Source organism: Phodopus roborovskii, unplaced genomic scaffold (assembly GCF_943737965.1).
Source record: "Phodopus roborovskii unplaced genomic scaffold, PHOROB, whole genome shotgun sequence".
Taxonomy (NCBI): Eukaryota; Metazoa; Chordata; class Mammalia; order Rodentia; family Cricetidae; genus Phodopus; species Phodopus roborovskii.
Window position 1 is genome coordinate 5,133,877 of NW_026126416.1, and position 70,893 is coordinate 5,204,769.

A 70,893-nucleotide genomic window follows, 5' to 3' on the forward strand; every position below is an offset into this window, starting at 1 on the left:
TTCTCCCATCTGCTGACTTCTGTTGCTCTCATGAGTTTGATTTTCTCGGAAGTTTCGCTCTTTTATACCCGCTCTGTAAAGCTGTGCCATTAAGTGAAGGCGAAGCTCACTGCCAGCCTTTCCCCCCCCCCCCCCCGGCTTCTCTCTATTCAGGACGTCCATCATCAACTCATTCAGGGCTCCGGGGATGAACCTGGGGTCTTGTGCACGCCTGTCACGCTCCAGCACTGAGCCCCACCGCTCCGCATCGGGTGTTTTAAGATGGCGCCTCCCAGCGGAGGCTCTGTTGACTCTAACAGGGGCACTGCCGACCTGTCTTTGTATTACCTACTCTTCATCTGTTTTTGTCCCCTAAACCTATCATGTCTTCTCCAGTTGCTTTTAGCTTTTGTCTCATTTCCCACAGGGTCGTGACAAGGGCCTCAAGGCTTACTGTTGGCCATTGCGTTCGAGGCCTTGTACCTCATTTCTAAATCTTAGTTGACATATACATTATGTATCTGATCATTAGATGCCTGTTTGTATTTGTTTGCCCATTTGTTTTTCTACTCCTGCGACCTGTCTACGTCTCCGTCAGTTTTATAGCGATCTAGTCTTTAAAGTCAGGCCCCACTTTGAGCCAGGGGTTGTTGGTGAAGAGCCTGGCTCTTGCGTGGGTCCCTCTTCCCTAATGGGCCCTTCTCGCTGCCCTCCTCTGTGGCCCTTCCTTGCGCCCCGCCCCGCCCCGCCCCCCCCATGAGTTTTCACGGTTGCTGTGCCATGTCTTTTCATCGCTTATGCTAACACGAGCAGCTCTGTCCACACCCTCTGTTTGCTTTGATATCAAGCGGATGAATCACATCTGTCTTACATTGTTCCCTGGATTGCCTCATGCCTGTAAACCTTGCCTCATGCCCGAGGCCTCCTCAGAAACAAGGCTGCGCTTCACTCTTGCCTAGCCTGAGTGCCTCTCCCTGGCACATGCTGGGCACAGGCGCATAAAACCGATGTCTGAGCTTGGACGATTGGTGAGTGGAAACTGGAGTTGCGTTACCACCTTCTCAAGCCTAAAGGGCCTCCGTTCCTTCTTCTTTTTAAATTGTAAATACAGAGGACTCTGAACAGTTCCCAGCGTTTACTGAGGAAAAACTAAATCTATTCAGAAAACATAACTTGGTTGAGAGAAAAGGATGGTATCTGTCACGGAACAGGCTTACCATGCCGGTGGAATGACTTCGACAACATCCTCCTGCAGACAGGGCAAATATGAGGTGCAGGGCAAGCTGTATCCAGAGAAGGTGAATGGCGCAGGAACCCTCCACCCCTAGCCCATGCCATGGCAGTATTAGTCTAAGTAAGCGGCAGGCAGACACTTGCAATGCAGCAAGCCGTCAGACTTGGAGGATAGAAATTGAGACAGACTTGCCATTCTCATAGGGGGAAAAGGATGAAGCAGCAGAGCGAGGAGTTGTCAAAAGGATGCAGGCCAAAGGGATTAAAACCAGGACCTTGACCAGGTATTTGTGTTCCTAAGTCGATGCTAGCATTCTTTGCAGTAACCAGGGGACGGAAACAAGGCAAGTGTCAGTGACAGACAAATCGACAAAATGCGGTCTACATACACGCACACAGTGGAATATTACGCAGCCTCAAAATGGATGGACGGAGATTCTGGTACACGATGTAATGTTAGTGGCATTTGATAGCATTTTATGGTAAGTAAAATAAGTTATGCCAATAGGACTGATGCTCAGAGTCTACTTTTACAGGTTCCCAAAGTATTCAAATCACAGTAACAGAAATTAGGATGGACCGGAAAGATGGCTCAGCAGTTAAGAGCACTGACTGCTCTTGCAGAGGACCTGGGTTCTGGTTCTCAGCATCCACTTGGTGGCTCACAGCCGCCTGTAACTCCATTCCAAGGAGACCAACACCCTATTCTGACTTGCATGGGCTCCTGCACTCACATGGTGCACACACATACACCCAGGCATTCGCACATACACAGACAGACAGACAGACACACACACACACACACACACACACACACATACAGATACACACACAGACACATACACACATATATACACCCAGGCACATGCACATACAGACAGACAGACACACACACACATACACAGACAGACAGACACACACACAGACACAGACAGACACACACACACACAGACACACACGCGCGCGCTAAATGAACGAGTAGCATTGAAACTTAAAAAGAAGGAATTTAGGGTGTAGTTGTGAGGGCTGAAGCTGAGTGTTTCGGGACGGGATGGCCAAACAGCTCTGGAGATGAGTTGCAGAGATCGGGATCGCCGGTGCAGTTGTGAACGCTACAGTGGTCCTCTTCTAAAGGGCTTGGGTGGGAGATTTTGCCAAGGTATGAAAATATGCAAAGCACTAACTGGACTTAACATTTATATTCTTGAGCCCCAGAACAGACCTGGGTAGACTCCTGAATTGTGTTCACTTTCAAGAATGGGTTATTGGGGATGGAACGTGGGGCCTTGAGCTTGTTCATCAAACACTCTCACCTTGAGCTGTAGCCCCAGCCCCTGAAATGTGCCTCTGGGGTAAAGCCCCGAGAGATACTTGTTTATGCTATCCAGTCTGGAACCCATGGAAACACAAAGATACCTGAAAAGTTACAAGCAACTGGGCCAGAGGCATCTGAGTAAATGATGAGAGACTACACCTGAGCCTTCTGGAAACCTTTAGTGTTACCACCTGTGTGCTGGTCCCAGGCTATCAGCTCAGCAACTTGCCCTTTCTGGTAACTACATGGCTGTCCCAGTAGCAGCAACAGACAAAGGGAGATGGGTAGAAAAAGGATTCCTCAGCTCACTGTTCCAGTATCCAGAGCTGTTCCCAGAGGACTTCACTGTGGGAAAGGCCAATACAACTCCTGACTCCTTTCATTGTAAGACTCCCTCATGCCGGGGCCTCCCACGCCTGGGTCTCAGCGTGACTCATTGTCCACAGAGATTTCGACCACAAGGAAGTGTCCATGGGATGCAATGGGAAGAGGGTGGACATTGGCTGATGGCCAGAGGTACCATGCCCCATCCTGAGAGGTAGGCAGATGGAGTCATCTGGTAAGTGGGAATGCTGTCATCATTGTTTTTATTCTTCGTCGACCAAGCCCCTCTTTTCCTTTGCTAGGAAGGGTCTACTTAACTGCCTTGGGTCCCAAGTGGGAGGAGGATGTCGCAAGGTTGCCTGAGTGTGGCTGGCCCAGAATGGGACTAGAAGTCTGGGAGACTCATATTATCTTTCTGCTTATCCTCTCTCTGCAGTGGATTCATGAATCCTCCGTGCATGCCAACATGGCGAACGGGCTGCCGTGTGCTGGTGAATCGGAGGGGAAGGTCTTTGTCCCTAGTAGCCAGGCGGGCTAGAAACCTACGGCACTCAGGGCAGGTCTGTGGCGTCAGTCAGTACCCGTGCACACGTTTCTCTACACAGCACGTTTGCACACTCTGCCCACTGGTCACCTCAGACTGCTTCCATGCCTCTGCCTTGGCACCTACTCTTTCTGCCTAGAAAAGGCAGGACTCAAAGGCAACACTGTTTCAAACTAGTTCTTCCTTTGCAGCTCCCCAAGCTTGTGTCGAGTTCTCCGTGCAACACATTTATTTGATGGCTTTCAGATATCTACTGGGTCACCCAGAATGTTTTTTTTCGAGCTCTTCCTCGATTAGACAAAGCAGAGAGGCTTGTCATCCAGAAAAGGGTGTTGAAGAGGGTTAAGAAAGAGACTTCGAGCTTACAGAAAGTGCTGGAAATGACTCAAGCGCTCTGCAACTAAGAACCAGGAAAGGCTGGAGGTGGGGAGGATGAAGTCTGCCCCCCTCCTCTCTGTAGGGCAGAGATTTGGTGGGAGACCTCCGTACAGGAGCCCTGCTTTTCACGCCCAGAAAACCCAAAACGCCTAGAAAAGAGAGGACATGGCCACAGTCCCTGGGGACCACCACGACCGCCAGCAGAGCAGTCTGAGAGCAGGGCAGAGAGCCTCCTAATACCACTCTCCCATGAATGGGCAAGGGACCTATCACTGGGGCAGGACCAGCCCTGAACTGACTACTCACACATCGTCTCTGAATGCTTCCAAACAAGACTGTTACACATAATCCCTTGCTTGGTTTAAACAGGAAAGTTCAGTTTTTCCCCCAGCGTCATCATCTGCAGAACTATGAACAATATGGTAATTTGCCCTTCTCTGCACATTTAGGCACATTATATAAAAGTTGCACATCAGCAAATCCAAGCCTTCATACCTGGAAGCGAAGACACGCTAATCTAACGCTAACCAAAGGGTCCCAGCCTGCTGTGGGGTACTGGGGCCTGGGGACCTGGACGGACTGTGCACCAGGGTCTGCATTCCGCCTCTGCCCCCTACAGAGGCTTGGTACTACAGCAGGCTGCTGCCCCATGGCCATGTGGGTGAGTAATGCCATGCTACCGTCTGACCAATGATGGCAGTGTAATTAGCACAAACAGCAATTAGGGTAATTGTTCTGTTTAGACATAACCAGACTTCACTGCTCCAGGTTGGGAGAGAGGCAGTACCTCTGTCCTTTCCACAGGGATGTACCCTGCTGCTCTTGGCTATCCCAGCATCCATCTGTAAACTGCTTAAGCCAGGGCAGATGGTTCAGAAGAAAAAGTCACTGCTTGGAGAAGGAGGTCCCTTAGATGCACCTCCCAAGCCAATAGAGGATGGGAGGCAAGGCCGTGTGTGTGTGTGTGTGTGTGTGTGTGTGTGTGTGTGTGTGTGTGTGTGGTGGGGGGATCCCATAAGCCTAAAGTCACCATGGAAACTGTCATCTATGCCAAGCCTCGAACACTTTAGATAGCCAGTAGTTTCCCAGCGGAAAACAAGGCTGCATATCTTCCCGAGCCCCTGCCCGACACACCCCAACCAGGTGCTGGCAGCTGAGGCCATAGACTCTCCGGCTGCGGCACAATCCAGGGGATTGGATGGAAGAACCAGAGGTCTGCTTTCCAGGACAATAGACAGGTGGAGGATTCTGGGACCCCAGGGGAGGACCTAGGGCCAAGGAGCTATTAGAGATGAAGTCCGGTCGGGAGGAGCAAGGAAAAGTGCAGATGGATGCTCCAGGTTCCCGCAAGTGTCCCATCCTACAGCATGGATAGCCACTATAGGGAGGACCTATGATTGCCGTTATTTATACACAGAGCCCTCCGTGTCTAGCCGCTTAGTGGTCCTACCTCATTTTATCCTCCCCCAAAGCCTATGAGGTCGATACCCTCCCCTGCTCCACAGGCATGTGGGGTGACGTGTTTACTGAGGAGCCCTTAGCTGGTGAGAGGTGTGAGGTCTTGATCTTGAGCCAAGCCTCTTGGTTTCGAGCATCAGGACTTAATCATAATATTGGCGGTCTTTTGTGCTTGTACGGGGCTGGCTTTACAGCACATAAACTCCTCTTACACATCTTAGCCTGTTTGTTTCTTATTTTTCAGGCAGGTATTACCCTGGGGATAGCGATGACAATGAGCTGATGGCACTTCACAGGCCATGATTAGCTAACTGGCTCTAAGTGTGCTCCCTACAGCGTGGCATCCCCCCCTCCCCTAGGGAGCTTGCTGGAAAAATGCAGGGCCCCAGGCCCCGCCCCATACCGGCCGCACCACAATCAAAGGTGTTTTCGCAAGATCCCTCAGTGATTAGCTGCACCTTGAGATCCAAGAACTACTCACTGAGAGCATCTATTCCCACCTGCTTCCTTTAGAAGCAAGCGAACCAAAACCCAGACAAGGCCAACGACTTGTCCAAAGTCACGCAGCAAGCTGGTAGCCAAGCCAGGCCCAGAACCCTGCTTTGCATAAAGTCAAACAAAGGACAAAGAACCAGGGAGCAATGTTGAGCTAGGCTCACCAGCCCTTCCTACCTCATTGAGTTGGACAGGCTGTTTGAACTCCATTCTGTTTGAACTCCATTCTGGTCTTCTCTGAGAAGATACCAACCCAGAAAAAAAAAAAAAAAAAAAAAAAAAAGCTTCCTTCTACAGAACCTCGAGCACCAATGGGTAACTTGTTCAGACCCTGTGCTGACTCTGTTCTTGGACAAGGCCTCAGTCTTCCCATTATTATAAGTAACAAGAGGCCTCCCCAGAGCTCTCCAATGAAAGGCCCACAGAAAGACAAAGCCCTATTATGTTTTCTTGTGTTTAATTGTGGCTGCGTTGCTTTGACTGCCTGCAGACATCCCATTAAGTGGGAAAGTATGAAAATGATGGACCATCAGGCTGAGAGACTGGCAGTTATGAGAGGTTGGGCTCCTCTGACTTCCTGGCAGAGAGGTGTAACTGGCTTCATAAATTCCTCCTGGCGGAGCCGTCGGCCACTTCACTTTGCTGAGAGCCGCTGGGACATCCTTCTCCCCTGAGCTCCTGGGAGTGAAACCGTGTATCAAAGCAGGTGCAGGGGTGTGGGTGGGTGGGGGCAGGGAGTAAGCAGTTGGCTCCCTGGTGCTGGTCAAGAGCCATTGCAAGGGATAGCGTCACTCAAGCACCTTCCATCCCTAGTCATGGGTCCCTATCCCCACCAAGATGCATGCCGAGTGACTTTGCTACTTACTGAGAAAGGCTAACAGCTCATGCTATCCACTGGGGAGTTTTAGGGTCAATATCAATATCTCATTCTTGTGCTCAAGCTCCCATGACCTCGTGTCTAGGAATGGTAGAAAATTATTCTCCCCCAGGTTCTGGATGCCATAAGCCAAGAACCAAAATGCTGGCCTGGTTGGCTTTATCCGGTGCTGGGGGTCTGTTTCATATTTCTTGTGGTTTTCGGAGGCTTTTGAACACATTGTCTGTGGCAGCAGAGGTCTTAGCGCTTGGCTTAGACCTCCATCCACCTTTCTCTTAGGAAAATACTTGATCTCTGCTGTGGTCCAGCAAAGGCTCTCTTTCCCGAATGCACCTCGCTCACAAGTTCTGGTGATAAGGACATTGATATTTGGCAGGGACATTACTCGACCCACTAAAATGTCCCCCCCAAAGACTATGCTCGTTGGCAGCTTTTTCCTTGCAGAGATGTCTTAAGGCATGTATGGTGTGGCCTGGAGGAAAATCATTTGTCTTAGGATGGTAGCAAACACCCCAAGATTCAGCCTTGCCACTAAGTGGTGGTAGCTCTGGGCAAGTCAAATTCCTTCTCCAAGATCCAGTTTCTCATCCTCACAGCAGGAGGTCGTAAGGAGGTGACTATGTTTCTCATGGAATTGAGGGGCAGACCCCAAGAGATACAGGACAGGAAGCCAAGACGGTAAACCACTAGACAGGTTTGAATATTATCAAAACAGATGGACAGGCAAACTCAGCTGGTCCAAGAAAGCATTCGTTCTTTGTGAGAGTCCAAACAATCCCCTTTGTAGCAATAGAAACCAAAACCCTGTGTCCTGAACTTCAAACCTACCTTGCCTGTTTCTGTGGCCTCCAGAATGCTCTGGATCCCATGGGCCCTCCAAATCCTGTTCCCATACCATCAGCCATTCCCAACATTCTCCTTGCCCTCAGCTGAGCGCTATAGCCACGGACTTGGGACACCTGCCTAAGCCAGTTTCAGGAATCAACAGGAGAGTCCTGGGTTCACAGCTCTTGCCAGCTCGGCTCCATTTTATTGACTAGCTTCCAAGAGAGTAGGAGTGAGGATAAAAAAAAAAAAATCTTCCATGATAAAGGCCACTTGGTCTCTCTTGGCATAGCACAAGCTCTTTGAGCATGCCAGTCAAGGCAGGATAGGCATGTGGGTGGTACACCCGGATGCTCCTTCCTCGAGCCCTCTGCCCCTCTACTCCCTTGGTGGTTGTGAGGATGGCAGAGCCCCGCGTCTGGGGACGATTAGGAGAATAAGATATCAATGGGCTCCCTCAAACCCCCAAGGGCTCTTTGTCAAAATCGGTCCAAGCCCTGCATGCTATTCCGGCGATACCTAAAGTTATGGCCACGTGGGTGTCTTCCAGCATGGGATCTGGTGACAGGGACGTCATAACAGAACATGTGAATGGAATGCAGCTTGGCTAGATAGGCACTTGTCAAGCATCTCTATATTCAGGGCATGATGGTAGATGTCCTGGTGCACCGAGGGACAGTGTGACGTCCCCAAGTGGGCATAGGAGTTGGCCATTTGCTGTGAGACTTGAGGGAGAGGAAGGGAAGGGTTGCTCCAAAGCGAAGGTATCTTGACAGTTATTGGGAGAGCTTGAGATGGGTTCCGATGGACAGAACTGCTTCTTCTGATGGGCTCTGGAGCAATAGCGCTATGCCCAGCAGAGAGAGCCATGATGACCAGGCATGGCTCCCGCTCAGGTGGGGACACTCTAGACCCTTTGTTGCAACCACAGCTGGGGTTTTATGGAGCATAGTTGCAGGAGACGCTGTGGCTTGTTACAAGAAGGTGCCTGGATTTCCATGGACGGCTTTGGCCAGACTGATGGGGCAATACTGACGGGAGGCTCTGACACTCAGCAGATTCTTAGCCTGGCTTAAGGCCCTGTAGTGTCTTGGCTCCCACCAATGCCCATCCATGACCTGGCAGGCTGCCCGCCCAGCAGCTCAGAGCAGAAGAAATGCAGGGTGCCAGCTGCCTTGGGTGTGGCTGCCGTCTGCAGGCAAGGGCAGGTGATTCATCACATCACCAGCAAGCTGTGCAGGCCTGGGGTTGGGACTGGGCAGGTGACTGTGAGACAGAAAGGAAGAACACAGGGCCCCACTGGGCTCTCAGGCACACACCCCAAGCTCCTAACAGATACAACTCCCACCGCGAGCGCGGCCTTTCCCTGGGCTCTGGCTCCACCTCCTGAATGCTGGCGATTCTCACAGCACAAGACCTTACACGAGCATTGTAAGAGCAGGACTGCCCAGCTCAGGCCTGTTCCAGGCACTTTGCTCTCTCCCATTTCTCTGAAGCAGCAAGCTCATCACCTCACGCTCCTTCCCCCATCTACCCAACAGGGAGAAGACCAGTACCTCTGAGGTGGGAAGAGGCAGGGCTGGACACTGAGGATGTCCATCATAAGCCTTACCTCTCCAGACCTCCCTATACCAACTAAGCAACTCTAATTAGTCAAGGGCTTCCTTAGGTCTCTGAAGAGCCCTCCACCTCCCAAGTACCCATGGGGAATGGTGGGCCACTCTCGATATAAAAGAATTAATTCAACCAGGGGTGGGCGAGGCAAGGACAAGCAATGGGGGGTGGGGCTTAAGTGGACCCTGGGAGGCTTGTGGCCGTGCTCCAGGGAGGAAGGGAATGCCTGAGAGACCTGCCATTAAGAAGAAAGGACCTGAGCAGAGCATATGGCCCTGGGCAGTATGGAGGACTGATTGCTAGATAGGAGGCAGATGCTACTGGAGGAAGAAGCAGGCCCTTAGTAATCCTTTATTATGCTTCTTATCAAGCAGCTCCAGTATTCCATGAACTGTGCAGTGTGTGTGTGTGTGTGTGTGTGTGTGTGTGTGTGTGTGGCCATAAGGACCCTTCAAGGAAGCTTTTACTAACTTGCCATTACCAGTACACAAGCTGAAGTACAGAAAGGCTAAGTGGCTTGCTGAGGTTCACACAGCTGGCAATGCACACAGCCGTGGCGCACACATTGTTCTGTTGGCTCTAGAACCCCATTCTTGTCTCCCCAGGGTCCTTCTCGGAGTCTGTTTTGAAGTGAGCTTTGGTGTCTGCGTGAGGCAGGGACTGACAGACGCTGAGGTCCACCCGGGATCACAGGGCAAGGCCACTAGCTGTAGGCTGAGGAAAGGCAGGGCCCCAGGACGCAGTGTTAGGCGGGCAGAGTAAAATCTGGGTTGGCAGGAGGGCAGGGTGCAGTACCAGTCTAGGGCTGACAGCGGCTGTCAGCCAGCGCTGGGCTGAATTCCTGCTACTATTCATCTCCTTCCCTCCCTGCTGGCAACTGCCCCACCCACCCCACCCAGAGAGACCAGAAGGGCAGCTCCGAGACAGTCCTGGTGGCCCAGGATCCCTCAGTGCACACCCAGGCCTCGGCCCTTTGCTGGCTAGCCCAGCACGCCCTAGATTCACCCAGGACCTCCTGCCCGGCCCCTCGATGCCTGTCCCCTCCCTCTATCAGCCCTGCCCCCCAGCTCTTCCAGGACAGAGTTAGACACAGCAAGTTTCTAGCTCTGGCCATATGTTCTAATCCTCCAGTTGGAGTGCTTGCCAAAGGGACATGGGCGTGGCCTCTGCTGTTTCTAGGCTTCTTCCAATTCCCCCACCTCCTGGACCATGGCTGGGAGCTTCTGTGTGCCCCTGTAACTTCTAGGACCAGTGGGTCCTGCAGCCTGGTGAAAGGTGGCATATGGTCTCATCACGAGTCAAGGGCCATTTCTGGTCTGGTACCCTGAGCCAAGCCAAGGTTCTGGACTCTGAAAGGCATCACCACAGGGTCTCTGGGAGGCGTGGGTTTTGGAATCCCGGTGAAATGAGTCCCCAGATGGGACAAAGTGGGGTTAAATAAATTCTGGGTTCCTGGAATAAATTTACCCTGGGAACTGAGAAAGACGGGCTTCCCTTGATCACATGGACACCGGGAGACAAGGCCTGGGAGCTGGGTGTGTGTTGCTGAGATTCCAGTTAGCAGGTGGATCTCTTAAGGGAAACTGGGCTCCAGAGACAAAGCCTCGGGAGCCCAGCCGACTGGGGAGTCTGGGAGGGTCTACACACAGGCTTGTCTGTGCACAAGATGAAAAGGTATTACCAAGCAACGTATACAGAGGATTGTGCAATGAACAGCAAGCTGTTCAAGACCATAGACTCCCATGGGTCTAACGAAGGAGGGCAAGGGGTATGGTCAGGGAAGCCAATGGGCTTCAGGCGAGAGACTGAATCTGGCTTGGGGATTGCTCTCTGGGGATAACAGGAAAGAAGGCATCAACAAGGAAGAGAAGGGAAGGAAGGAAGTAGGGCTGTCTGTCACCGCCCTTGCTAACACCTGCCGGTGGCTTCTCGTAGAAAGTTAAACTGGCCAGTACAGTGGCCGCCAGCAGTGTGTGGCTACCGGGTGCTTGGAATGTGGCAGAATTTTACTTTTCGTGCAGTTTGAACTGATTGAAGCAGCCACCACAGACATTTCGCCCACCGCAGGAAGTTGTTCAGAATGGTGCTGCCTGCCTGCCCACCTCGTGCCCACTGCCCCCTGTTGCTGGTGTCTGGGTTGCAAGGGTATGCTGGGCTCTGCTTGGAGCTCTACCAGAGACTGACAGCTGCCTGCCTCCACGCTCCAGGTGGCAGCCTGCTGGCCTCATCCGTCCCAGTGACCACAGTTGTCTCTCTGTATTCTCTATCGCCACGCGTGTTTCCTGAACGGCACCTGACATACATAATTCCCAGTAAGTAGTTCTGCTAGCTCATGAAACAGCTTGCCTTTGCGTGTCTCTTTAGAAGGTAAGCCCTGTGGAACACAGGTTGGCTGCTTCTGACTGTGTCAATTCCAGGAACTGGTGTGGCCAGGCGCTCACTCAGAACTCAATACCCTTGAGAGGCTGGCTGAGTATGCTCCATGCAGAGGGGACAGCATACATTTGAAGGCATGAGTGCAGGCGTCAGCCCAGGGGCAGGGAAGCTGCAGAGGGTTAGGAGAGAAATGAAGGAGAAGGAAGGGTATACATAGGTCTAGATTGGGTAGGAGGCGATGTGGATGTCTGGGTTGAGCCTTGAGTCGGGCAGCCCTTGAAAACCCTCCTATATGGCTGGAAAGGCCTGACAGCAGAGCCAGCCCCACGGCCACTGTCCTAGAACATGGGACACATGCAGAGGGACCATCCTGACAAGCACAGGAGCCAGAAAGCAAGAGCATCCCACCTTTCATATCCCCCGGGTTCGGTATTGTGGTACAAGTGGAGATGGCCCACGCATCTAGAAGGGCTGAATCCAAGCCGGAAGAATCTGCAGTCCTGTTGGAAGCTCTGAGACTCCTCCGGGCCTTCCTCTACCGGCGGGGCTCCCCCATCACACAATGAGTAGTTTGCTCAGTAAATAATTGTTGAATAAATAAATCCACACTCCACCAAGGCCACAAGATGTTCTCCTCTCATGAAGACTGGGCGGGAGTCTTGAGTGAAATCTGGGTCAATTTAATGCTGTAGGCAAGAGGCAAACAAAATTAGAAGCTCGTTCTTGCTCATTCCTTTCAATGACTTTGAGGATGCAATTTTGCTTGTGTTGTTTCATGACTGGGTCCAAATAAATTTCTTCCAGGAAGTTCTCCCCCCCCCCCCGACCATTCCTTCAGCTTCCAAACTCAAACTGACCCATCGAAATTCTCTCCCCGTCCAAATGCGTGCCTGACAGAAACAGACCAGCATCCCCTTCATCTGGTCCTGCAGGGGTGGGACGGGAGGGGAACAGACAAGCATCCCCTTCATCTGGTCCTGCAGGGGTGGGATGGGAGGGAGGGGAACAGACCAGCATCCCCTTCATCTGGTCCTGCAGGGGTGGGACGGGAGGGAGGGGAACAGACCAGCATCCCCTTCATCTGGTCCTGCAGGGGGTGGGACAGGAGGGAGGGGAACAGACCAGCATCCCCTTCATCTGGTCCTGCAGGGGTGGGACGGGAGGGAGGGGAACAGACCAGCATCCCCTTCATCTGGTCCTGCAGGGGTGGGACGGGAGGGAGGGGGAACAGACCAGCATCCCCTTCATCTGGTCCTGCAGGGGTGGGACGGGAGGGAGGGGAACAGACCAGCATCCCCTTCATCTGGTCCTGCAGGGGTGGGACGGGAGGGAGGGGAACAGACCAGCATCCCCTTCATCTGGTCCTGCAGGGGTGGGACGGGAGGGAGGGGAACAGACCAGCATCCCCTTCATCTGGTCCTGCAGGGGTGGGACGGGAGGGAGGGGAACAGACCAGCATCCCCTTCATCTGGTCCTGCAGGGGTGGGACGGGAGGGAGGGGAACAGACCAGCATCCCCTTCATCTGGTCCTGCAGGGGTGGCCACACTGCCCTTCTTCCCTCTCACAGCCCACAGGCTTCACTGTTGGCTCAGCGTTCAAAGCGTGTTTTCTCACGGGAAGAATAGTACCTCTCAGGGTGGTTCTGGGGTGGGGACCTGCTGTCCGTGCTCGGTGGGGGCTGAGAGGACCTAGTCCATCCTCCCTGCAGGCCTTACAGGTTCTCGTCCGCTTCCATGTTGGAAGCAGTGAGGACAAAGACCTGATTCAAGATTCCCCTTCTCTAGAAACACCACAGCGATGTCACAATTGCAGTGTGAGGTCGGAGTGGCTATCCAGATCCGTCAGCTGTGTCCCTCGACTTTACAGACGTGAGACAGAGGCATGAAGGGACACCACGAGGGAAGTCGGGGATATAACCCAGCTCGCAGAATTTCATGGGGTGGAATTCAGTATTTTTAAAGTGGGAAGGGTTTGGAGCCCACTGCGAGATAAAGCGACGGTAAGGGCACCACTGCTGAACGCTGCCACACTCTGGACCCAGCTGCGGGTACCTGGCCTCACCTCTGCCAGTTACTAACCCATTAACCTTACGGTGCCTCAGCCCCCTCATCGGGAAAAGGGAAGCGATGGTGCGTGCGGGCGCCAAGTGCCCAGGGTCATTCTAAGGACGGCATGGGCCACACAAGCCGGACACAGAGCCCGATCTGCAGGCAGAGCTTATAGCACTAGATTAAATGCTGCCCATTGCTATCGACGCAGTAAAGCTGATGCCGCTATCCAAACCAGACTGTGGCAGCTGGGCAAACTGAACTTTACACCTGGAAAAAGTTTTAAAGATGATTAGTTTGGACTTCCATGCACTTGATTTTCATAAGAATATTCCAACCACCTGCTTCAGGGTCCTGTGTACTGCAGAAGGTTGCAAAGCTATCGAATGTCTCAATTAAGGCTTATTACGGCCAACACATTTAGGTCTCAGTCTGAATGTATGATATAATGGAGTTGCGTTTTTATAAGCTGTCTCCTGTACTTTATAGTACACCTGGCCCTTCTGTAAATGCTCATTTCATAGTGCTTTTCTAAGAGAAGCCGTGAAGTGTGAGGAATAAGCAACGGACTGGGAGCCACCAGGCCTGGTTAGAGGAGAGGCTTTGTCACCTACTCCCTGGGACAATAGGAGCAGGCTGCCTTTCTTCCATCACTCAAGTACGGAGCCAGGCAGGGCTAAGTATGCGGCAGTCTGGCTGGATGCAAACTCTGACAAAATGAGTGATGGCCAAGGATTGAGGTGTTTAGCTTTTAATATCTAATGATGGAGTGTTGGGGTCACATCTCTTAAGCCACTGGGGGTTTTTGTTTGTTGTTTTTGTTTGTTTTTAAGAACACAAGCAGTATAAAACTGCTTCCAGAGGAAGCTATGGTTTGTTTTATAACAATCTGCTAAGCAGTGGCTGAGCTGCTTATATGTAACACCCACTTCTCTGGGGCAGAGGTGATGACCTGCGTGTGGTCACGGGTCAGTCTCCTTGGCCTTCCCTTGATGCTAAGTAGCAACCAGTCTTAGTTTGTGGCTGTCCCTTCCTGTGCAGATTAAAGGAGTGAAGTACACTGGGCTTGTGAGAGCTCCGAGCTACCAGGACACCTGAAAGCAAGGGCATCAGCATTCACAGTTCCTGAGACCCTAAACCTAAGCTGACCAGAATGCACTGCTACACGCTTCAGTGGTGGATGTCCAGAGCCAGAAACCTGAGTCATCAAGGAGTGCATAAAATACTTCCAGTATCGCTTGCTTCAGTGGGCAAGGCTGGGTGTGATACCTTTTAGAAAGATTGTCATCAAAGAGCTTTTAAGACTACTCAGCTGCTGTTTGTTACACACCGAACTCACGGCTGTGGGCTCCCCCACACCATAGTCCCGGAGGATGCCATGTGCTTGAAACATCCCCATGAACGTCCCAAAGTTGATTGTGTAGGGGAGAACACGCACAGGCAGACACATACTGGGGAGTTAGAGATGAGGCAGCTTCCAGTTTCCCAGTAAGGGTCTCAGTAGGTTTTTCTGAGTGCCCACTGAATGGCAGGCATTGCTGCAGGGGTAGAGTATGGCATTCCAGAGAAGAACCACTGTTGACAAGATTTCTATGGTGGCACAAGCGCTACTTGGCCGAGTTGTTTTGTTTTGTAAGTCTTGTCTTGCCCCTGTGGGACTTCACACCCTTAGAGCTGGAAGCTGCTTTAGAATGGAATGGGTTGCCCGGCTAAGAGTGAGAGGTGTCTTGGGCCAGAGATCGCACTTCTGCCATGAGCCTGGGCGCCCCCACAGGACAAGGCTGGTCTGTGCCACGACCTCAGTGCTTAAGGGGTACTTGCAGAGCAGGAGCTGAGCAAGCAAAGTTCCCTTTTCCTCGACAGAGGTTCCCCCTGGGTCCTGAGCTGAGCACACACTTTCTCCAGGAGCCGGTAGGTGCAGGACTGAGGGGCGTCTCCCCCGCACCTCAGGGGAGGGAGAGAGGCTTTGCACACCGGGCACTCCCCGCCCCGCACCCCCCCACACACACACCCCAGTGCCCTCCTGGCAGAGGCAGTGCCCTGCAGCTCGCGTCTGAGCGGAGTGGGTGGCGCAGGGCAGGGTGGTATATCCTGTCTGACGGAGGGCGGGCCCGGCCAGTGCCTGCCGAGGGACGAGCCGGGGCGGAGGCACCAGGGAGCAACCGCCGGGAGCCCTCACGCGGACCAGCGCTCTATGGCCATAGGGAGCCGCTGAGTCGAGAACACGCGCCCGCCCGCACTGCTCTGCACCGCACCTCTGGCTCCCCAGGCCCGCGCCCCACCCCGCCACCATGAACCACTCGCCACTCAAGACCGCCTTGGCGTACGAATGCTTCCAGGACCAGGACAACTCCACGCTGGCTTTGCCCTCCGACCAAAGAATGAAGACGGGCACGTCGGGCAGGCAGCGCGTGCAGGAGCAGGTGATGATGACCGTCAAGCGGCAGAAGTCCAAGTCTTCGCAGTCGTCCACCCTGAGCCACTCCAACCGAGGTAAAGGCGCGCTGTGCCCTTGGGACGTGCGTCCCTCCCTCCCTCTCTCCCGACGCGCTTCTGTCTGCTGGCGGGAGGGGGACTGGACTGAGCCTCAGTCGTCGGGGCTCTGCTAGGAGTGACCACAGCCACAGTGTGTGCTCCCCCGCCTCGGGCTAGCCTGCTGCTGGAGGTAGAGCGCACTGTGGATCTGGGTGGGTGGGTAGCTCAGTGGGGGACTCAGGGAGTAACTTTCGAGCGAGAGAGAATCCAGATAGTTCTCTTTTCCCAATCCTGCTCCAGCGGAGGTACCAGCCTCCTATTATCTTCCAGAGTTTGTCCTGGAGTCCCAGATCAGGGCTCTCGTTTACCTCACACACCACCCGCTCCGATCCACCCTCCCCAGGATTTGCAATCACCCAGACCTTTAGCCTCCAGCTTGCACCCAGGCTAGGCGGGACAACATCCCTGGTGAGGGTGGTGTGTAGAACGGGAAAAAGACTGACTGAGTTACTGTGATGGCGTTTGGGTTGAGGAGAGGCATTATGGTGTCAAAGTGGAAATAAAAGCTGGGGTGGGGTGGGCTGGGTGGTGTGGGGTGGGGTGGGTGGCGGAGGACACTCAGTTGAGCCCGCTTCACCAGCGTGGGCTTCCAGTTCAGGCTTCCCCTCAGGGTCTGTAAGTGACAAGGACCTAGACTGGGCGAGGCCAGGAGAAAGGGGCCGGCCGAGTCCCCGAAGCTGAAGGTGGCAAGCATACCTGACGAGTTGCTAAAGTCGAAACTTAGAGGAAAATTGTCTGTCGAGCAAAGGATTCCCAGTGAGAAACATGCAGACCTCTGGTTATCAGATACCATCAGCAAGGCTCCATTTCTTTATTTGTTATCGTTTAACCAAATTGAGTAAAATGCTAATAAGAAGACAGCGAACCAGTCCAGGTCAGGCTTGTTAGACACCTAGGAGACAGTGAAGGGCAGAGGCTGGCAAATGGACTCACCATTTGCTCAGTGTGCCCACAGGCCATGCTCTGTGCCCCGGGTTTGCGTTCTGTCCCCTCTGTTCCCTGGTGAACTCTCTGTAGAGCTAAGGGAGAGAAAATGGCTGTCAGCTGACGGCCCACCTCCCACACCGGAAGCTTTGCTGTCCTCTGTGCCCTCTGCCCTTGGCGGGTCTCCTGGCTCCCGTCCCCTACCAGGCGGGCACCTCCTTGCCTCACTCCCCTTTAATTCACAGCTCCCTGGCTTCATTTGAGAGCAGGTTTGGAGTAACAAAGGGCTTCGTCCAGCCACAGCCCAGGGCACAGCTTAAGGCCCCACCCACTCTTTGCTGGTACAGGCTTGACCTTGTCTCTCCTCACCCCTACCCTACCAGCCTCAGCTCCTGGCTCCTAAGGCCAGGGACATCTCAGACTGGTTCCCTGGCCCCATTGCCGCCTTTCAGGATGGCCCTTGACATCTTGTCGTCTCAGGATGCTGCTTCTAGCCTTTGGCCTTTGTGGGTAACCATCTGATGGTGTCTCTACCAAAGTTTCCCCCGAGGGGATTCAGCCAGGCGAGGGCTTAGGGCTGACCGGGATGCCTCCTAATGCACGCTTGTCCAGAAACTCTCCTGAGACTGGCCCTGTAGGTGTGTCTCCTCTAACCTCAGCCTCTGGGGAGGTTCCCAAAGGGGGCCAGTATTCCCAGCTGGAATAGGCGGTTGGGGCACTTGGAGCTGGTGTGTCTGGTTTATCTGGCTTTGTTTTCGTCAGATTTCTCAGTCCTCTTCATCCGCAACGCCCAAGCATTTTGTATTTGCTTCACGGCCACTCTGTGCTCTCTTTCTCCTGGCGATTTCCATGCCAGGGTCCCGTTTCCCACCCTGGTAGAGACCGGTTGGCAGCTGTGCAAGTCCCCTCTACCCCTGGACATTTGACTTCTCACATGGTCTTCTCCCGGAACAAAGAGTTGGTTCCCATGGGTCTTGAGCTCCGGACCTCACATCCAGGGCCTCTCTGGTTAGAACCCAGCTCTAAAGAAGGCTGGCCCCACCCAAAGGGTTGCTTGGCAGAATAGTGCTCCTCATACCTGGTAACAACCAGGGACATTTACCCATGGCCCCCGAGGTTAGAAGAGGCTTTTCCTTTTCCTTAGAGCCTTGCCCACCAGGCCCACCCTTGTCCCCTTGTTCTTTTTAGCAAGGGGACTTTAGCTGTTGGGGGCTAGAGAAGGGATCTGGCCCTACTTATAGGCACACCTCTACCTGTTCCCTCCTCATTCATGGTAGATCAGATTCTGCAGCTTGGACATGAAGTCCCCAAGAGGGTTGAAGACCACGCAGGGGGAGGTGGCTTCTACCAGTGGGAACTGGCCATGAAGGTGCTCCCCTGTGTTCTCAGGGTGTCCCTTCGAGTATCAGGGTGTTTAGGTAATTTTCTTCCTGACCAGGTGGGAAATGAGAGGCAAATGGTGGCAGGTGAGGGTAGAGATGTCAAATCTGCTCAGCAAGCGGCTATTGGCATCCCTGGTTGTTGATGATGGTCTGACCTATGAGGGTGAAGGGCTGGCAATGAGTCACGCCTTCCCGACTCAATCTCTTCATTCGTACAGTTTGCCCCATTTGATTCATCAAGCACGACACCCACCACCTCCACATACAGGTCACACACAAAGTTCCAGAAAAGGGCTCCCTTCTACTTCCAAAAAAATCCAGTCTGACCAGCGTTTGTACTGGGCGAGGTTGCCTGCTTAGCTATCCATGATTCTAAATTCCCAACTTGGGCCACAAGTTCTTCCCTCTCGGAAATGGTGTTCCCCACGAAACACAGAGCCTTTATTCCCCTGTACTCAGAGATTGGAGATTGACGGCGCTGGTGGAGGTGCCTGCTCGCCTTCCAAGTTCCTGTTCAGGCGCAGCCTCATGCCAGCTGCCCCATGCTATGAAAGGGCTGCCTTGGGCGGCCCTGCCTTTGGTGGCTTGCATGCTTGTGTTTGTCTGTGTCTCAGCATGAACCCCTGCCTGAGGAAGGCTCTGCTCCTTCTCCTCTTGAAAGTTGCCCTTCCCTGGTAGACAACGCCGTGGAGCTGTTTTCTAGGGCGCCAAGTGGAGATGAGAGACGGTAAAGGGCATTTGTGTTTAAGCTTGTTCCAGAGGCAAAACATACCAATTAAACTTCAAGTGAACTAATTCTGTTTCTTTACCATTCTTGAAGCTGGGGTTTTAGCCAGTATTTCTGTTGACCTGTTACAACACATGCAAAAATGTGGAGTATCCCAGGCTGTTTTGTAGCAAACACTGTTTGTTTTCCTAGAGCCCATCCTCTGCTAATCTCACTGGCAGAGTTTGTAAAAATACACCGGAGGGTAGAACGAGGGATCGGTGACCACATCAGTAACCTGTGCGGTGGGACGGCCCTTCCAAATTGTAAATAGTGATGTATCATTTAATCTAGGTTAGAAATATGAAAAGTGCTTCTGTGATTAAATGTGACTTCTAGAAGGTATATGATGCTTGACCATAATTATGTCAGGTATCCTTATTTGATATTCTTTGTAGGTTTGTGTTATATACATATACACACATTCTTCACATGGATATGCATGTTGTAGATACGCAGTTACTCTATACACACGGACACACACAGTTACATACACACACACACACTCCAATATACATAAACACACACACATGTACATGTGACACACATCCGTACACAGCACAACATATAGAGTCATGCATATAAACACCACACACATGAACACATGCATGCATGCATTTATGATTACATGCAGATATTTTACATTAGGAATATATTTATGCACATGAGCATACACATTAACTGTGTACATCTGTTCACAGAGGCATAAGCCCCGTCCTGTGCATGCTCATGTATGGATACACACATAGCACACATAGCCTAGACATGCACACATACCACACCTGAACATCTTGTACTGCGGCAGGAATCCAGCTTGGCTATTAACTATTCTCTACTATGCCGTCTTGGGCAAGTTCCTGCTTTTCTCTGGGTCTGTGCAGCTGTTAGGAATTGGGTAAGATCGTATCAAAAGTGCTCTGTGCCACTTGGAAGTAGATTCATACTTCCCTGCCCATACTGTCTGCGCCTGTCCTCCAGACACCCAGGTGGTCATGTCTGTGCAGTAAATACCTAGCGAGCACACGAAAGTAAAGTTCTCATCAGCTAATGTCAAAATTGGCTGCAGGTTGGAATGACCTGGAATTTTTTTTTTTTTTTTTTTTTTTTTTTTTTAAACACAAGTACCTAGGTCCTGCTGTCTGAGATTCTGATCTCGCCAGAACACAGGGGGCCATAGGAAGTAGTACTCTAAAACTCCAGCGGATTCTGCAGTGTAGCAAAATTCAGAGCTGTGATCTCAGGCCCCACCCTTCACCCATGTCACGCCAGCATGGGGATTCCCATACCTGACACACCATTCGCTCCCTCTTGCTTCCCTACTGCAGTGGTTGCCAGTGGCGGGTCTACTTCCGACCACGGCTGAGTCAGTCACCTCTACCGCTTGCCTGCTCTCTAACCCACCACCCTGCCTATGCCGGGTCTGTTTCCACACCAAGCTCCCATACTCCACCCATGCTGTGGGTTTGCTTACGGTCACACAGGTACCATTGGAAAGAATGGGCTCCTCCGTCAGAGCTGGCCTTAACCATTGCTCAGCAGTGAAGGCGGAGCGTTGTGTTTGGGCCTTTCTGTTGTGGGCATATGCCCAGGAAGAGGCCAAGAACCACAGCAGAGTGCTTAGTGAGCTTGCATTGAACTGTCTGCACTTCCTAGGATCCCGGGAGCTCCAGAGGAGGAGAATCAGTTATTTCCTGTGGCCAGGCAGAGAGAGGCTCAGGGATCAGGCTAGTCCAAGCCCTCCTGGGACACTTGACCACCGGTTCCCACAGTCCGTCTCTCCCGACTCTTGAATATCTTGTGTCGGGATAGTGTCACACTGGTGCAGGCACAGTCTTGCTTCATTTAAATTCCTCTTGCTGTGACCCTAGCTGTGGGAACATAGATGAAGAGAGCTGGGACCAGCGGGGAGGGTAAAGACTCTTTAGAGCTGAAAGACTGTAGGCTTCTCTTTCAAGGTCTTTATATTGAGGAATGGGAGAGCTTGATTCAGGTGGCAGGCGGAAGACACGTCAGCCTCACGGAAGAGAGATACAGACCTCCACAGAGGGTTCCCTCTGACGGGTCTGGCTCATCAATGTAGAGAGATTTATGAGAAGAAGGGGAGTTGAGGAGTTGCAGGTGTCTTCCACCTCTGAGGGCCTCCTGTTCAGGTGGACTGTGTATGAGGTCCTTGTTGATGTAGAAGCTGGGCCTGGTGCTGGAGGTGAGGTGAGTCTAGTTCAAGTACAATGTCCCTTGCTTGGGGAATTCTCAGTGCATGGATGCACACACACACACACACACAGAGTTGTGCAGACTCCACACTGCAGGACACATACTAGCCAGCCAGCATAGATAGAGTAAGCACAGCCATTGGACCCAGGGCTAATGAGATTGTGATGAAGGTTTGGAGTATCAAAGGATGGATGAGATCATCTGTAACTGAGTTTTGCGCAGGCTATGGAGTGCAGAGAGGGGGTTGACTCAAGAAGAGAGAGGAAGCTTGGGAGTGGAAAAGAGTGAGCCGCCCTTCCCATTAGTACCTGCCTTTCAAAGGCTCTGGAGCTGATAAAGTTTGCGTTGCCTGCGCGACACAAGAGCACCGGCCAGTCTCATCTGAGGCAGAGAAGATGAACACAGCGGGCAACTGTCCTCCATGCGGCAGACTGACGGTGTCACCCAGTGAAACTCTACATCGGAGCGGACGGAGGCAAGAATCTCACACTGCTTGTAGAGCAGGGGGGCGTTCTCTGTGTAGGCAGATATGTGCCCCAAAGATGATGCCCCGGTGGGGATGGCTGCCAGCTTCACTGAGGAGTCACCATCGTTTTTTGCTTATGGCGAATGCACCTACGGAGACACACTGAGAAGGCAGATGCTTGTTGGGAAGGACGATATGATCCTGAGGGGTGAACTGGATATTCAGATCTTTTTTACCTTTACCCTCACCCCTCCCCCACCCAGGGGGTAGCGAATCCTTTGGAGGAGGTGGGCTTGAGCATCTGCAATTTCACACAGCGCCCCCTCTTGTTCCAAATAACACTACCCTCCAAGATCCATCAGGACAGAGGAGGCCCTGGCTGATAGAATTCTAAGACTTTAACTCCATTTGGCATTAAATGCAGGTGTTGAGCCCCTAGGGACCAGAGTGCCTTTCCCACAGGACTGGACAGGAAGGAAAAAGCGGTGCCAAAATGTCCATCTCCGGTTAATTAGGCCAGGCCACACCTAGAGCGCCGACTAGTACAGGGTCTGTAGGAAAGAGGAGCTATGATTCTGGCTTTGCAGAGTGCTCAAAATGCCTGATGAAAGAGAGAGTACAGGCATGAGCGAGCAGGACACGAAGCAGATGCAAATGTGGCTAGCCAAGGAAGGCTTTCTGGGAGTCCATCTTGTAGAACTGGAGAGGCCCAGATGGAGAGTGAGTTGCCATGGTTACACTTTGCTGGGGAGCTCCATGCTCTTGCTGTTGAACTTGCGTTTGAGAGGCTTACCATCCACACAGCCTGGGGTCAGGGGAGCTGTGGCTTCCGTGTGAGGACAGTGCTGTTACAGAGAGAGAGAGAGAGCTCACCTTCTCTCCCTGACTGCTGCTAGGTGCGATTCAGCATGCAGTGTGTCTACCTTCTGACAGAGAAGCTGCGCTGACTGGCATAATGGCTGCCTCACTCTCACAGGGAGCCAAGCAGCTCCCTAATTGCAGACAGGTTTTGGAGGATGCCTGGAAGCAACCGACCAAATGAGGATTAAAGCTCAGAGCTGTTTTCACCTGAGTCACAATGAGCCGTGGGGACGAGCTCTGGGGGTTATAGAGTATTTCATCCTCTGCTTCCATCTGTCCACCTGTCCATGAGTCCATTCCTGTCCCCATGGTACAGTTCCTACTTTGCCTGGAGAATTACAAGAGGGTGGCGGGGCTGGCGGAGGGCATGGAAAGGGGAGATGATTTATCTGACCTGTGGGCGTCAGGGCACTCTGGTAGATTCCCTCTCACCGGGGTGGAGGCCTGTGTGGGAGCCTCCAGGAGATGATTTTACAGTAGGAGGCCTCCCTGGGGCTTTGTTGAGGTATCTGTCACCACCCCAGAGTTTCCATCTGGAAGTAGCTGGCTGACCCATACCTGCCCTTTGGGGAGAAATGTCTGCTCAGGAGATGAGAGCCAAGCAGATACTGGCCTGCCAAACTTTACAGGAGATGACGGACATGGGCTGGATCAAGGCGGGGGAGACCTGGATGTCAGTTCCTTGGAGTCCTGATGATGTCTCTGTCTGGCTGTGGCCCCTCCTCTGGTGACCGAGTCACGGGATTCTTCCTGTTCCTTGTGAAATCACAGTATGTCCAGAGAAACAGCCGCAGCTTGGGCAGGGTCAGGAGCAAACTTACTGTACCAGCAGAGGGCCAGGAGTAAGCCAGAGGCTCTGTGGGCCATGCAGAATCCTAGGACTTCGCTTCTAGAGGAAGGTCCAGACCTGGGCCCTATGATGCGGGATTCTGGGGCTCTATGGATGGCAAAGCCCCTGGAAGGCCCCTGAGCCAAGAGGCAGAGGAGGCGGGGTCAGTCATAGCTGGCTGCCCATCATCCTTGAAAGCTGAACCTTACTGTAGAGAAGCTTCTCGGGGTACCATCAGGCACATGGCACTCTAGTCACACAGCCACAAAGCTCTGGGAGTGTATGGACCATTTAGGACACAGAGAGACAGCACTTTACAGAAACAGAAAGGAGAGCTTGTGGGCCAGGCCGGTTGGAGCAAACCATGACTGCCATAGCCTTAAGTCCCGCTCACCCTCCAAGATGGGGACTGAGGAAGAAAGGGAAACGTCTCTTGTTTGTTGTGGGTCTGGCGCTGGACAGAGATGGCCCTGAGTAGGGTGCTGGCTGGATTCTGAAGTGCCTATCTTGTCCCAATTCAGACAATGTGGTTCCCAGGAAACGACCTAGAGCTTTGTGGGTTTGGCAGAAGTGTAAGGGTTAATGGATTCAAGGGAGGTGAAGTTTAGCCCCATTCCCCCTTGGACAGGCTTTCTGATGGGGGGCTGGCTCCAAGCATCACTTCAGAGAAAAGGGTGCACATCCCTGTGAGAAGGTTCTCCCTGGTCACCCAGAGGGTGCATTTAATGAGAGGGAGCGAGCCTTGCTCCAGATACACAGGCCAGAGAACCACGGCATGTTTTCTTTTAATGGAGTCCCCAACGTCACCAAGGAAATATGGTCACCGGGTGGCACATGACTTGGGGTACAAGAGGAGGACGTAGCAGAGACTAGAGAGATTACCTTCAGCGGGGCTGGTCAGGAAGGGGTTCCTGAAGGCGACGAAGTCTTGAGCCTGGCTTTGAAAGATGGACGGAATGCGATGGCTATAGCCCAGAAGAGAAGACAGACTCGGCACTGGGAGTGACGTGTCACTTAGAGCCCTGTGTCATGAGGACGACGTTAGGACCTTGAACCTACTTGCTTGAAGCGGGGGCTGTGTTGTAGGCCTCCCCACTCCCTGCATTCTGTGAAAGAGAATAAGGAAGATGGGTCCCTGCCGCGAACCTTAAATCCAGCCTGCTTTTCGTGATTCAAAGCCACTTTGCCGCTAATAACCCTAATGACACTCTGTCCTCCCGCAGAGCCTGTCATTTGTGGATCTCCAAGCAGTGTGCAAGCATTAATTAATCCGCACTGGGCCTTTGAGGTTGATCATTGTTCGCTCTTTGCCAGCAGGAGGACCTCAAACAAGGAAGGGGCAGGCTCCCTGACCACCTGTGGGGGCTGGGCTCAGGTTGGAACTCACAGGTCCAGCCACAAGCAGACTCCACAGTGCACACTGCTGTGTGGCTCTGACGCTGAGAGTCTGGACCTGGAATGTCGACAGCCTGCCTCCCTTCCCCGAGCGGGAAGCTCGTCTTTGTGGATCATGGGGTGATGATTCCATGTGTGGCAGCTGCCGTTCTCCAAGGCTCTCCAGGCCAGCTCCTGACCTGTAGGTGTCACCGCCTTCCGAGCGGTCTAAGAGCTGTCCTGTGGCAGTCTGGTGGCTCTTATGGAGGGTGTGGAGAGAGATGGGCTTGGCCAGCAGATGACCAGCCATTCTCCACCCTTCCCCGGGAACTCGGACTGCTTCCCTCCCTCCATGGAGGTGGTGGACCTGGGTGTGGGAGATGGGAGGGGTGAAGATGATGGCCATTCCTGTCCTAACCTCCACACTCTGCCCTCCAGGTTCCATGTACGATGGGCTGGCTGACAATTACAACAACTATGGGACCACGAGCAGAAGCAGCTACTTCTCCAAGTTCCAGGCAGGGAATGGCTCATGGGGCTATCCGGTAAGGAACTGCTTCTGTTCAGAAAGATCTAGAGTGTCTGTGGACATGGTCTGGGGTTCCGGATACAGAGAGCTTTTACTGGTTGCTCTACAAGAGAAATGCACACATTAGTCAGTAAATGAGGACTACAGGTCTGACCAGGGCTATTAGCCTGGCCGTTGCCTCACAGGGAAATCCGTGCAGCCTCCTTTGATGCAGGTTGGGCATTTTTGGGTATCTCAGGTGAGAACATTCTGGAAAAAGCATTGTACGTTTCTGTACTTTTTTCTTACTCTTCTGATTTCGATCGAGGGATGTGAGGAGTCTGAGTCCTGGAGGTCTGTTGTGGACAGGGGTTCTTAGGGAAATCATGAAGCATTTTCTCTCTTCATGTGTACCGATGAGTGAAGAAGGGCCCAGAAGGCCCCCCGAAACCAGGAGAGCATGTCCATTGCAGCAGCTCCTTCAAAGGCTGCCTTGGCTTGCAGAAGAGCTTTGCTAGACAGAAAAGTCTGGGTTCAAACCCAAGCCCTACCACCCACTGAGTGTGTCTTTGGGTTTCCACTTCTGAGCCTCAAGTTCATCCCAAGCAGAGTGGATGTAGCAAAGTCTTCTTGGCTTATTGTCAAGATTAAATGAAACTAATACACATAAAAAGCAGATTACAATTTGTAAGGTTTTTTTTTTTTTTTAAAAAATCCTGTGGGTGGAGATAATTCTAGATCCTTTAATCCGGATTCTGGCTCTGTCTTTCTCAACACCCTCCACCAACCTGCCCATCTCCTGAGCAGGGACCTATGGAGCCGAGCTCTGCTTGCTGCACCGTGGCAGGTGCTCTGGGTAAATCATACGAATCAGTACATGTTTTGTCCTATTCTGAAACAGGAGATATTGGTCCCCAAGGTTTCCCAGTGTCCTCAAATTCCGTGAGTTTTGTTTACTTTTGCTAATTCAATATTAACCTGCATTGTCCTAGAAAATTCTTATGTGTGGCTCAGGGATAAAAGATGTGCCTCCATGCAAAGCTGTGGCTGTGTCTCTCTGGGGCTCCGGGATCAGCAGCATTTTGTATTGGACAAACGGCCACAGACAAACGGTCACTGCAAGCTGCTGAAGGTCCTGGGGTCCTGTGCAAAGAAGGTGGGGTTATGAATTTAATGTTCTTTCAGTATGGTTCAATTTCCTTTCGCTATCCGTTTTGTTGGGGCTAACTGTGGAGAATGTATCTTCCATGGAAAAGAATGAACTCAGTCTGCTACAAGTTTGTTTCTCATCCTGTGTGTATGTGGGGAGGCAGTTTACATCAATTGTCACTCTCTGTACAGCATAAATGTAATTGATCAAATCGAAGAAGATGAGAAATGGCTTTAATACAAATGGTGATGTCCGCACAGATTCAAAAAACTCCAGCGTAATCTAGCTGAGACCCCCCCCCCCAAAGCTAACAACTGCACCTACCGATCTGAACGAATAATGCTAACTTTATGCATGTACATAATCACGCTAACAATATATGTGTTCCATGTTACCAGGCCAGAGCTTAGAGGTTCCTGAGCTTTTTCTACTCCCTTCTGTGACTCTGGATAAAACTTGCAACGAGTCTGGGCGTCAGTTTTCTCCTTCATAAAATGAGAGCGATGGTACCAGTTTTCCTACCTCGTTCGCATGTTGATATCATGCTACATTTAACTGTGCTATCAAACGGAGAGTGTAACCATGGAGATGTGGGAGGAGGTGTTTCTAAAATACCTCATATGGCCTGTGCCTTCCTAACATTTTCCTCTAGATAATTAATCCTTTTAATGCTCCCAAACAGCCCCCACACCTTCCTGTGCCCATTTTCTGACAACCACTGAAAATCCCTTTCCTTCCCCGCGCCCTAAGGCCCATCCCTCTCCACTCCTTTGCTGGCAATACTGCAGACATGACTCATGATAGGGTAGCTGCTGAGGCTTGTCCCGTCTCCTCTCAGTTCAGGAGAGGCTATGGGAACAGGGAAGAGGGTTTGGAAGAGGGAGGGGGATTGAGAGGAGAGGAAGTAGAGTAATTGATATTGAAGCCAGACATATAATCAGCTGGGCACTGGGCAAGACCCAGTGGGGTCCAGGGTTAGAGAGGGGGAAAAACAGTAACAAGGATCTGTGGTGTGAGATAACCCCATGCCCGTGGGACTTTGTTGTTATTTCCCACCCTCTGGTGAAACCAACATGGCAGCCCAAGGCAGGGAATACAGGAAGGAGGGTGTGGTTCATCTACACCAGCCTCCACAGCATTTTCTTTATTTATTTATTTATTTATTTATTTATTCAGGAGCTTCTGAGAGCTGGTGAGAGACCATTTCCTAGAGATACATTGTATTCATTCATTCATTCAGCCAGCTGGCGTTGAGCAAATGCTGGGCACAGCATCCTGCAAACCACCACACTGTGGATGAAACTTCAAAGGTTCGCTCTGTCCTCAGTGAACTTGTAGTCAAATTGGGAGAAACAGAGCAACAGAGATAGAATACAGACAATGGTTTCCTTCCTGGGGAATTTCAGTAATGCCCTGTGCAAATGTCTCTCACCTGTATGAGTCTTTAAAAGGAGCTGTTTCCAGGGTGTTTTAGAAGCAGAGACTTCTTCGTTAAGATGCTGTGCTAGATGAGAAGCGGTACTGCCCACTTTGAGCTCTTCATCCCTCAGATGGTTCAGGTTCCAAATAGCACACTGTTGTCAAGTTCCAAAGCTTTAAAACTAGTGAGTGAATATTTTCTTTAAATGTAGAGAGATTCTATAGGCAATTATAAAAGGCAATTCCAACAATGTTTTTTTTTTAAATCTTCTTATTTCATCTATGACCAAATATGTTACTCGTTTTTAGAAAAGCAAACACAATGAGTCCATAGTAAAATCTTAGAATGAAGCGATGGTGATGTTCAAGAAGAATCCAGAGGTTCAAAGACAAGGTTGGTCCAAAGAAAACCATCTGCCTCGGCATCCCCCTCCTGACTGTGGGTTGCTCTAGCCTCCTTCTTCAGAGATGGGGATTTGCTGGAAGACAGAATTAGAGCCCAAGAGTCCTACAGAGGGAGGAATCTGAGCCACGAGACAGAACACCCCACACCTGGCACCTCGGGTGGGATGATGATGTCCCAGTTCTCAGAGTCAGAGCAGTGGACACTTAGAGTTCCATTGAGCTTTGCATGTTACAGAGGAGGAAACTCGGCCCAGAGACGATAAATGACTCATTGGAGGCCTCATAGATATTTAATAGTATGGCAGCCTAGATCCCTGACCTACTACCTGCTCACCTGGGAGCTTTGCCTTCCTTACCCAGGTGCTTATAGTTTTTGTGGCAGTCATTGTGTCGCCATAAACCTCTGTGTGTCACCATGGCAGCTGCATTTGAGGGAGTCTCAAGAAATCCCCAAATCCAAATCCTTTCACTGTTCTCTTCCCCTGCCTTCCAGCCAAGCTGTCCTCCTTGAGGGAGTCTAATACCAACAGAAGGAAGGGGATGGGTATATTTTCTCTTCCTAGGCTTGAACTGTTCCCTTGGTAATAATTATTAATGGGGTTGTGGTGGTCACAGTGAGCTTATGGGGTAAAACACAACAAATGAACTGTTTAGGACATAACTACAATGAAAAAAATTTTAATCTGAGATTCAAACACAGCTTGGCGTCCTGTGTCCTCAGGTTTGGCACCCTATGTCATTCATGTGATTGAAACAAATCTCCATAAGATTTCCCCCACTGGGCTATGAACCCAAGCAGATGTGTGGGTGCAGCTGTTTCTGGTTGGGAAATGGGAGTCTTTTGGTCCCTCTTAGTTGTCTGTGCAATGGGTCATTTGAATACCGTCCTCTGGGTCAGGTAGACCAGGATGAAGGCAACTGAGGTCATCTGGAAAGCTGCAAATAGTCACTGTCATATGGGTCTGTCCCCGATGCAGCTAGAGCTTTCCTACTTTTAAAGCAAGAAATGAGACACGCCATGAGCGTTGAGTCATTTTGAGAGTTTTGTGAGCAAAATGTCCTTTGGATGTGGATTGGACTTGACCACTCTTCCCAGAATGGGATCTATAGAGGAGAGAAGTCTGTTTTCAGAAGCCAGTTCTGAAAACAGGGTGAACCACGGGGGGGGGGGGGGGGGGACTGCCATATTGAATCGCACACGTGCTCAGTTAAAACCAGCTTGGCAGTCCTGAGGTGAGAATCTCTAGGAACAAAGGGAGGGGGAATCCTGTCTTTGTCCTGGCTCTATCTCCTAGCTGCTCTCCTAATTGGTAGCCAGTGTTTGCTGCCCCCTTTGTGACAGGGTCTGTGGACTGTGCCCTAGAGACCTTTGCTCTGGATAGAAACAAGCCTGCTCATCCGGAACCCAGCGCAGCCTGTGGGAGCCCCAGGTAGAGATGGGAGGGCGGTAGCCGTGTGGGGCTCTGGTGGGAAATAGGAAATCCAAGCACAGTGCTCTGCTCTCTGGGTTGGTGCTCCCTCTAATGTGAGAGTTACCCTGTTGATCACACAAAGGGCTGGCTTGTGGACCACACACTGCAGGGAGTACTCCAGAGAAGCAGGGCAGGTCCCCCTTTCCTGGGAGTAGTAAAAAGAGGCCACCCTCGCTCACCCACAGTTAACAGAGGCTGTGCCCCAAGATGGCATGATGTAGGGGAGCAAGCTCCCAGCTTGGCTCTGGCCCTTCCGCCCGCTTTCTGGCTTTCCCTCTTCATTGTGTGATTCCAGCGATGCTCGTAACCTACCTGAACCTCAGTCTCTGAAACGGGGGGAATCACTTTCTCAGTGCAGTAGCAGGACTGCATATATGGCGTAACCATACAGCAGTTTGAGGCCTGGCTTCTAGGCGAGGCCCCTGAAGTGGCATTAGTTTTTCAACACAGAACAAGAATCTTCCATTAGCTGTTTGCCAGAGGCTAACGTGGAGCCGAGCCCACGTGGCTGAGGGCTCACTCATGACTCTGAGCTGCAGGGGTGAAGCCAACCTTGGGCGGCCCCTGTTGAAGTTGGTGCAGTTCTTCTCGCCCAGAGGCTGTGCTTCAACCCTGAGGTGAGCAAAGGCTCTACACTTCCTTCCTGCTCTCATGTGAGCCTCTCTTCCCGCCGGGAGAGCGGAAGTTAGTTAGCTAGCTCTTGCCACAGCTAGGAGACACGAGTGACTAGCCTAACTTAGAAGTTGAGGCTCACCGTCTCCCCTGCCCCCTCTACCAGCCCAGCCCCGAGTGCCCCTTCCCAGGTGTTGCAAGCTGGGACCCTTTGGTAGTGCCTGCCAGCCTCTGCTGCTTCATGTAAAGTCCAGGTGAGGGAAGACAGAGTAGACTCTGGCTCTTGCTCCCGGGCAGGCATGAATCCTGCTCTGTGAGGGAGCGATTGATGTATTTGCCAGCTCAATGTCCCTGCTGCCAGCTTGTGACTCACCCCCACCCAGCCTCGGGAGATAGGAGGGTCCCACAAAGGCCCCAGGCTACCACCCAACAAGAAGAGACCATGATCCTGCTTGCCACAGGACAGAGTGTGCCACAGAGAAAAAGGAGGTAAATAAGAGAGCTGATGAGCGACTCGGGAGGGGACCCTTCCCGGTAGAGGTAGCATACCTCTGGCATCAGTCTGTGGGGATGCTCCTGGCACTTTGACTGTGACAGATGTCCACATCTGAGGAGTCCCTGCACGGGCACTCCTTGACAAGCCATAGTCCATCGGAGTAGCTCTGCATATACCTGAGAAGTTTCTAGACTGCGCAGATTCCTTTTATGGTCCCGACCCCCCCCCCACATAGCTGCTTAGCTTTACTGAGTATCTTGAGGCTCTGCTTCCCAGCTGAGGACCTTTCAAAGCTCACAATCATAGCCTGAATCCTTCCTTGGGGAAGAGAAGTAGAGGATGCTTGCTACACCGGCCCCATGGTCCCACAGAGGCAGGAGGACATTGATTATAAGTGTGAATGGCATCACTAAGTGAGAGCTTCGGGTGGGGACCAGGGAGGCTTGTAGATGCTGAATGTTGAGTTGTGTGAAAGGAAAAGAGGGTGTGGGGGACTCAGCAAGTCCCTAGAGCCAGGACTGTCCCAAAAGAAAGGACGTCACCACACCAGGTATCGGCCTTTGAGTTGGCAGCTCCAGAGCTCTTACAAGCCCCCTGGCTTTCTGCAGCCAGTCTTTGAGGACCACAGCTCACACCACCCCTCAAGTGGATTGAACATGTGTCCTGCCCCCTCCCTGATCCTCTGGTCCTCAGGATACAGGTGACTGGTTCTTTGGTAGGGATGGTGAAGGAAAGCCAGCGGCCCAGGGCAGGGCCAGCGCCAGGCCCTTCCCCCTTCTCAGAAAATCCCCAGAAAAGAACGTTACTGCCTCCTGGGACAGTAAAATAAGTTTCCGTTTGTTAGATCAGCTATGGCTTCCATACAGTTAATGCAGCGCTCCAAACCTGAAGAAGCAAGGCTTAGACGGATTCACCGGGGCTCAATTCCTTCCCTCCTGACTAGGGATTAGGAGGCACACAATAAAGTTCTAGCCACTAAGCAGGAAATAAGGTCTTCTTTTAAGAAGGAAGCTTCCAGAAGAGGTAGCCTGTGCTCTCATCGCTAACCCTGCGCCTTCTAAGTTCAGCCTCCTCGGAAACTTTAGAGGGAAGACGTGAAGAATCAAGAATAATTGTAAATATCTAGAAGTGATTAAAAGAGTTCTGTTTGGGGCCCTTTTGGAGGGGGAAGGGGGCCGTCTGCCTAACTGGAAAGTCTTTAAAGTCCTTACACCGTGACTAAAAACCAAGAACAGATGAAGCACCCTAAGGAGGGTCGTAGTTAAAAGCTAAATTCTACAGCACGTGCTGGCGTCTGCCTCCCCAGGCCTCAGTTTCCTGGTCAGTAAGGTCACAGGGCTTGGGGATGTGGTCCTCAGGTTCTGGATTATAGCAAGCTTGGGACATGTAAGGCTATGCATGTCACCCTTCTGCATTCTCCGTCAGCTCGGATAATTAATGTGATAATCCCCGAGATTAGGGCTGTATTTCCAATTTGCACAGAGCATTGGCGTTTTTCACTCCCTGACTCGATTCCTTGGGTGTCTGTGAGATAGGTGGGGAACCAAGAACTTTTACTCTGAGCTGATTGACAGGGGAACTGAGTGGCAGAATAGTGCAGGGCCTTGCTCATTACCTCACAGGTAGAGTTGACAGACTTGACTCTGGAGCCCAGTGGCCATGAAGGGGTGTGAAGAGTGAGGAGCCAGGAGGGGCAGGAGAAAGGGGGGGGGTGTTCTCCCCCTCTGCCACCCAGCCCTTAAGCCAGGAAGCAGGGATGAGGAGAAGAGCCACAGAAGTGAAGTGGGATCTTCTGGTGCCTCTATTGGTGAGAATTTTCCTTCTGTCACTGAGCCCAGAGAGACAAACGCAGTAGCCTTTCCCAGGTGGGCGGAAGAACTATCCCCACCCTTTGCTAGGGTGAGGCTCAGCTTTCTCCCCCAGGGCCCTGGCAAGTCTCTGCGAGGCCTGCCTGCCTACCTGCCCCAAGAGCGCAAACTCAGCTGAAAAACAAATTCAGATCTGGTCGTGGAGGGGCAGGGCAGGGAGGGGAGGGATGAGACACAGGTTGGGGACGAGACAGCTTGGGGGCCCGCCCCTGCATCCCCACCCTATATGCTGGGGAGTGGCCCTGGAGGGGAGGAAGACAGGGCTGAGCCAGGCTGGCCAGAAGGCTGTGACTTCAGCAAGGACTGAATTGCCTGCCCACCCTTCTGGAGCTGTCCGTGATTGGAGAAACCGAGGCTGGGGAAGGGAGGCGCATTGGCCAAGCCTGTACACCTTTGGGGGTGTGTGCTGAATCCAGGTCTCCCTATCCTATGCTCAGAGTTCTTGGCCCCTGCATCCATTAAGCTTCTCTTTACCACTGCAACGTTCCCGAAACCCAGGTCGTGAGCACGCGGGAGTATCACAGTCTTACCAAACCATCACGCCGACTGTTACTGCCCAAGGAAACTCAGTTTCAGAACAAGAAACCACATATCTCTAAGTGGGATGGCACAAACAGTATTCTTTGCTAGGAAAGAAAGGAAGGCTAGCCATGACCTTGATAACCCACGTCAGCAGTGTGAAACAGAAAACCATTTAATGCTTTCGAGGTGCGTTTGCGCCACTGGAAATTTTTAGCTGTTTTGCGCTGAAGGAAACGGTGAGTAACGAAGAAGCAAAGAGACCCATACTTAGGCTCACTGTCATCAGACCGGAAAAGCAAGGGTTTCTGTGTGCCTCCCTGAAGGTTACTGCTTGTGTCCTTGAAGTCCTAAGCCACCAGCGGTGCATGGCAAAAATACGTGAGGGTTCTGAGTCTTACGATAATTACGTGGGACGGTTTCCCCACAGCAACTTCCACCCAGGTCATGAAGCGCTCTGCAGGCCAAGGAGAAGAGAACCCTGTAGAGCCCTCGTCCCTCAAGGTGACTGCCAGCAGCCTCACGTCTCGCTGAATACTTTTTGCGAGTGGAGAATGTGAAGAGGAAAAGCCGAGGGCCAGGCTCTGTGGAATGGAATCCCCCCTTTGGGATTCAGAGACAATCCCAATTTCTTCACCCAAAGCCCTAATCGCCTCTCTGGGGGTCCCATAGTGCTAGGGACAGAGCGCGAGTACTCAGGGAGCAACCAGTGACCCGTACTTCCCTCTTAGCCACCCTACAGTCTTGGAGCAGGGTGGTCCACACCACCCAAATCCAAAGAAACCCAGCAATGGTTGGCTAACTCCGAAGGACTTCAGAGTCCAGCGGCCACTACCGACCTTAGCACGAGCCCTGTGTCCCCAACACAATTTATGAGACCCAGCAATGCATTTGAAGCAATGTGTGGCTTAAGGGAGCCAGCCAGTCCTCATGTTCCTACACAGAACACACCAGCTGTGGTGATCACAAGGTCTCCATTGTCCTGGTGTCCTTTGGGCCAGAGGGTCCTTTCTGTCCTTGCTTTGGGCAGTAGACTTGGGCAGCTGAGTTCTTTGTTTCTTTTCTTTTTCTCCCCCACCCCACAGTGCTGAAGATAGAACCCAAAGCCTTGCACACGCTAGACAAGCATCCTTCCCCTCCCCAAGCTCCATTACCTTCTTAAATATATTCAAGAATCTCTCGGGGCCCATAAAAACAGAAGAGCCAGGAACCCCCTAACCCTGGGCTCTCTAAGAATCAGGCTAGCCCATGGCTAGAGACACCAAAGGGCCACTTGGGATATAAGCGCTTTGCCTTTTGTTGGCCTGTTGAGGGTCTCACTATGAATGGCCTGGAATTCATGGTCCCCCTGGTTCAGCATCTGGAGTGCCATGATTACAGGCACATACCACCATACCCCATATTCTTGCCACGTAGACTTTGTTCCCATCACCAGACTCTGGTAGCTGGTGGCTGGAGCGCAAACTTTGAGAGGAGACCAAAGATCTGATTCGAAGGTGAACTACGTCATCTTAGCCAAATGGCATCAGGCAAGATCAAGGAGCTTTCAAAGGTTCCCCTTACATGATGAGACCAGCGGGGATCTTCTACCCAAACACTGGGGTCGGGTGGAGAAGAGGCGGTGGTGGCGGCATGCCCTCTTATGAGATCCTTGATCATCTAGTCAGCAGGAATGGATTTGGTTTTTCAGGTCTTCGGGGCCAGAGCAGCAGGTTCCCTGTGGTGTACCTCTTTCACAAGGTCTCCGACTCCCTTCTAACACTGAGAAATACACACAGGCTCAGGGCTTGCAGAGGTTCTGCAGCCCCCACCCCGACCCCGACATCGCAGGACAGGGCGGGGACAGTGGCTGTGAGAGTTCTTCTTGACTTAACTGTACCCTGCTGAGAAGCTAGGTCACACTTCTGTGCAGCCCTCCCAGGATGGCCCCAGCATCGGGATATCTGAGTTCATGGGAGAGAGAGGGGCAAGGGCCCGGCCACTCCTGACGCACACATGTGAAGGAGCCTTCTGGAAGGAAACACGGAGCACAGGAGAATGAATGGCTTTGCGGTTCTACTCTTCCAGAACACTCAAGTTCTGTTTCCAGTCCTCATTTCACACGGCTTGTGCCCATGCTCACTCTGGCAGCAGCCCCACTTTGCCAGCGTGCCAGAGGGCCAGGAGAGGAGCCGGGTGAGTGATAAAAGCAGGGAGCAGCATGCAGAGATGGCGGGCACTGTCACTGGCGTGGTGCAGTGATGCAGTTGTCATGGAGTGCCGGCTCGCTTTGATGCCTCCCACTGTGTATGAGAAGCCCCTGGGGGCATCTCACCAGTAAGGAAGACTTGGAGCCTGCAGCCAAAAAGGCCAAGTGACAGAACACTGAGTCCCCCGGAGAGAAGTCGCCTCCCGGAAGCGCCCTCGCACCCGGGCTGCAGTCTGGGAGATCTGTCCTCAGTTATCTGCAAACGTTTGACACTGACTGATTTCTCTAAGTGCTCACAGCTCCCAGTCTTCTGAAGTCATGAGGCACACTGACTGTTCTCCAACAGCTTCCTCGTCAAGTCTACATATGCTTCCCAGAAGGGCACTAAAGCGTGCGTTGTTTTACCGCTTAACGTTTTCCAGGTGACGACTCACGTGCAGTGGCCCATCCCTATCATGCTAACACTCAGGAGGCTGAGGCAGGATAGTTATGGCTGGGCTATATTTCAAACAAACAAAATCAGTTAACACAACGTATTTGAGCACTGGAGCTGGCCTGTGTGGTCCCTCTTCTCAATATGTAAGACCTGGTTGCCAACCAGGCATTTCCCTCTGGATCACAGGCACTTCTTATGCTTCCGGGGTATCTCTGGGAAGACACCGTGGGTTTCAGGGTGTTGGTGATGGGATTGTGGGTGTGTCTCCTGCCTCCCTTTGAGGATCCCACAATGAGGCCCTCCCACCCCAGCCTCCTTCAAGGCCAAGTGACACCACTCTCTGCCCGGACGGACATGGGGGATTCTGACCAGTGGGACTTGTTCTCACAACTGTGTGCCGGGAAATAAGAAACCCAGCCCAGGGTGGGGCCTCCGCTTCTCAAGAGGAAGGTATGCCCAGAGGAGTCAGGGACCGGTGCTCTTCCTGATGGGGTCCCATCTTTGGTGACTCGGTGGCTTCCTCACTGACTCAGACTGCTAAGCAAGCAGCAATCCTATGCCTTTAGGGGAACTCTGCATGCCTATATGTCCTATGTGTCCCTCTTGGGCGTCTTGTTGGTAGAGGACCTGAGTCAGCCAGCACCGGGGAAAGCTGAGCAGAGCAATCTGCAAATCAGATGCACCTTGCTACTCTGGAGTGAACGGAACCCTAGAAAGACGTAAGAGAGCCTTTGCCACTGTTGTGTGCGGGCCCTCGGTGGGCACAGGCAGGCGGTGGTAGTGGCAAGATAAACAACCATGGAGCCTGTCCTGGAAGGGTTCTGTCTAGGTGCTTTCTCTGGAAAGCTCTCTCCAGGCCCAGGAGGAATGAGGACGCTGGGAAGCTGTCTGTGTGCTGGCTTTCATGAGAAGGGTGTGGGGAGATTACCTTGCCGAGCATGGCCCTGTTGGACACTCCACTGGGTGTCTGACTTGCTAGGCAGAGAAGGGTGTGTCCTGTTGCCGAGCCAGTTTGGCCAGCCACACCTTGTTGGCAGAAGCGTGGTTTCAAAACGGGCTAATAGCTGGGGACATGGACACTCTTTTCATCTTGGCCTGCCTAGTGCACACACGGCTTCCAAGGAGGAAGGCGGTTTCAGTCTGGTTATCCAGCACTGAGGTAGAACTTTCTGGGCTCAGCCAGGTATCAGCTCTGTCCCAGGTCAGGGTAAAGGAAAGTGTCCTGTACCCCAGGCTGTGAGCTCGCTCAGGCTGCCTTGTCCTGCTCAGAGCCTTCCTCACACTGCATCACTTTGTCTGTGGTAGACCCCTGGCTGAGGAGCCCAGAGCTCATCGGTAACTGGAGTGTCCATCCCCAGAAGAAATGCTCTAGAACTCCTTTCCACGAGTGCTTGCAGGGAACCCAGCTGCCTGCTGGGCAGAGCTTTTTGTTTGTTTGTTTGAAAAGCTTGGAGTTTGCCATGGTCCCTCTTCTCAATATATAAGACCTGGTTGTCAACCAGACAGTACCCTCTAGTTCACAGGCACCTCTCATGCTTCTGGGGTGTCCCTGGGAAGACACAGACAAGGGGGAAACTAGGTAACTGAAGGATTCCAGATATGGGTATTCAGGGCCAAAAAAGGAGGCAGAGCAGACTTCATGGGGATGACAGGTTGGAGACAAAGCTTGTGGGAAATGTAGGGTCTGAAGGCAGGTGGCCAGAAAGCAGATAAAGCAGCGGCTGGTGTGTGTCTGCTGTCGTGGGACAGCATGAGAGCGTGTGTGGGGGAAGGAAGAGATGGCTGGGTAGGTGGGCTAGAGTCAAGCTGGTGCTTGCCTGGTAAACAAGAGACAGGCGAGATCTCCAGCAAGGTTGGAAGCTTTGCACGAGAAAGGCAGAAGTGAGTGTGTGCAGAGGCAGAGATCAGAGCAGCGGTTCTCAACCTTTGGGGTCGCGAAGCAGATATCCTGCAGACCAGGTACCTATGTTGCAATTAGTAAGTTAGGAGGTGTCCAGGGGTAAACTGAGGAAATTCAGGGCCACGGTCTAAGCAGTGGTAATGCAAAAGGAGGAGGCAGACAGAGTACTCAGGTGGACACCGCCTCTTCCAGACTTTGACGAACAGGAGATGCTAAGGAAGGCATGGGTCCAGCTCACTCTGCAACTCACGCTCCTTGCCTACACAGTGAGTAGTGAGCACCTGAGAATGTCCTACTTAAAGAAGTGAGGGTTGAAAAGCCACACTTCTTCAGCACCATAATGGGGAGGAAGGGAAGAAAGCGTTTAGGAGCCTTAAAGGCCGGGCAACCTGGTACCTCATTAGCATAATGAAGGCACATCTTCCCCAGATGCAGGATCAGCCACGGAAGGAAACAAATGCCTCCAGGCACAAAGCCTGGCCCTACTCTTTGAGCAGGGGAGCAACTACACTGAAGTTAGTAGACAGGAGGGCAGAACACAGGCTGGCTAGGAGAAGCTTCTGGCCAGTGCAGTCTTGTCTGGCTTGTCTTGGACTGTGGTCACAAGGGTCGACCCCCAAGAGCAGAGATAACGTTCCAAGGGGAGAGGCCTGTCTCTGTGTCCACACTCTGACCCGTGGGCAAAGTCTGCTCCCCGGAAGTTGAGTTTCTAGTCTGGAATGCTTAGATTCACGGTCTGTCCCACCTGAGGTTTGAATTTCCCAAGAAAGCATGGGATAGTCCTCTAACCTGTATGTGTGTGTGTGTGTGTGTGTGTGTGTGTGTGTGTGTGTGTGTGTGTGTGCCCCCTTTGTATTCAAAGAAGAGGAGGCAGCCAGCAGATTCCTATCTGAATGTAGGGGTGTGGCTGGAGAGGCAATTGGCAGCAGAGTTCTCCCAGCTGCTGTGGGCACAGGTGTCCATGAATTGTCTTTCGGCTGCAGCTGTTTGCTTAGGACTTAGAAGACGGTGTTTGGAAATGGCGGTGGGACTGCTATCATTGGGGGAGGCGGGGTGGAGGGGGAGGAGCAGGGCCATCACAAACATCCTGTGCTGCCTGGGCATCCAGACAATGGAGAAGTGTCCTGGTACAGATGCCAGGAGCTCCCATGTAAGGGCTGCACCATCTTGGCAGAACGCCTGCCTCGCTCCGTGTGAACCATCCAGACAGAAGAGACACCTCTATTTTCCCAAACGTACTTAGACCTCCTGTGCTGGGTAATGAGCTCAGCGTGGGGCTCTGAATCCTGGGTGTCTCCTTCCACCCCCTTGTGGATCATCTAGAAACTTCTCAGAAGTGGTGTGGGTTATTAAAAACCCTCAGCCAGGGGCTAAGAAGATGGCTCACTGGCAGAGTTCCTGCCATTCAAGCGTGAGCGCCTGAGTGTAGCTCCTAGCGCCCGCTTAGAAGCCAGACAGTGCTGGGCGAAAGGGGGCAAGAGCATCTCTGAAAACCATCGGCCCGCTACACGGACATCTGAATCCACGAGCTCTGAGCTCAGTCACAGAATCAGTCTTAAAAAAATTAAGGCAGGGAGGGAAGCAGAGGGGACTGGGGAAGTAGCTCAGTCGGAAGACGTATGGCCGTGCCAGTATGAGGACCGGTGTTCGAACCCCCAGTACCCCTGATGGCATGTGCGTGTAGCCCCGGCGTCAGGAAGGGAGAGACGGGAAGATCCCTGGAGGACATGTGTATGTGTTGCACCCTCAGCCAGTCCCTGCAGGCAGCCAGGGTGAGAGTCAGAGGGATGCCCGCACTCATGTGGTGTCCGGCTCTAATTTACAGACATTGCTCTAATGATTCTAATGACCCTCTACGTCATGAACAATTAGGATCTCGGTTATCCATCTGGAGAAACTCAGACATACTGGGGTTTAAGTCCCTGGCCTCAGGTTGCAGCCAAGGCAGTGTAACTCCATTTGCACTTTGGACCACCACACCTTACCTGGTCATGCTCAAGGAAAGCATTTGGAGGGCTCAGGAAGGCACAGGACAGGCCTAAGTATGTTTGGGGGGAAATACAGGCATTACAGGCTGCAGCCACAGCTGGGTCGTGGGCTAGCTGTGCAGAGAGGGCTGAGAGGGTATGCTGTATCTGAGCCCTAAGAGAGGGCAGGGTCCGGCTAAGTGTGTCTCCTGCTTGGCACCTCTAGTTGTCATACCCATACAATCCAGCACTGTGACTGTAAAAGGGTGGGGCTCTCAGGAATGGATGACATTACTGGGGTGTGGCTGATGGAGTGGGGGGGGGTGGGCTGGTACTGCAATCTCACAGGGGCGTCCTCGCCCATTCCCTGGGGGCAGCCCACCTCGCTGAGACTTGCCAGGGCTGCCTGCTGCTCCTTTTCCCAGCACGGGTTGCTGAGCCCAGAACCTCTCTCTGGCTTAATCAGCAGGATGGCGTCTTTGCTGGGTTTGGGCCAGGAGAGCATCTGCAACTCCTCATCAGGTGTCTGAGATGACGTCCAGGTGTGTCACTTACTGAGAACAAGGGAGCTCCTTGTTACCTTTTGCTCGGCTCTTAAGCCCAGCCTGCCTAGGGGAGTATGTTCTGCTTTCCCTCCAAAGCGCCATCTGCTGCCTGCCTTCCCGGAAGAAGAAGGCAGACTGTGGCCGCCGAGGAGGGCTCTTTATAGTTTGTATATAATCATGGAGGAATACGGTTCACCTCCAAACGGCAAGGAAACTGCCAGCTCCTCTCACCTCTCTCTGCCTTGCTGTTGTTTGTGTCTCTCCCGAACTCCCACAGACCTGTGCCAGACTCTGTATGGCAGGGAGGTTTGACCCAGTCGGGGGCAGAAAATTGTGCCTGCTTGGCATGGTGGAGGTGGTGAACCTGCCACCACCAAGATTAAGTCTGCGCTTCTGGGTTTTGGATAACCACTTCCAGCTGGCACCTTGACCCATTCTTGTGGGGAACGGGAACAACAGGCCCCTCCTCAGTTCCGTGTGTAGAGGGAACAGCTGGTCGCCTACCAGCCTCCTCTGCAGACACGGTTTGCACCCAGTTTCTCTTTTCTCTCTCGGCTACCCCATCCCTTGCTTAGTGTTGGGTGGGCAGCCTCTTGGCTGGATTGGGCCCTCGCTTATCCCAGCAAAGGTGAGTCCCGAGTCAGCACCTGTATGGAGAGGCTTTATCAGGCTCAATGTTGATCCTGTAGTCTGAGGACAAGTTCCAGCAGGCCAGACCCGCCAGCCTTCAGGTCTGGGAAAGTCTGCTACAGAGAGTTCAGTACCAAGGCCCATTCTCACCAAGCCTCTGGCATGGCAGGCTCCTCCCAAAGAAGTAAGTTCCCAGTTGGACTTACAAGACCCTCAGGAACACCTGGTTGTTCATCGTACATTTTCCCTCTGGATGAGTTTCTGCCCTGTCTCGTTCCAAGCCAGCCTGACAACACAGCCCAAAGGTTCCCCTGTAGCCCTGGACCACCTCTCTGTGCCCAGTGGCTTTCCTGGCAGAACAGAGTAGACATTTCCAAACGTGAGCAAGCGCTGATGCAAGGCTGGCTGTGACGGAAGACACCGACTGCCATTTGGCGTGCCCGAAGGGACGAGACCAGGGCCTAAGACAAAAGCCTGTGACTATAGAAAGAGCCCCTCCCCTCTGGCTTGCCGCCCCCACATGGCCCATCTGGCCCATGTGGCCGGATCAGCAGTATAGAACTTCCTTTCACACATTTCCACAGTGAGAAGTGTATCTGAGCACTGGAGAGATGGCTCCACAGTTAGGAGCACTGGCTGCTCTTCTAGAGGACCTGGGCTCTGTCCCCTGCACCGACATGGGTTACATTGTCTGTAACTGGAGTTCCGGGGAACCTGACCCCCTCTTCTGGTGACATTTTGGCACTTGACATACATGTGGTGTGCAGACAGACATGCAGGCAGGCAGAACATCCATGTACACAAAATAAATTATTTTTTAATTTTTAAAAAAAATGTAATTTTACATTGTAATTCTGAATCTTCTCACTAGCACAAAGCAGGTTATGTCTCTACTGTGTTACACTCTGTATTGTATATTTTCCAATGTATCTCTTCATTCTATACTTTTTAATAAGGGTGGGCATATCTGCTAATAATATCTCATATTCCACAGTGGGTCACAACCTGCATTTGGAAAAATAATATAGCAAGCAGTAATGACCAAGGCTCCTTTCTCTGCAGATAGTTCTAGATCCTTTGAACAGCTAGATCCAGGATTCCAGGCACGAGCTTGACTAAACCGCTGGCCTCTTTCCTGTCTAGATCTACAATGGCACCCTCAAGCGCGAGCCTGACAACAGGCGCTTCAGCTCCTACAGCCAGATGGAAAACTGGAGCCGGAACTATCCCCGCGGCAGCTGCGCTACCACTGGCGCCGCCGGCAGCGACATCTGCTTCATGCAGAAAATCAAGGCGAGCCGCAGTGAGCCTGATCTCTACTGTGACCCGAGGGGCACGCTGCGCAAAGGCACGCTGGGCAGCAAGGGCCACAAGACCACCCAGAACCGCTACAGCTTTTACAGCACTTGCAGCGGCCAGAAGGCCGTCAAGAAGTGCCCCGTGCGACCGCCCTCCTGCACCTCCAAGCAGGAGCCAGTGTATGTGCCACCTATCTCCTGCAACAAGGACCTGTCCTTCGGCCACTCGAGAGCCAGCTCCAAGTGAGTGCTGCAGGGCTGTGGTGGGGCCAGTGGGAGGCAATCTGCTAACCTGGCCCACAAGGCAAGGGGCCCGCCTGGCCCACAAGGCAAGGGGCCCGCCTGGCCCACAAGGCAAGGGGCCCGCCTGACCCACAATGCAAGGGGCCCGCCTGGCCCACAATGCAAGGGGCCCGCCTGGCCCACAATGCAAGGGGCCTGCCTGGCTCACTCGGCAAGGAGCTTGCTCCCAAGGAAGCAGAGAGAGGCTCAAGCCTGTGTTCTGCCCCCTTCAGGAGCATCTGGTCTGATGGGCCACCCACTAGGGCGTCCTCAGAGTGAAGAGGTCACAGAACACAGACATTGTGTACACAGGTCTTAGTGATCACAAGCTAAGGACAGAGGGAGATTAGCCAGCTAACCATGTGTTAGAAATTATTTGTTCTCAGGGCTGGAGAGATGGCTGAACAGTCAAGAGCACTGGCTACTCTTCTAGAGGACCGGAGTTTGATTCCCAGCACCCACATGACGGCTCACAACCATCTGTAACTCCAGTTCCACAAGAGCCAACACCTTTTTCTGGCCTCTAGTTATGCATGTAGTGCATAGATGTTCATGCAGACAGAATACCCATAGAAAACAATAAAATGTAAACAAAAAAATGAATATTCGTTCCAGGGCCCTACACAGTTCTACAGACACCTGGAGGCCCTAGCAATATGTGTTCCAACAAGCCTTCTATGTATCTCTCTCTCTCTCTCTCTCTCTCTCTCTCTCTCTCTCTCTCTCTCTCTCTCTCACACACACACACACACACACACACACACACACACACACACCACTATGAATGAGACCGGATGGGCTGTCCTATAGCGAGCCATAGGCAGAGGACACTTTGGAGTCACAGTAACGCCGAACCTGCCTTTCAAGGCTCAACGCACCATGAACCTCCCAACTGTCCCTTATCACCTAATGAATGACAGCTACTCACTTGTTAGGGAGCATCTGCTCCTTGCAGGCTCTGTGGTGAGCGCGGGATGCGCAGCCTTGGTGACAGTCACAGCACCTGTGGAGCACATTCTTCGTTACCGAGGAGCGGTGTGTCCTTCCTATCCAGCCCCTTTCTGGCAGACCGCCTCACCACTGGTTCTGCACACTGTACTCTTTCCTATCAGTCCCACACGGCTCAGAAAGAAAGCGGGACCCATTGAAAGGGACCGCTGGCATTTGAAGAACATAAGGTGTGCTTAGAATGACTTGTGAGGGGACTCAGAAATCCATCGGCCCCTAACTGGAGGGTTAAGATTGAGTGCCAAGCCATGCAGAAGGGACAGGTGACTGATAAAGGTAAGGTGATACCTTCTCAACAAACTAGACCAGGACCAGAGAACACTGTCCCTTGCATGAGATTTCATTTCCCTCGGGGATGAAGTTGGATTGCCTTAGGTATAACTGTGGCTATTTGTTGAGCACCAACTATGGCAAAAAAAAAAAGTACCTGTCCAGTATAAATGAAGAGAGGGTTCCCACCGTAGATGCTGAGGACATCTTTAGGGTAGGGCTGGGTACCACAGAGGGTCTGACTCTGCCCTCCAGGACCTTTTATCTCTGTTGAGAAGCAAGACACACATGGGTGGAAAGTTTGCCTGTGGCTGCGTACCATGGGAGCTGTTCCCAGACGAGGATTCCCTTCCTTGGAAAGGCTTCTTGGAAGGGAGACTCCAGCAGGCCTAGGCTAGGCCTTCGTGCCTGGAACTGAGGATGTCTTGCTACAACCAACACACTCATGCCAGAGGCAAGGGAACGTGCCAGAGGTTGCAGGGGAGCCAAGCATCCAGTTAAAACAGTGACTAGCCACTTGCCGTGGTTCAACCTAACGCATGCCCTTCAGTGTCCGTCTAAGAAGTTTGAATTTGAACCTGCTGTATAGAGAGGCTGGAGTTCTGAGCTGGAGAACAAGCTAGTGGGCAGGATTTTAGGACCTACTTAAACGCTGTAATAGGTTGGGTGGAGCAGCTCCCTAGCCATGAGCCCCATGACGGCGATCCCAACACAGATGAGTTTGGTGACGATGAGGATGAGAAAGGACACAAGAATTTGTTTGTGTAAGAAGCTAGCTTGAGGGGGAGGAGAGATGGAATAGACAAGGCGTTTGCTTTCACTCTCCCAGGACCCGTCACAAGCTGAATGGCAGGATAGATGGGGAGCTTCGTCTCAGGAAATAGGACCAAGTGTGTGCACAGTGTAGATGTAACTCCTTAACCCATGACAGAGGCCTCACCCCAAGAGAGGGAAACCCAGAACACAACCTTTTTCCTTCCTCATAGGGAGCCAGCCATTCGCAAGATATTCTCCAAGAGAGCCTGGCTGCCTTGTTCTGTTTCCCTGGAGCAAAGGCTGTGGTGGTTGAGTGTACGAGGGAGAATTTAGAGCCTGCTCACCGGACCCGCCAGCTCACCTTGTAATTCACTCCACCCCATTCTTCCAGGATCTGCAGTGAGGACATTGAGTGCAGTGGGCTGACCATCCCCAAGGCTGTGCAGTACCTGAGCTCCCAGGATGAGAAGTACCAGGCCATCGGGGCCTATTACATCCAGCACACCTGCTTCCAGGACGAATCTGCCAAGCAACAGGTAAAAGGGGCCGTGCATGTCCTGAGCATGTCAGCCTAGCCCCACGTTTGGAGATGAGTGGAAGCGTGTGTAGTTGGTTCCTTTCCAAAGCACCCAGCCACCAGGAAAAGGACAATTCCTGGCAAGATTGGAGCTGCATCTTAACCTGCAGAGTAATGCCCTCCTGAGTAGACCTTAGAGAGGTGCATTCTCCACTGGCCATTGCTATGTGAACCTTTCCTAGAGAGATATAAATAAACAGCTATTCCCTGGCAGACCAGAGTACTGATCCCACCGAGACGCAACCTGGCCTATCAATGAGTTTATTTACAAGCACGGTGATGAGTAACTTACAAGAGCCTTAATGACCAAAAGCAAGTCTCATCCCGGCATAGATGGGGTCCATCCACTCTTCATCCAATCTTTCGTGTTCTATATACTCTGTCGCCGAGATCACAGGACTTTTCGCAGCTTGGGCAGAATTGCTTATCTCTAGGAGGGAAATGTGAGTGGCTAGATCTCAGGTAGAGATGTAAATGACTGTCCCCACCCACCCCCTTTCCAGTAGCAGGTCCAGTGTGCACGTGCGTGCGTGCGTGCGTGCTTGTGTGTGTGTGTGTGTGTGTGTGTGTGTGTGTGTGTGTGCATGCGCAGCTGCAGTGATGAAGGTAACCATGACTGTTCTAGATCAGCTATGCAAGAGACCCTTGGCTCAATGTCAGGATGAGCTCCTCAGAAATCCCCTTTCTCAGATTCCACTCAAGGAGATGACTATTCCCCGACCCTCAACTCCCTCCCTCCCAGCCCTTTCCCTCAGTGGAAACAGGGTTCTTTTTACCTCCCACGCTTGGCTGTTGGCCGGCTAGGAAAACACCTACAGGACACAGTACAGCTTCCTAGAAGCCTGGGGTAGTTTTCATCAAAATTTCAACCACAGGAGAGTTTCTGTGGCACCTTAGGATTCTAAAGTATGGCGGTACATCTTCTCATCCGGCCTTTAGCATGCTTGCTCCGGAAGAGGAACACAAGGCTCCAGACGGAGGAGAGACTTGCTAAGGGCCTGGAGTAGGATATGAGGAAGCTGGCTCTGAGTTGGGGTCTTTGGCTTTCTTGTCTGGGCCAGTTGCCACTAACTCATTGATGCTTACTTGTTGTGGTTTTGACTTGTGTGCTTCTGAACTGATTTGTTTGTTTGTTTGAGAAAAACAGCTATTTTGGATAGAAAACAGCCTCCCTTCCTTTGAACAAGCAATGTGGACAACTCTCCCTGCAGGTCTATCAGCTGGGGGGCATCTGCAAGCTGGTGGATCTCCTCCGCAGCCCCAATCAGAACGTCCAGCAGGCTGCTGCTGGGGCCCTGCGCAACCTGGTATTCAGGAGCACCACCAACAAGCTGGAGACCAGGAGGCAGAATGGGATCCGTGAGGCTGTCAGCCTCCTGCAGAGAGGAGGGAGCACGGAGATCCAGAAACAGTTGACTGGTAAGGAAGCCAGGGTGCAGACTGGGCAAGGTGGCAGGGTGTGTCCCTGGCCGATCCCTTTTAGGCTAGGCCGAGGAACAGCTGTGTAGGTTTCACGGGGCTACAATTCAGGTGCTCGGTGGCACTGGCTCCAACTGGAATAGTGGCATCCAGATGGTGGCCTAAAATGGTGTACTCTCCTCAGAGGAGCCTGGGGTGTGCCGGAAGGAGCCTTATGTAGTAGGCATTGAAATCTGCAGGTGATGGGGGGGGCAAAGCCAGTAGGGCAGGGGTTAGCAGGTCTTAAAGGATGCCCTCATCCTGCATTCACAAAGTACATGAAGCATTCAAGGTGGGGTACAGGACAGCAAAGTCACCGTGGAGACCTTGAGTTGAACTGGAAAGACAAGAATGTTCAGAGTAACAATCGAGGAGAGTCTCTAGACCGACCTCCATGGTTGATACTTGCCTTGAATTGTTTCAGTCGGAAACAGTTCTGAGTTCCAAAGTAGATGGCTAAAACCACTATCAACCAACTGTATTTTAGGAACCTTTCATGGGCATAATTTTTACCTAGACAGGGAACTCTTAGACATTCCCAGACCTCAGAGAACCTGCAGTCTACAAGGACCCCGAGAATAAGACCATGAGGGAGTCAATGGATGTGATGGGCCAAGCCTACCTGGAAGGTAGCCATTGGCTAGAGCCCAGGCTAGGGCAGCACCTCTAGTCCCTGGGTCTTTGGAGCCGGCCACATTGAGCTGACCATGTCTGTGTCCAGGGCTACTCTGGAACCTGTCTTCCACTGACGAGCTGAAGGGGGAGCTGGTGACCGACGCCCTACCTGTTCTGACTGACCGGGTCATCATCCCTTTCTCTGGCTGGTGTGACGGCAATAGCAACATGTCCCGGGAAGTGGTGGACCCCGAGGTCTTCTTCAACGCCACGGGCTGCTTGAGGTGCGCGAGAAGAGGGCACAGAAACTCTTTTTGCTCAGACCCTTCCACGGTCAGCCAACAGTCAAGTCAGAGTAGAGAACGTAACACTCATGCTGGCCCTGGTTTTGTGGGCTAGCTCCAGGACAGAGGGTCAGGTATTACAGAAGTGTCTGAGTCTGGCTATGCCTTGCAGCCAGCCTCCTGGGGGGACCTAGAGGACATCACTGGGAGCCTAAGGGTGGAAAAGACTGCATTTGGATATTCAAATTGATTCAACTAAATCCCCTCCCCCACCTGGGGGGGGGGAATGTGCTTCTATCTTGAAGGGCATTCTTTTATACAAAAGTCTGCTAGCTGCTCATGAGTCACCCCCTCACCCCCCCCCCCGCCCTGCCCCAGTGCTGAGCACATTTGCCATGTTCATTGGCATGGGGATGGTGCTGCCTTGCCCAAAGTTGTTTGAGTTCCACAGCAGGGTGTGGCAAAGGCTCCAGTGGGATCTGGATGTGTTGCAGAGTTGATGTTGGCATGGAGTAGGGAACCACAGAGCAAGTTTCCCTTTAGCATCTCACTTTGCTATAATAGTTTGTCCCCCAGAGTTCCAAAGAACTGCCGGAACAGGGGTGAAGCTGATCTGTGTTTCTGTGTCTCCCAGACACAGCCTCCAGAGGGCAAAGAGGCTGGGTAGATGAAAAGACACACTCACACACACACACATATACACACAGACACAGACACACACACACACAGAGAGACACACACACACACATATACACACAGACACAGACACACACACACACAGAGACACACACACACATATACACACAGACACAGACACACACACAGACATACACACACACACAGACACACACACACACAGAGACACACACACAGACATACACACACACAGACACACACACACACAGACACACACACACAGACACACACACACAGACACACACACAGACACACAGACAGACACACACACAGACACACACAGACACACACACACAGACACACACACAGACACACAGACAGACACATACACACACAGACACACACACACAGACACACACACAGACACACACACAGACACACAGACACACACACAGACACACACAGACACACACACAGACACACACAGAGACACACACACACAGAGACACACACACCCTATACATGCTCCATACTCACCAGGGCAGGAGCACCCACAGTGCTTGGGGATGAACACAACCTTGATGAGAGGTAACTACATCTGAACCCCCAGTTAACACCCCACTCCTAGTTCTGGTCCAATGCTCTGCATGCTGCAGCTTCCAATTCCTGTCCCTCAGGTGGCCACTAGAGGGCAGGAGCGGGGCCGTCAGATGTGGTGGAGGTATTGAGGGACTGGTGTCAGGGAACTAAATGACAGAAACATGAAGACTGAGTTCAGAGGAGACCCCCGCCCCACTTCAGCCGGGACCAGGCAGAAATGGCTAAATGCTTTCTTTCCTTCTCTCCTTCTTCCTCGTTTCTCTCCCTCCCTTCCTTTCTTACTTCTTCCTGCCACAACTTCCAAATTCTGCCCTGTGCATTGCTGTCCCCCTGCACTCTGGTCCTCCTGCCCTGCCTCCTCATCACCTCACCTGCATCCTCCTCCTCCTCCTCCCTGGTTCTCTCCTGCAGGAACCTGAGCTCAGCTGATGCCGGCCGCCAGACTATGAGGAACTACTCTGGCCTCATTGACTCCCTCATGGCATATGTCCAGAACTGTGTGGCTGCCAGCCGCTGTGATGACAAGGTAAGGATGCGGGACCCCGGTGACACGTCTATCTCCAACCCCGTTGTCTCTGCCCATAGCTGCAAAGCCCTGAGCCACACACTTGAGTCGGGCACTCTCCTTGTCCTGACATTTCTCTCTCTGAGGACCCATGAGCCAGGGTCCTCACTTGCCAGATGCTTGTGGAATCTGTCTCGGTGACGGGACAGTGGAGGGGACAACTAGAACATGCAAGCACTCCTTGCTGAAGCTCATGGGCCACACTGAAAGTGCTCCCGGGACCCCCAAGTCGTTTCCAAGATGAAACTCCTTCCAGTACCTTCAGAAAAGCCATTGGCAAGCCACCCTCCTGCCTTCTCTAGACTTCTGGATGCAGCAACATGGGAAAATTGAAAGGGCCATTCCTGGAGAAAAGATAAACTGGAGGCTAGGACACTTCTACAATAGCCAGGCAGCGGCTCAGGATACGTGAGGTCTAGTCCCCACACCCAGGTCACCAGGAGGATCAATGACAGGAAGTTTTCCTCTTGCTACCTTCACTGGAAGGGATAACGAGGCCTCTAAGAACAGCCTTGTCATTAAGCTACAGGAGACAGGGATTATTTTTTTCTCCTTCCTGCTCTGTGTTCATCTCCTACACCTGAACAGCCCTAACCAATAGAAGTTAGATTCACCCTGACCCCAAAAGGGACCCAAGTGCTGCTCAGAGGGTAAATCTGAGCCCTAGCCTGAGGGCTCACAAAAAGCAGATGCAGCTATGGACCCAAATGCTTCTGTGTGGTCCTGAGTCCCAGGTCCCGTGGTTGCTACGCGTGTCACATCTTTGGTGTTGGAGGCTGAGGGGTGACCGCGGGAAGAGGGGACAGGAAAGACAGCAGTGGCTGGACTGCTTCTGAAGGAAGTTGCTTTAGAAGGGAAAATGCTTTTAGTCTTCTGGTCCACACGTGGTCTGTAGCGATGGCAATGGTCACCTGTGTGCTGTGTGCGCTGTGTGTAAGGCCCCTTGGTTGGTATTCATCCCTCAGCAACCACAGACATCGCTCCAAATTCCCATGCACACCCAAACCCACAGACTCAAGCCCTCCTATAAAATAGGTATTGGAATATAACCTATACACATTCCTTTGTGTACTTCCAATCACCCATGTGTTATTTATGAAACCTAGTACGTACAGACGCCAAATAAATGGTTATTAATAATGCCAAGAAAGAAATATGTGCTCAGGAATACATACATATATACATACACACACATACATATATATGTACATATATTTTTTTAAAAAAATAATTTCAACTTGTGGTTGATTCATTCTGTGGGTATAGAACTGTGGACCCCACTGGACAAGTGAAGTGGACAAACGTCCATTTTACAGCTGAGGAAACTGAGGCCCTATAAGGGCCAGTCATCCTACGGGTTCAAACAGCCAGGGAGTGACAGAGGCAGGGATCACGACTAGTTCCCAAGCTGTGCCTGAGAGATCTTTCCAGGCTGCCTGTGGCGCAGGCCACTATGAATGCTCGGGGTCGGTGGCAGGCCTAGAAGCCTTGGGACTGGACAGAACTCAGGTGCTGTCTGCTTGCTTGCAGTCTGTGGAGAACTGCATGTGCATCCTGCATAACCTCTCGTACCGCCTGGATGCCGAGGTGCCCACCCGGTACCGCCAGCTGGAGTACAATGCCCGCAATGCCTACACGGAGAAGTCCTCCACCGGCTGCTTCAGCAACAGGAGCGACAAGATGATGGTGAGCGGCGGCTACTGCAGAGCCAGGGCCTGCTCCCCGCACACCCACAAGGTCTACTTCCCCCTCTTCTGTTGGAGATCCTCCCAAAAAAAGCCCTTGAGGATAAGCCCCAGTCAAAGCCATGTCCTTGGAAGCACGCCACAGCCCTGCCTCCTAGAATGCACAGGGGACCCTTGTGGGCTGCAGGAGCCCGTCCCTCCCAAGGGCTCAAGCGGAGGCAGACCCCTTTCTGCAGACCTCCTTTCCTCTTACTATGTAGCGTGGAAATCGCTCTTGCCTTTCCCTGATTGCTCAGCACTCTTACCATCTCGGGCAAGGCTTCCCACCACCTCCTGAGCCTCCTAAGAAAGATGCTACAGACCAGCCTGCAGATCCCAAAGTAGCTAAAATTCTCAGCATCTTGCTGCCAAACCTTAGTGTGGCCTTTCACACTCTGAGGCTCGGGAATGAAGCTGCTCTGGAGCTCACTTCCTGCGATGCTCCCCAGAGGCCGTCTAGAGAACCATGGTCCGTTCCCTCGCATTTGGGGGGGGGTTCTGGAATGCGCAGAGGAAAGGGGTGCCCGGAGCAGTTCTTCCCCAGGGAATCCCCAACCTGAAACCGCGGTGTCACCAGACCCCTCACTGACCTGCTGTCTGTCTTCAGAACAATAACTGCGACTGCCCCCTGCCTGAGGAGGAGAGCAACCCCAAGGGCAGCAGCTGGCTGTACCACTCAGATGCCATCCGCACCTACCTGAACCTCATGAGCAAGAGCAAGAAAGACGCGACCCTGGAGGCCTGTGCTGGAGCCCTGCAGAACCTGACGGCCAGCAAGGGGCTGGTGAGGATGCTCTCCCATTTCTCCAGCCTGCTCCCTGCACTTACTTCAGCCTATCTATCCTTTCCCTGCCTGAGACTCTCAGACACACCCAGCTCTGAGTAAAACTTCAGGCTGCAGACGTGAGCAGTGACAGGGTCAGATGCACCTCTGCCCCCTGAGAACTCCTGGGTAGTGCCCACACTAGAATCTCCTGTCCTATGGCGCTGACCACTTGGGCTCAGCAGGCAGTGGGGGACAGGGATGAGGAGCTCGATTAGCAAGAGAAATCCCCGTCTGATGAACTGACGGATAAATAGAGTCTGAGACATGGGCAGACTCAGGGAGAGCTGTGACGGAGTCAGACTCGAGGTTTAAGATAATGATGGCGTAGGGTAAAGCCATTGGATACTAGTGGATGGCTAGCTGTGGTTCCCCAGATACGCTTAGAGTAAAAGAGACTTGAGGAACGGCGGAGGGATACAGCTTCCCTGGTTCTTAGAGGAGGAGTCTGGGCCTAGATTAGGTCACGCCAGGGTGTTGCTTTGCGACCCAGATAAGCAGTTCTATCTCCATGTTGACCCAGACCCCTCTCTGAGCCATCTTGGTCTCAGGAAAGCCTCAGTAAATGTGGATTGGATTCTGTAGAGGTTGGGGGATTTGAAGGTCACCAGGCTTTTTGTAATTGCCACATATCCGTGGCCATGAGGTTTCATGTAAACAGATACTGCCGAGAAGGGGGGGGGGTGTGACAGAAGAATGAGGCCCTGAAGGAGAATGGGACATTGACAGCCTAGACACCAGTCCTGGGTCACCACAGGTGACAGAAATGGCACTTTCCCTGCCAACCCGCCAGAGCTTCAGGTTGACCAGGCCCGGGGACCAGGAGGGGCAGGTGAAGCCTGGCTGTTCCAACTGCACTCACTCAGTCTGAGCGATTTTGTCTCCTCCCAACTTTAAGGTGAAGGAGAAAAAGCTCAGGATTTCTTTGCTTGGGGTTATCTGTTCCTCTCCTAACCGTGGTTCCCTGAGGCCACAAGCAAGCTCCTCCCCGGGTCTCCTCTCTTAGATGTCCAGTGGTATGAGCCAGTTGATTGGGCTAAAGGAAAAGGGCCTGCCACAAATCGCCCGCCTCCTGCAATCTGGCAATTCGGATGTGGTGCGGTCCGGGGCCTCTCTGCTGAGCAACATGTCTCGCCACCCCGTGCTGCACAGAGTGATGGGTAAGACACCTGTCCACTCCTCCTTCCACATAGGCCACACAGGCCCGCACTTTCTAGAACTTTCTAGAAGGTCATCCTCAAACTATCCCATAGTGTAAGTATCCATGGTGGAATTTGGCCCAAGAAAGGTGTGGGAATAGGAAGGGATTGTCACTTGATGGGTGAGTCTACAGAAATCCATGGGTCCTATGGGTCCTTGCTCACCACCTCCCAGAGGACTATGGGTACTGAGGCCCTCGAAGGCACCCCTCTGCCTTTCCACGGCAATGCTGACCCCATTCCTCAACTCCTTCATCTCTAGGAAACCAGGTGTTCCCAGAGGTAACCCGGCTCCTCACCAGCCACAGCGGCAACACCAGCAACTCTGAAGATATCTTGTCCTCAGCCTGCTACACCGTGAGGAACGTGATGACCTCGCAGCCTCAGATGGCCAAGCAGTACTTCTCCAACAGCATGCTCAACAATGTCTTCAACCTGTGCCGTAACAGGTGGGGACAGACACAGTAGCGCGTGCCCGGGGAGGCAGGGCACAGGATGAGGAAGAAGTTCTAGCAGTTGAGCGCTGAGGGCTGCCACGCTGGCCCCCAAGCCCTAGGAATGCATAGAGGGCACAGAGCAGTACACTTCTTATCTGGGGGACATGGGCTGGCTATCCAAGGTTCAGCAGGAGACATAGGGCGGTAAGACCCCATTGTATGAGAACTCTTTCCTGTTCCGCAGGACTGTCTTCATCCAGGGCTAGGGAACTAACCTCTAGGGTGCCTCCGGATGGGCCGGGGTGTGAGATGAGCCTACTGTATAAAGCCCAGGCCCACTACCCTATCAGGGTTCCTCTTTCATGCACTCAGGGCCTCCCACATCACATCGCTGGACCCTAAGGGGTTGGAAAGGGGAGGGGTGTCTCTGTGCCGTAGGCGCCCTTACCTCACAAACCCACCTCCCCCTGCACAGTGCCTCACCTAAGGCTGCCGAGGCTGCCCGGCTACTCCTGTCTGACATGTGGGCCAGCAAGGAGCTGCAAGGCGTCCTCAGGCAGGTAAGAGCATTTCCGGCGGCCATCCTGACTAGACCCTTCCCACGCTTACCCTGTACTGAAGTCCCAGCAGACTGGGAAGGGAGGGAAAGGTTCCTGCACCCGCAAAGCAAGGTGATACCAACTCAGGAGGAGTCAGAGCAGATTTGAGTGCGAGCAGGGCTCTGACCAGATCTACCATGTGACTGTGGGGGGCAGGCGGGGGGGGGGAACCTGAGAGAAACCCATGTAAGAGCGCTTAGAGCAGGTTCCCAGTGTGTGGGTTGTGGCCCTTTTGAGGGTCAAACCACCCTTTCACAGGGGTCTCCTAAGGCCGGCCTGCATATTAGATATTTACATTCCGATTCATAACAGTAGCAGAATTATAGTTATTAAGTAGCAGCAGAAATAATCTTATGGTTGGGGGGAGGCTTACCACAACGTATTAAAGGGTTGCAGCATTGGGAAGGTTGAGAACCCCTGGCTTAGTGGCAAGAAGGTTGGGCAAAGGGCACACCAGCCATTTGGGAACACAGTATGTCTTAGAAAGGTTCAGGGCTCAGTAACAGAAGCTGTTCAGTTCCAACGCAAGAGTCTGCACGTGTGCCTTTGGTACTGGAGAGCCACTAGGCCTGTCCTCACTGACTGCGACCCAGAAAAGCCAGATGCGGAGGCATAAACCTATAGTCCTCGCTCTTGGGAAGCAAAGGTTGGAGATTCAGGGATTTAAAGCCACCCTTGGTGTCTTAGTGTTGCTAATAATACAATGAAATACCATGACCAAAAGGCAAGTTGGAGGGAAATCTGGTACAGGGCAGGAACCTGGAGGCAAGAGCTGATGCAGAGGCCGTGGAGGGGTGCTGCTTCCTAGCTTGTATCCCCATGACTTGCTCAGACTGCTTTCTTATAAAACCCAGAACCACCAGCTCAGGGGTGGTCACACCCATAATGGGCTGCGCCCTCCCCCATTGACCACTAATTCAAAAAATGCCTTACAGCCAAATCTTATGGAGGTTTCTCAATCGAGGTCCCCTCCTTTCAGAGAACTCCAGCTTGCGTCAAGTTGACATATGTCTAGCCAGAATACCTGGCTGTGTAGAGAGGGTTCCGTGTGAGAGAGATCCTTTCTCATAAATAAACTCTCATTCCTTGCTTGGTTTCTGCAAACACAAATAGGAAACTCGAACGTGTAAGAGGATTTCCGAACGCAATTCACTAGCGCACTGATGTTCACGGCAGTGTTTTTAAATCAGGTCCGTTGCAGCCGGGGCATGAGCTCTGTAGTGGGCACGGCGTGTCCACGGTCTGGATAAATGCAAGGGTGATACAGAAAAGTGGCTCCTGATCAGGCATCAGGCCCCACACTGCTTGCCCCATGATGGATCATGTGTGTGTTTCTCCTCTTGCAGCAAGGCTTTGATAGGAACATGCTGGGATCCATAGCTGGGGCCAACAGCCTCAGAAACTTCACCTCCCGGTTCTAAGAAGAGGCTGCCCAAGCAAGTTCAGCTTGCAGGTGAGAATCGGCCTGCCCCACGGCAAGGGATGTCTCCCGTTCCACCGTGACTGCCACTCAGCCAGGCTGGGCCTGTGTGCTCTAGGAAGATGATGCATCATTTGACTGAGCAGGCAGCTGGGCTCTGACTCACAGGGCAGAGAGGACAGCCATGGTGACTCCTAGCTGTCCCAACACAGGACATTGGGGATCTGTAATGCTTTTATCAACCCTGGAAGGGCCAGGGGTCTGTGTATCACTACTGAGTATAATGATGTAGGCCACCCCCTGAACAACACAGGCGGTGCCTCTCACAGGTGTGGTATATAACAAGGAAGCCATACCCTGTCGTTCCGGGTTTGGTCAGCCATAGCTTACTCTCCATCCTTATTTTTTTTTTTTATTCTCCTATTATTATTTTTTGTGTGTACGAGCATCTTGTCTACGTGTATGTCTGTGCCCAAGGAAGACACAGTAGTGCATCAGGTCCTCTGGAACCAGAGTTACAGACAGTTGTGAGCCACCACATGGGTGCTGGGAAATCAAACCCTCATCCTCTGAAAGAGCAGCCAATGCTCTTAACCACTGAGCCATCTCTCCATCCCTCCATCCTTCTTAAAACCCATTCTGCACATACTTAGTGTGGACAAGCTTTGTCTCCAGTTGATGATGCTAGAGACCAGAAGAAACTCAAACCCAACACTCTGTCAAAGTTTTGTGAGCTGGACGTTCTCTGAAATCACCTGGAATGCTCTGGCCTTCCATCTTGTCAATTCTGACCTGGTAGCCCTCAAGTAGCCATAACATGGGGTGCAGGAAGATGTATTTTAAGTGGGTACCCAAAGGGTTTCTCATACAGATAAGTCAAGAACCCACAGCTGAACATTGAAGCAGACACCCGTGGGAAGGTGTGGTGGGAAGCAGTGTACAGCGTGGGTCAGACTTGGCAGTGTCCCGCTACATGTAACTCTGCATGTTGTGGTTGCTGGGGATTTCACCTAGGACCTCACATGTTCTAGGCAAATACTCTACCACTGGCTAACCTCAACCCTTATATTTTATATGCTTTATCTTGAGAGAGGGCCTTCCTAAATCTCCCAGGCTAGGCTTGGACTTGCTCTGTAGCCTAGGTTGGCCTGGAATGTGTGATCCTGATGCCTTAAACCACATAACTGATGTTGCAGGCATACACGGCCACGCCCACCTTTCGATGTACCCTAACTTGACAGTTTCTCTTTCTAGAAAGACACGGCCCAGCTCAGAAGACCTCAGGCCTTGAGGATGGGTCACCTACTTCATCCTGTGCAGTGTTTGCAGATGCTCAGATGCAACCAGGAGCAACCTGAAAATTGTGGATGATGGAAATAATTCTCCATTCTTTTTTTTTTTTTTTTTTTTTTTTTTTCCTTAGGGGAACTGGGAGGCAAGAGGGTTTGGGAGGTTGGGTGGGGGAACTTTCTTGAGTTAAAGGGGCTTACATCTGATGTCAATACTTTCTTCTCTGAGAAACAGTATATATATATAATGTGTATAATGTAAGTATGTGCGTACGTGTGTATGTGCGTGTGTATGCGCACGCGCACATGCACACACGTGTGTGTGTGTGTGTGTGTGTGTGTCTGTGTGTGTGTGTCTGTGTGTGTATGCCTAACAACATAACCAACAACTGCAACAGGCTAGGTATGCTGATTCTTTGAAGCTCACAGGCAGCACAGAGGACTCGCCATGTCTCCCTTATAGACAAGAGCCGGGTGCGTTTTTGGCTCGTTGGAAGTATAGTATGTCCAGACAGGGGTCCTTGCCAGTCAAGCCTCAGAGAATTCAGCAGCCTTCCTCTGCCAGTTCCAAAACAGCAGGAGAAGGGACAGTAGCCAAGGCTGGGGATAATGTTTCCTCTTAAGAGGCAGATGGGAGCTCCGGCAGACACAGGATGGTGTCACTTGCCTAGCTAGAGAATAGGATCAGAGGCAGGCTCGCCATCCTTTGGGGCCTTAGCCAGCAGAGCCCCAGATCTCAGAGAGCCTGCAAGCAGCTATTTCTGGAGCAAGCAAGCAAAAATGGACCCTGAAGTCAAAGAGCTCTGGGAATCGCTGCTTGCCCCCCCCCCCGTCTTCCTGGAAGGGGGGGGAGTAGATGGGGAGGAGGCACTGCATATGCAGGCTTCTCACAGGGAGGAGAACTGGAAATTATCTGCCATGTGCCTCAGACCCAGCCTGCTGGGTGTCAGGTGAGCGACTGCTTGAAGGTCCCAGTGGCTGACGGGAGGGAACTTACATGGATTTGCCAGGAAAAGGAAGGGTCCTGTTTGGCTTCAGCCACCAACCATTCCTCTTTCTCCCTGAACCCCAGCTGTCCTGTCTGCATTCTGTTCACTCTGTGAAACAAAGAGGCCCACCAGAGTGGAGGCAGCCATCCCCAGGACCCCAGACATTAGTAGCAAAATACACCTGGGAACCCCATGAGTGGGCCTGTCTGTGCCAAGTCCCTAGGACAGATGGCGGGAGGGGGCAGAGGTGAGCAGAGGTGAGTCTTCCCCAGGGCCTCTCTCGTCTAGGCTAACACCTCTCAGCTGGAGTGCTTGGTGCTGAGTAGACAAGAGTGATCAGGGCCAGACTTCTCTCAAGGAGGTTGTATGGGGCTCCCTGGCCCATCCCTCTTCTTCCCGTAAAAGTCCCTTGTGGCTCAGGATAGCCTAGGAAAGCTCTGTCCACTGAGGATGGAGGTCAGATAAATGAGGGTGTTGTCCCTGAGAGGTTCCGTAAACCATCATCAGCACAGTGTGCTCTGGCACTCTGAGTCTGCAACACCCTTCCCAGTTTGGCCCATGTTGGAATCAAATCTGCCTCCTGCCACACCTCTCCTCCAGTATCAGTGTGGGACGCTACCCCAGCACACTGGCCTGGGATAGGTTTCTAGGGATCCAAAACAATCCATTTCTTAAAACACGCCATTGGCACACTACTCCATGCGTGCCAGGCAGTGTTCTAAGGAAGCACTCAGTACCTGAGGCCTTCCTCACCCCAGTCCCATATAGTGTATGTCCTCCTGGAGAGAAAGGATACCCGGATGCCGGGCTTTAGGAGCCATCCCCTTCTTAAGTAGTTTGGAGAGAAACTCACAGAGCATCCAAGTCAGAGAGAGAAACTGTTACAGACCGTGAGCAGCACCACTCCCTTCCTTCAGCACGGTCCTCGATTCCTGCAGCTCGGGGGCTTAGGTCTCCTTTCTCTAGGAGGAAGATTTGGCAGGCCCATCCTTTGCTCTGAGGATGAATCGGGTGCCCAGATGCCCAGGGGCCAGACCTGATTATGGTAACTTCCTCCATGAAGTTGGTCAGATGGGCTGGGCCCAACACATGCCTGTCACTCAGGAAGGGTAAACATTAAGGGGGCTTATGGATACATTCCTAGAAGAGGAAGTAAGGGGCTGACTGGACTTTATGTATCCCAGACCTATCTTAGTATTTTAAATCGAATTTGTCTTCTATTTCCATGCTTAAAACAAGTTACAGTTGAGGACCAATGACAAAGCTCTTCCTTGACTTTGGGCTCTCCTGTGAGAGATCCAGCTATTGGCCACCAGCAGCCTGCGCAGTGGGGAATGGACCAGCCACCCAGATCCCACACCTCCTCCAAGGACCCAGGAGGTGGCCTGTGCGTGTCCACTCAGCTCCTGGCTTGCGGTGTCTGGGAATCTCCCTCCAGCCCTTGCTCTGACTTGTATGAGAACCTTGTGGCAGCCTGGCCCAGTTCCTTTGTATGATACACCATGTATTTGCTTTGTTGAAATATAGGAAATCAATAAATTGATAGTGTCTCTTTGAACATTCTTCAGGCTTTGTATTGTTTGGGTTACTATCAAGGGATGAAGGGCCTTCTCCCCTGGGTCTCCTCTTAGTGACTACATGTCAGGCAAGGACTGGAAAGTGTCACTCAGGAGACACCTGCTCTACTGAAGTCCATGTGGGGATGCTGGGACTACAGTCTTAATTCACAGGTACTGGGGCTTAGGAGGGAACAAATCTAAATGATGTCACCCAGGTCACAAGTGGGAAGCCATTCTGAGGGCAGCCCCATCCGTCCAGGCAGAGTTCCATGACGTAGGGGCTCACGGTTCCAGAATGCCTACGCTGCATGGGTTCCACGTTAGCTGCTGGAGAGATGGAAGACCCCAGGCACAGCATGGGCTGAGGGCCATCATCATCCATGAGAACCCAGGGTACCTGGGTTGAGACGGGGAGATGCTAAGGAAACCATGGAGGAGAGCTTTTCCCATCCTGGAGGAACGATGACTAACAAGGACTCCATCACAGTATTTTGGGGTATCATGGTGTTTGGTAATGGCCAGGGGAAAGGTGCTGAACACCCGTCAGGAGAGGACTGTGGCTCTCTGGGAGCCACACTATTAGATGTACTAGGCTGAGGCTTCTGAAAATGCTTTGAGACCTACAAACTTGTACTGGTTGGAGGAAAAAAAAAAAAAAAAAGGCAGGTCACATTACAAAATCGGTAATTGGCATCTTTATGCCATCTTCATGACAATACAGCTCAGAGATCGAAATCTCACAGTTTAAAATGTATACAGCTCCGACCCTCTTCAAACTGATCAGCACCCAGACCAAGAAATGGTACAGGACCAGCTCTCAAGCCTCCCTCATGGCCCTCCCGTCTCTAACCCGCCCCCAAGGAGAACACACCACTACTCTGGCTTCCAACAGTATATTTTGACATTTTGACCATGTGGTTGCCGGGAGATCATAACGGTGCAGAAATCCGGTGCCATGCTGGATGTGGGTAGGGGAGTCCCCAATGGCTACAACTGAAAAGTCCTAATTCAGCCGTCCTTGACTAAAAAGGTGGCAGGCCTCATGGGGGCCACGCTGGTGAGTGTGGGAGGGTCCTGGCTCCAGGACTGGGTGAATAGGAAGAAAGGGACACCATTGGCACAGGAAATCTGAATGGTGAAAAGGAAGAGGCTTCAAAGACCTGGCCGAGTGTCCACACATGTCCACATCCCTGACCTCCAAGCCACTTGGCCTTGTTCCTTTTGTAACTTACCTGGTATGGGGCTGGACACCCCCAGGAATCAGGGAACCAAAGCACCAATCTTTTTTTTATTTTTTTAAAGCAATGCCTTCTGCTGCCAGCCCAGCTGCAGAAGGGTGAGCAGATAGATGTTGGGCAACAGTCTCCTCTGCAGAGACATACAATGACCCTTTCACTTTCAGAGCCCCCCAGGCATTGTTTTCTGTCTGGATCTGCACGCCTCTTTGGTAACCCAGGCGGAGCGCAGGGCATCAAATTCCAATCGATGGATGAAGGGGGACTGAAAGAAGGTAACCAGCTCAGAGTCACACAGGGACTTTACACAAGTTCCAAGCCTGCACTCCTGTGTCCTGAGTATCAGAGCATGAGGGGGAAGACGGCGGAGGAGGCAGCCAGACTGCACACCCAGTGAATCAGGGTTCACAGAGCCTTGAGACAGCGTAGGATTGCACACCCTAAGAGGGGTGGTTGCTGTGCAGACATGCAGGAGAATAAGAGTTCTGATTCACAGACTGACTACCAGATGCCAGGAACTGCTACGTGTGTCATCCAGCCTAGAGCTGGCAGGTTTGGCGGGTTAAGAACATGGAGCTAATGAGCGAGCCAAAGGCTTCCAGGCAAGAACCGGCTCCATGACCCCCGCACACGTATTCTGCACCCGCGCCAGTCACCCTGCAGACCCCTGCTGGGCCATAATGTGTGAATGTCATGGAGAGATGGGTTGGTCATCTTGAGGAAGTCTGTGAAAGCTGAGCCTGCTACAGGGGACCAGCAAAGAACACCACACTTTGTGCTTCTAACATGCTAGTGCCTCCTTTAGTCAACCCTTAAGAAATTTCACCAAAAAATTGCATAAAACCCTGGGCTCAATCCATACCACTGCATAAAACTGAGTGTGGTGGTATATAACGCAATCCCAGCACTGGAGAAACCGAGGCACAGGATTGTGAGTTCAAGACCAGCCTGGTCTACAAAGTAAGATTCTGTCTCCAACCCCCTGCCCCGCCAAACAAACAAACAAACAATGCTGATGAATTAGTAAAGATTTGCTTCTGCTGGGTGTGGTGGCACATGTCTGTAATCCCAGCATTCCCATCACCTGGGAAGACAGAGGCTGAAGTTTCAAGAGTTACATAAAGGTCATCCGTGACTGCAGAGTGAATTAGAGGCTAGCCCCAGCTACCGTGAGCCCGTGTATGTCGCTCTGGATCCTCTGAGACAAAGACTCCTGCAACTCTCAGACCAGGACCACGTTTCCCTGGAGGACAGTTAAGCTGCAGGTGACAGAGACTTGAGCAGTTGGCCTGTGACCATAAGCAGGGTGCACACTGACGCAGGCTGGCCTGACGCACCGTCAGGCACCCTGCATCACCCATCCGTGGTTCAGAGAGGCAGAGAGGCTGAGTAACCGGAACCATGGGAACTCCTAGGAGCCATGTGCTATGTGTTTATGTAAGGCCTTGTAATGTTGTCTTGAGAAGAGGAAGAGAGTGAAGAGGGGGAGGGAGGGGCAAGGAAGGAGGAAGAGAGCGGAGAGAGAAAGCATCTCTTCATGCTGGCTGTTCCTCTTGGTCTTGTGTCCTGGGAACACGTGACTGTCACCCACCAGGCCAGCCCTGAACCCTCTTCCATGTCTGTGTGTGACCTGGACATAGACCAGTTCCAAAGACCTGAAGTGGGTGGTGAGCCCAGGACACCTCCTCCTCCACCGGCACCTGTGATAACAGCCCCACCCGCCACATCCTGCCAAGGATCCAGATATCTGCTTTGTTAGGGCTGGCTCAGTCCCAGGGACACTCAGAGCCGAGCAGAGTGAGCCAGGCAGGACCAGTTCTGAGTCTGTGTGTACTTAGGGCCTGTGGGGAAAGCCAGACTCGGAAGTGGCCAGAGGCGGGCTCTCTGGGAAGGGGTTTTCTCAATTTTAAAAGGGGCTGAGGGGAATTATTTTCTATTTTTTGCCTACAAAAGTTTCTTTGGAGGACAAGAGCCTTTCCCAAGACATTTCTGGAACTAAAGAAGGACAGGTGGGAGGCAAATGATTGGAACACAAGTGCTCACTCTTGTCTCGAACCCAGGTACTAGCGCTCAGGACTGGTATGGCATAGTATGACAAACGGGACTCTTCTCGTAACCCTGACATGCGTGTCCAAGAACACAGGGAACAAACTGGCCTCAGGTGCCCCATGTTCTAAGGTGGCTTTAGCACATCTGGGCCAGACATTTCTAAACAAAACCTGAGGGCTTCTAAACTAGAGATGATGAGAGGCGGCCACAGACTGGACACCTGTTGTCTGCCAGTGACAAGGAAGTCTGTGAATGAGAACCGGGGTTAAGCAGGAGAGAGAGAGGACACCCACAAACGGAGGGCTAGCCATCAGTGTAAGGTGATGCTGAGGGGCTCGTAGGAAGGATGGAAGCTGGCCCCTGCGTCTTTAGTTCTTACCCCGTCCTCCCCCTTAGGTAAAATAGAGATACAGTGAAAGCCACAAGCCTTAAACACAACACGCATGCATCTTTCAGATTCAGACCTGGACAACCCAGAATTCTCCCCTCATCCCTGCAGGACTCCACCAAAAGAAATTTAAAAAAAAAAAAAAAAATCAAACCAAATGAAACCAGGCAAGAACAAACAAACCCCTCCTTGCATTTCCATCTTCCACCCCCTTGTTCACTGATCCTGGTGTCCCTGGGAGCCACAGTGTGTCCAGTCAGCTTTACTAGCAAATCGTTGCACAGGTCTGCTTCAACACCTCTGGGCTCTGGCACACCATCGTCACTGGGCCCTCACCACAAGTTCCTCTGGGATATCTCACAGCCACCCTGAGTCACGGAGATGCTGTAGGTATTGTTCCACGGATCTAGTCCCTTCATGGGCTCCAGCAGGTTCTAGATGGGGTAGATGTTAGGGTGGGCCAACCCAAGGCCCTGCTGTGGGCCTGGGTGGTGGCTGTGCTGGTCGGTCCTGGCTACCGGGGCCACCCGCCTCAGGTGAGGGGACAGAGCCAGCTCCCCTGCATCCATGACATCAAGGTCAGTTTTCCCTCACCCATGGTGAGGAATAAGGCCATCTCTTCCATGAGGGCCGGGGCCAGCTCAGCATGACCCTCTGATTACATCGCCCATGGTTCCTATGCCCCCCCTGAGGTGACACAGGCCACAGACATCAATATAGACTCCAGCTGCAGCTGGACCATAGACCCTGACATGGCCCTCGGCAGCAGCTCAGGCCTGGACAATATCCTGGCCACTCAGATGACACCATAGCAGCACAGGCCACCCAGATCTGTATGTCCACAACTGTAGCATGGCCTTTGGGCACCAACAAGGCCACAAGTTGCTATCTAGACACCCCTGGGTCTCTGTGCAGGCCCTACTGGCAACATGGGCCACGGACTTCCACACAGATCCCAGGTGCAGTAGGACCCTTGACCCAGACACGGTCCTCGGCAGCAGCCTGGGTCTGCATGCCATCATGGCCACAAGTGGCAGCAAAGGCCATCCAGATCAGCATGGCCCTTGGACATCAGCACAGCCCCAGGTGGTGGCCCAGACCCAGGGAGAATATTGGAGGACTGGGAGGTGGTAGGATTAGGGTGCATGATGTGAAATTCCCAAAGAATCAATAAATTGTGCTTAAAAAAAAAGGGGGGGGTGAAGATTGATAGATCAGTGATAGATCAGGACACCTAATTGCCTCTTCTGGACTCTGCTTATGCAGAGAGGCAAGCACACTTGCGCGCGCGCGTGCGCGCGCACGCGAGCGCGCACACACACACACACACACACACACACACACACACACACACACAAGGGCGGGAGGTAAGTGCCTTTATTTTACTTTCACTCTGCAAGGACATTTCTGCAGACACGAGATTCTGGTTCTCCTCTTTCGTCTACTTTAAAGATGTTGTTTCTCTGTCTTCTCACTATTATTTCTGATAAGCAATTAGCAATCGTTTGCACTGCCTCTCTAAATGTATTCTATCATCTTTCCACTCTCCAGACGTTGTCTTAGTTTGTAACAATAGCACACCCACATGAGGCTTGGCTTGAGCTACTCTAGCTTGGGTTTTGCTGAGCTCCGATCTGTGTCCTGTCTTTCATCACACTGGGAAGTTTGGGGCTTTTACGTCTCCTTTCATCCCGGGACTGTGGTTCAAAGTGTGCTAGACCGCTTATCATTGCTCCACGGATGAGTTTTTAACTCTCCGCTCATCAGATGAGTCCATCCCTGCTGACTTGTGCTCAGGGTCACGGCTCTCCCGTCATTTCAAATGTGAAATGTCAGAGGGCTTTTATTTCTATTTGGTTCTGTTTAATTTTTTTTTTTTTTTTTTACTTTTTGGAAATGTTTCATTTACAATTACAAATGACACTCACCATTACATTTTCCTTCACAGCTTCTAGCAAAATTACAATTTTTGTTTTTAAATTATCTGTCCATGCAGCCAGAGTACAGAGTTTGGCAGAGGGTGTCGGGATTGAAACACTTAACAGACCACCACGAGAAGCTGCTGCCCTTTATTACAGAGAGTGATGGGCTTATCTACCCAAGCCAGGGGATGGGCTAAGCAAAGGAGGAATCATGCACCGCCCACACCTGGGGTCAAGGCACGGGCCCTGCACACCGGAAAGTTATGAGAACAACCTTGTCTGATCAACCTTGAGAGCACGGGAGTTCCACAGCTGGGTGGGCAGGAAGAGAGCTGTGGGCGGCAAGGACTTAAATTCCCAACAGCTCACCTCAGTCCCATTTGTTGCCTTTTATTTCAATTATGGATCACATTCTCTTATTTATATTTGTTTGGTTGTTTTTTGGTTGTCTTTTGCTTGTTTCGTTTTCTGATGTAGGGTGTCTCTACCTAACCCTGGTGGTCCTGGACTCACTATGTCTGCTTCTGCCTTCTGAGTGATGGGATTAAAGGACACCATGCTGGCTATGGTGTCTTATTTCTAATTTGCACCCTGAATGTAAAGAATATATGGGTATTTTCTGGGTCCTCCTCTTTGCCATCCGAAGGATGCTGACATTTTGCCAGGCAATTAACGCTGAGGTCCAACCCCAGCCTCCATTTCCCCTGTGGCGAGCAGCAGCTAACACTTCAGTCCGTTCTTTGGTGGTCTGTTTGAGCTGCCTAAGTGGGTCTTCCTCCTATGCGTAGTCCAAGAGCCAATCAGATGTGGGGGTAGCTTATTTGTCTTTTTTTAAATGTTTATTACATCTTTATTTTAGTGTGTTCAGTATGTATGTCTGTGTGTTGCACACATACAACACATGCCACAGCACACATGTAGAAATAAGAAAACAACTTGTAAGAAGTCAATTCTCTCCTTCCACCGAGTTCTGTGCTCCGACCGCGTGGCCAGAGCACCAAGTTTGGCGGAGGGTGTCGGGATTGAAACGCTTAACAGACCACCACGAGAACTGAAGAGGAAGCTGCTGCCCTTTATTACAGAGAGTGATGGGCTTATCTACCCAAGCCAGGGGATGGGCTAAGCATAGGAGGAATCATGCACCGCCCACACCTGTGTCAAGGCACGGGCCCTGCACACCGGAAAGTTATGAGAACAACCTTATCTGATCAACCTTGAGAGCACGGGAGTTCTACAGCTGGGTGGGCAGGAAGAGAGCTGTGAGGGACAAGGACTTAAATTTCCCAACAGTTCTGGGGGTTGCCTTGGTGGCAAGCACATTTACCTGCTGAGCCATATTGCCAGCCCTTAGTTATAATTCACATTTGAAATTTCCTCTGAGGCTGTATCACATTTCCTGTGTCTTTTCTTTTTTCCTTTTCCCCCCATTGCCTCAAACAGTCTCTCCTGGTTCTTAAAGCTTCAATTTGACTCTTAGTCTGGAGCCAACTGCACCCTGACCTTGGATGAACATAGAAAGCTCACTGAGTGAAATTTCTCCTCCCCTGCCTGCCTTTATCTACAGCAAAATAGGTTTGGTAGAGCTACTCCACCTTTTTCTGGAACTGGAACTCTCTGGCCACCAAATGTGTGGCGTGGAAAACATCAGTGTTCGATAGGCTCAACCATGGTTACGTGGTGAGGCAGACATTTGATTGGAGTGCATTCAAGCAGAAGGGAGGAGTTAGGAAAACACGGGCTGAGTTTCCTGGAAAGTTCTTGGAGAAGGCAAAGACGGAAAACCGGGACTGGTAACAGTCCGGCTCACCACCGGCTGCAACTCCAGTTCCAGGGGACCCAGTACCTTCTTCTGGCTTCCGTTTGGCGCCATGCGTGCACTTGGTACGCAGACACACATAGTGAAATACTTTAACAACATTTTAAATAACAAGAAAATAGGTGCTTAGGGGAGGTGGGTGTGGCATGGAGGTGGGCCTTTCTGTACGAAGTTCTGATGGCAAGGAGCAATTGTTGGTCCAAAGGGAGAGGCCTTTGTGTGAATGAGAGCAGTCAGTCTGCTATCCACACGACAGCTGTGGGTAGCCAGGCTTCTGCAGTCACGGGTTATATGATGGCAGCCTGTTGCCATTCTCCCTGGCTTCTTTCCATGTTCTCGGTGAGACAAGCCTGACTGTGATCCATAGTGAAGGGAATGGGGACGGACTAGGTATTTGGAAGACAGGGGAAGGCATGAAAGAGAGGGGGGCTACTGTCGTTGGGGTTTTTCTTTTGTTTTTTTACCCATTGGGGGCCCACCACCCAGTTCCCAAATACACTGAGACTCATTCTTACTTACGAACGCCTGGCCTTAGCTTGGCTTGTTTGTAGCCAGCTTTTCTAACTTAAATTATCCCCTTTCTCTAACATGGAGTAAGACCGTGTGGCTGGGAGGTTGGCTCCTGAAGTCCTCTCCTCCCTCTCATCCCTAGAGTTCTCCTATTCTCTCTGCCCTCTCTCAAGCTCTGCCTGTTTCTCTCTCTGGCCTAGCTTTTGGCTGCTCAGCCCTTTATTAGACTGATCAGGTGTTATAGACCGGCAAAGTAGCACAGCTTCGTGGAGTTAAACAGATGAAACACATCTTTGCATCATGAAACAAACATCCCACAGCATAAACAAATGTAACCTATCTTTAATATTCCACAACAAGCTACTCTCATGGTCATGAACTTAAGTTCATGTAAGTGTGCTTTTTTTTTTCTCTACCCATTTTGCTATCACCCAGGAGAAGGCAAGGAGCAGGGACTAAATAGTACACACTCTGACAAAGCCATGCCTCCTAATAGCACCACTCTCTATGGATTATGGGGGCCAGTTACATTCTAACTACCACAGGTGGTTTGGCTATTTGAGCTACAAGTCAGAAACCAATGGCCCAAAGGTACGCTGCTTGAAATAGAAAACACAGAAATTGCTAACGGTCACATCAAGGCTGTGAACAACAGCTTCATAAAGAGGACCAAGAAGCCGGGGCTGTGCCTGGATGATGCAGTGTAAACAAAGGAATAGTTATCCACAGGAACAGCGATATTGAGAACGTGGAGGTGGATCTAAACTAAACTCTACAGGGAAATGAGGGGCATCAGAAGGGACAGTTTCCAGGCAGACCACAATCAGCCCTGGGAGTGAGGGGGCTTCCTTCCTCCCAAATACTCTGACAACCTGGGAATCAGGCGTTGAGATTATACTGAGAAGGGGTTTACAGGGTCCACCCCTAGAGCCATCTAAGCCTGAGCCCTGTGACCTGCTAGCTAGCTCTGCAGGCTAATCCACCTCTCAGCAAGGCAGCTGGGGCAGAGGGGATCAGACAAGGTTGTTCTCATAACTTTCCGGTGTGCAGGGCCCGTGCCTTGACCCCAGGTGTGGGCGGTGCATGATTCCTCCTATGCTTACCCATCCCCTGGCTTGGGTAGATAAGCCCATCACTCTCTGTAATAAAGGGAGCAGCTTCCTCTTCAGTTCTCGTGGTGGTCTGTTAAGTGTTTCAATCCCGCCACCCTCTGCCAAACTCGGTGCTCTGGCCACGCGGTCGGGGCACAGAACTCGGTGGAAGGAGAGAACTGACTTCTTACACCCATCCTCCCAAATGAATGCTTCTGTCTTCCATACTCCCTTTCCCACTATCCTGTACTGTCCTCCACACACACCGACCACCAACCTCAGGGGAAAGCCAAGCCTGGCCTTTTCCTTGCTCTATGCTGCCCCCTTCTGGCTGCCTTCACTCCCACGCCAGCCCACTGCCACCCCAGCCACTGGAGTGTGCCTCCACCACACCCTTTACCTTTTGGGAAACATTTGCCAACTCTGAGCTCTCCGTCCACGGTTCTCTCAGGCCAACCTCGGTCTATCTGCCTTGCCCCCTGCTTCTCTGCATCCTTTTTCTCCCTGGGCTTCCCCTAATGGCATCTCCCCAAGAGTTGAGTGGATTCGAGCTCACTGTCCCAGTGTGGTTCCCGTGGCCTCCCGTGGCCTCACTCGGTGTGTTCTCTGTCCATCAAAACTTCATCCACCCTGCAAGAGCCGACTCGCATCTGGTCCCTCAGTGAAGTCTTCATATAAACACTGCGTCAAGGCCCTAGTTGAGCCTATGGGACGACGACCTACTCATTTGTGTGTCTCCTCCATCCCCGAGCGTGTGCTCAGCATTGTGTGAGCTGCACACAGCTCTGAGCATAGATTCAGCCTCTCCGGTGAATTGATCTTAAAAGCCTTCCTGACTGTAGTTCCACATCTTGACCATAAAGATCCGATCCATTGCACCTATCCTAGCCAGATGCCAGCTCTGAGCTCTATAGGAAAGAGACCTCAAGATGTGCTGATTTCCAGTCATGCCTGGCTCCTGTGACATCCACCGCCTGGCCTTGTCTCCACACAGGGGCCAGGTGAGAAGTGGGCCTGGCTTCCTTCCTATGCTGCCTCAGTTTCTCCAGCCCTCCCTTAGAAGTGTGGTTTACTGTCCCCCTCACTGCCAAGGTCACATCTCAAGTTGCCATCATTTCTCTTACGAACTGGAGCATGGATGACAGGGGGAGACAGAGATGTGCTCTAAGCTATCAGGGTCAGTGTGGGGTTAGAATCTCGGCTTTGGAGCGTCCGTTCCTTGTGGTTAATGCCATACAGGGCCAGAACCGCCAAGTGGAGAGGGGTTTCCGGGACTCCATTGCTTAGAAATTCATGTGAAGCTCTCCCCCCCTCTCTCCTCCCTCCTTTCCTCCCTCTCTCCCTTCTTGTGGAACTAAGGATGGAACCCAGGACTCTTGCATGCCAGGCAAACGTGCCACCACTGAGTGGTACCTTCCCACTGCGGTGGACCCCACGCAATCGGGCCTCCCCAGGAAGCTAATGAAGAGGAAAAGACAATAGGCATGGTGTGTGTTGCTATTTAGAAACAGATTCCCGGAGCTCATGAATTCTGCTTTGGGATACATTTATTCTCAGGTGCCACAGGAATGGTGTCTCAGTCTAAGTGTCAGGAGATCGTCACAGTTGATTCGCAGCCCTGGAAACCTCAATAGCTTCCTTTCTACCAAAATAAGGGGGTTCCTGGGGTCCCTCAGTGCTGGCTCTCCCATCACCAAAGACCCCAGGATCCTTAGAATCTCTGCAAACCCCAGGCTTTGGCCCCAGCTCACTGGCCATGGAGAGAAGCCATCAGCTTTGCATTCCTGCAAATTCCCACAACCTCTCTGGCCCAGCCTCCTCAACCAAGCGGTTAGTGGCTGGAGGTGTTGGTTACAGAAGCCATGAGTCAGGCTGCCAGAACCAACCCTGCCAGTTCCACCTTCTATCCAACCACAGAGTCAGCAAAAGCCGGTCCAGGGGTTGGCTAGAAATCGCTGTCACTACGTACTTCAGGTGGGCAAGGCAAATGGAATTTCCCCATGTGAACTGTCCTCCCTTGCGATGGACCACACCTTCCTTTCCAAGGATGTCAGTCTGTAGGAACAGACCTGTCCTCTACAGCACGGGGTGGAGCACTTGCCGGAACACAGAACGGTTGAGATTCAAAATTAAAGTACAGCCATCCAGAGCAAGAGAGGGGACATCGGTGTGTTGGCACCGCCCCTCCCCCAGCCCAGCCCCCGCCAATGCCACCAGCCCTCCTGGGAAATGAGTGCAAGAGTCCATCAGGGACCAGAGCGCCTCTGACAAGAACCTTAGCAATTGTTGTGTGGGCGTGGGAGTAAAAGAATTAAAGTATCCCGATGTTGTGTGTACAGGCTACTGGTGCTACGTGACAAGGTCTGAATTTCAGAGGCTCTGAACAAATGAGTTAAGTGGTTCTCTTTGCTGGTTATTTCAGAGGCTTTGATGCACTGAGGTCTTTGGGCACAGAGAGAGTGGGAAGAGAGACAACACAAAACCTTCCCATGAGTCTCCGCAGAATACTTCTTAACAGAATGCTGGCCAAGGAGCCATCTGGGCTGCGGTCTCGGATTGTT

The 70,893-nt window shown here is 52.1% G+C and overlaps 1 protein-coding gene across 1 annotated transcript; it reads left to right on the plus strand.

Moving 5' to 3' along the window:
- Positions 1-15,750: 15,750 nt before the first annotated feature.
- Positions 15,751-57,035, plus strand: Pkp1 (plakophilin 1). The gene is made up of 14 exons (XM_051183196.1): positions 15,751-15,960; positions 25,257-25,363; positions 42,077-42,474; positions 44,939-45,083; positions 46,336-46,543; positions 47,304-47,481; positions 49,129-49,243; positions 50,813-50,968; positions 51,614-51,790; positions 52,836-52,989; positions 53,291-53,477; positions 53,941-54,025; positions 55,411-55,517; positions 56,739-57,035. Exons 1-13 carry the CDS (start codon positions 15,759-15,761, stop codon positions 55,483-55,485), a joined length of 2,187 nt encoding a protein of 728 aa, XP_051039153.1. The 5' UTR covers positions 15,751-15,758; the 3' UTR covers positions 55,486-55,517; positions 56,739-57,035.
- The last annotated feature ends 13,858 nt before the right edge of the window (positions 57,036-70,893 follow it).

What these genes read in the sequence shown, in the direction of transcription:
- Pkp1 (XM_051183196.1), top strand. Translation starts at nt 15,759, where the DNA reads ATGAACCACTCGCCACTCAAGACCGCCTTGGCGTACGAATGCTTCCAG. An exon ending in AACGCCACGGGCTGCTTGAG is followed by an intron (nt 47,482 to 49,128) that starts GTGCGCGAGAAG and finishes TCTCTCCTGCAG; the next exon opens with GAACCTGAGCTCAGCTGATG. An exon ending in TGACGGCCAGCAAGGGGCTG is followed by an intron (nt 51,791 to 52,835) that starts GTGAGGATGCTC and finishes CTCCTCTCTTAG; the next exon opens with ATGTCCAGTGGTATGAGCCA.